This window comes from Plectropomus leopardus, chromosome 10 (assembly GCF_008729295.1).
Source record: "Plectropomus leopardus isolate mb chromosome 10, YSFRI_Pleo_2.0, whole genome shotgun sequence".
NCBI classification, from domain to species: domain Eukaryota; kingdom Metazoa; phylum Chordata; class Actinopteri; order Perciformes; family Serranidae; genus Plectropomus; species Plectropomus leopardus.
The window spans coordinates 11,645,797-11,715,039 of NC_056472.1; the positions used below are offsets into that span (position 1 = coordinate 11,645,797).

The following is a 69,243-nucleotide window of genomic DNA, read 5'->3' on the forward strand; positions in this document are numbered from 1 at the left end:
GTACAGTGTTTAAAAAATTAAACTATTTCAGAAAAAACAAACAAAAAACTTCAATGGGCTGAAGTTGCAAGCATTGTGTGACCTTCCTTTCGACTTAGCATGTCTTGAACTCTCTTGGGTTGAAAATATGAGACTTATAATAGTAATCCTCTGATATAACAGAATGTTATTTAAGGATAGTCTGCCCAAAAGGGGGTTCATGTAAAGGAAGGTAACACTATATATTGACTCGGCTCTGAAGCAGCTATTTAAAATATTGTTATCATTATTATATTAATAATAGTAATAATAAATGCATTGTACATATTCTCTGTAATATTTTGTTTGCATCTTAAAAATAGACTAATAAATAAATATATAAATACCCCCATAGCAACTGTGCTAAAAACAACAGATATATGGTAGCCTACCTTTGCACGGTACTGTACATTTCTGAACTTATCTTTTACTTAAATATTTTTTCAAGGACTTCATGTAGTCTACACATGCTGACAGTCAGAGTCCAGCACTGGAAACAGAGACAGAGTGAAAACTCTCGTTTCACTCTCGCCTCTCTGACACACCGCAGCAGCAACAGGTGTGGCACAGCCGTAGTGTTTGTCCCTGCCCGGCTGCCATCAGAGAGGTGGCTCCCAACAACACAGAAGTGTCACACACAACTTCTGCTTCCACTGCGCTGCACTGATTGAAATATTCAGAAATGTCATAGCTCAGTGTTTCTGCCGTGACAGCTTCATACAGTTATCCGGACTCATTCAAAGTTTCCTCCTCTCAAATCTCCGCGACGATCTCCCGGATTCCAACTGGCAGTTGTTGGTGAGTTTAGTTAGCTTCTTTAGCAGCTGTAGCATTAAGCTAACCAACTTTAGTTTATTAGCTCAACCACCACAAATTGATAATACACGACCTTCATGCCTCTTTTCAGAGGGGGCAAAATTCGCTATCGGTAAAAATGCTGACAAATGTTTTCCTGGCAAGGTAATTAACGCGAGTCTCTGTTTCCAGTCGGTGACAACATGCCCGCTGTCTGTTAACGTTAGCTAACTTAATCTCTGTGAACGCAACGTAAGTGGCTTTAACGCGTGTGTGATGATGAGCTCTGTGTTGATGTGATGTGTTTCAGCAGATTTAGTGACTGTAAAGCATATAAGCAGCGTGGAGCAGCAATGACACGAATCTCAAATAGTTTACTGGGTACTGAGTTGTTGTGACTTGTCAGCATGTCATCACAGACCAGAGGAATCCAGTAGCTGATGATCAGAGGAAACCACCCTTTCTCCCCGTGAAAACATTACAAATTAGCTAGCTCTGATTGACAGAAAATCACAAAAAAGTGAAAGTTCAGTCTTGAATTTGAACATATGACAAAACAATTTGGACTCAAGGTTTCTGAGCAAATTGATGAGGACTATAAAATGCAGCTGAAAGTCTCTGAAAAAGCTGATAAATGCACTACAAGTTAAGATAACTTTGATAAACAAGATGCTAAAATCATATTAACTGACATGTATGTCCATATACATGTATTGATATATTAATGATAAGGTGATTAAATATTCGTGTTGATGACTTACCAGTGTCAAGCAAGTTCAAGAGATCAGAGTTGGTTTTCTTTGCACACTCAAATTAAATGAAAGCTTTTCCTCTCTGGATGGTTGCAAATCAATGGCAAATCTTATTGTAAAGTATAAGAACAGTCACTGCTGTGTTGCTTGAAATTGCATTGACAATTGTGAATGTGATGAATATTTTTCTGATCCTGAGACCTGTCTATGTTGTACATGCCACACTTAAAAACTGTATTTTTGTTGTTGTTTTTTCCTTTTTTTTGACAAACAGGTGTTTTACAAAAAACAGTCACCTGAAGTCAGATGAACAAAAAAAGTGACAAAACAGGACAGAGGATTCTCTTTGTTCACGAAAAATGATTTACTGTTGGGAGTGAACAGAAGACGAGAAACATATTAATAAAGATGCCTTCCTGTGGAATGGAGAGTCTGAAGTGATGGAGAACAGAGAGGAGAGGTACACAAATGCACATGCATGCACACAGACACCGACACAAACACACACACACACACACACACACACACACACACACACACACATTGTTTGAGCTGTCCCTGTCCTGATTATATTTCTCCAGTTACCTTCACTGGAAACATGTGGAATACCAAAGCCAGATCACCACCCCTACCTTTAGATGTGATATGGACTTTATGTGAGATGAGACTGACCTCTCAATCTAACAGTCAGTTTAGATTTTTTAATTAGTGTATATATCATCTTTCGGACCATTACTTCAGTTCAAAGTGCTTAAATGTGAGAAACTAGTTAAATTAAGAAATAATTTGTGAAATGGCAACTAGATTTCCTACACTCTGCAGCCAAAACACCGATGGCAGGTGGGCAAAAAAAAGTTAGTTTCCAGCCCTGTTTATCAGTGAGGCTATCTGTCTTCACCTTGGAGTAAGCTGAGCTCCTCGACTGGCAGTTGCCAAGACCTGCAGCAATGAGACCTTCATCTAAAGAGTGTCTGGCCAGTGTTTGTGCCTCTGCATTGCAGTTCTGAAATATATTTTTGGCCAGATAAGTGTGAGTGAGATACTTACAGATGTTGTTTCTCCTCCCTCAAACATTTAAGGGCCTGAGGGTGCTGAACAAACAAGTAGTGGTGGACAAATCACCTTTCAGAGAACTTGCATCTGTGTCTTAACTACAATGAATTAAAGATTAGAAAGCGATTCAGGACCTGGCTTGTGCTCAGCTGGTTTGGATTTGAGATCAGGTTATATATATAAATTTAAGGCCCACACTCAGACTGATGTTGGTGATTCAGTTGCATGCTTTATTGCAGCCCTGCAGATGAGCAGGGCCCCACACCTCCAGAGCGAGGTCTGCTCCACTTCTGGCAGTCAAAGGGCCCCAGTGCACAGCTCTGTCCAGAGAGAGTGCTGCTGTCCAGGCCTGTTCTGCAGGCCGCTCTGGGTGAACACCATGGACTCCTGCTTACACAGGGTGAGTGTGTGTGTGTGGGGTGGGGGTGGGGGGTCGGGGTGGGGGATTAGGCCTGTGTTACCGTTCAGTGCTATAACACGCATAATGATATTGTGATTTAGAATTCTCATTCTCAGCATTGTGAAGATACTACACAGTTATAATGACTAGCATGACATTTTGTCCATATCTCCCAACCAGTATTTGAAAGGGAGATTTCTGTGTGTTCATTATCAATATTTCTACCCTAAGCTACAAATTCTAATAAAATTGAGACATCTTGTGGTCAAGGTTGCCCGCTTCCACTCCAGTTGTCGCTTTCTTTCAGGTGGACAGGTGTATTCCTTTGGAGAGTTATTGTGGAGGGATCTGAGCATCCCAGTGTCTGCTCCGGTACTGGAGGTCTCTCTGCTGGGGAGCAGGGTGATCCGAGTGGCTGCTGGTGGTTTCCACTGCGGAGCGTTGAGTGAGCAGGGCAGTGTCTACATGTGGGGGGAGAACACTGCAGGACAGTGTGGGCTGACTGAGAGGGGCACGGTCACAAACATCACAGGTTGGTCAACACCTCATCTCCTTCCTTCCTTTCTCCTTTTCAACCCACATTTTCCAGGTTGTTTGCCTGTCCTACACACTACTTAACCTCAGTCGGTGAATGTATTTATTTTTTCAGTGAATGCATATCGAAAAAAGATAAATTATGTAAAACATCCTGTGTCAGTTTCAGAGCCTTGCCTGGTCTCTGTGGTGGACAGTGAGGTCGTTCCTCCAGCAGTGGTTCGTATTGTGGATCTGGCTCTTGGCCGAGAGCACAGTTTGGCTCTGTCGGCCCAGAACGAGCTGTGGGCCTGGGGCAGCGGCTGCCAGCTTGGCCTGGTCACCAACACCTTCCCTGTGTGGAAACCACAGAAGGTAATTTGTGTAAAGCTCTTTCAGCATTCAAAATTCAGTCACATGAAGTCAAAATGAACATTTTTGACTCAAACCTTTTGTGGATATTGATTCTGTTGCTGAAAATTGAATCTTTTGTGGGTTTTTTTTGTGTAAGAGAAATAATAACATTAAATTGATGTTGTAACTGATGGTGAATCAATGGCATTTTGCATGTGTTCAAGCACTTGAAATGAGAGTATGTTTAATTTTAATAAACACATTTGTATTACTTCTGTCTTTGGTGCAGGTGGAGCACTTGGCAGGGAGACATGTTATTCAGGTAGTTTCTCTTCCTGATATCTTTAATGTCAGATTTACAGTAAATGACAAAAAATACTATGTGCTGTGCTCAGAAATACAATCTCTATTTATTTCCCACAGGTGGCTTGTGGTGCGTACCACAGCCTGGCCCTGGTTCGCAGTTTACCTCCACAAAATCGCCAGAATCCTTCTGAGATGCGGGAGCGCGGTCAGTCACCTCATTATTCAGTGACGGAAAGGGAGGAGCCATCTGCAGTTGATGGTGGTCACTACTGTCCGCTGGGAGTGGAGCTGACTGAAGTCATGACAGGAGAGGTAACTACTCTCCGTGGAGGAAAAAGTTAAGGAAAAAATATGCTTTTAGGCTGCTCTGCCATCTTTTTGTGACCAGAGCAGTGTAAAAGCTCAATATTTACAGGCTGTAAAAATGTTTTAGATTAATTCTCATTTAAGAGGTTAAGCTTTTTCAGCACTGGTTGAAGCTCCTCTTTGGTCTGCATTCCCAGCAGACCTCTCCCAGGAGAGGAGGCCCCAGACGAAGGATCCAACCCGGGGGAAGGCCAGCTGGCAGCAGCCCGGGCTCTGCAGCAGGCTCATATCCATTTTCTGAGGATGGCAAATCTAACACTAAACAGTACGGTATAACATAAGCAACGGGTTTCTCTTTTAGCCTGAAATTTTTGCATTGGAACGGCAGGTACATTTTTTTCTGACATTTTTATGCTATTCTGTAGTTTCCCAGTAGTGTTCCTCATATATTTAAATCCGAACATTCACATTTTGGTTGAAGAACATATGTTTAAGCATCGAATGTTCTCTTTCCAAGCCCTAATGTTTTTCCACGTAACCTGATGTAGGTTTTTGCGAAATGATGCCACATAAACACTCCTAGACCCCTGTAATGTGTCTCTTCATGACTGAGCGAAGCTTTCCTTTAGAATTGTGTGTTATCAATCTTAATGATCTATAATACTTCAACCCCCTCGCCAGCACGAAAGCTAAGCTATGTACTGCTGCTAAATTACTGTTTATGTCAGTGGAGCCTGGTGGCTTTGAAGAGAGCGATTTAAGGGCTTCAGTTAATCTTTGGAAAAGGCTGACAGGAAGATAATAGTAGACAAAATGATACACTGACTATGGATAAGTACATCATACAACCACACCTTAGAAAAATTCAAACTAACACTTTCATTTATTATTATTATTATTTTTAACACTTGACACTCTAACCTATGTCACTGCTTTGAAAAATCCATAAAAGAACGTAGATGTTCTTGCCTTTTAGTTTTTCTCTCTTTTACCTTTATTTCAAAATTTCAGGACAAGTCCTCAAGTTGGGCACACTCAACCTCTCACTAACACAGACGGCAGCCCAAATTCTCACCCACTGTCAGGCTGGAGAGCCAAAAAGAACTCTGCTTTCTCTGATGAAGTCGAGCTTCAAAACCTCCTCCAGAAACTCTCCAGTCAGTCAGTGGAGATGCAGCACACCACCGGGCCAGGAGATACCGACTCGCTGAGCAGTTACACTTCAGGTAGCAAAAACTGTTCTGTTCCATCTGCCTTTGTTTTGAAGTTTATTTGTTCTTTTGTGTGTTACTTCATTTATTTCCTTTTCTTTTTTTGTTCCTAAACATTGTTTTTTGTTCTTTTTCACAGGTTCTTTATTTCTTTATGGCTGTTTGCACTTAGTTTGTTGTCCATCGTGTGTTTGCCTTTCTGATTCTTCCTTCATTTCTTGCTTTGATTCTCCTCAGTGTTTGTTTCTTTGTTCTTTAGTATTTAATCTATTTTCCTTGTCCTTAAATGTTTTTATTCTTTCTTCCCTGCCATTGTTCTCTCAAGATGACAGTTGTGTTTCTTCAACTCCTTCCACGGATCTGTTGACTTCCAGTTACAAAGAAGACTCACCAATTAAGAGTCAAACTAACAAGTAAGACCAAGTTTACTGTAGTTGACAACAAAGCACTTTGTTTTGTCAAGAGTTTTGGGCAGCGCAATGGATCAGTGTTTCAGTATTGTCATGTTGAGAAGTAGTCTCCTTAACACTAGAAAGGACATTTTTATTGTTGTTTTTGTGGATCTTCATTTTCTTCAAATGATTTCTCTTCGCCTTTGTGTAATTATTGTGCAAATAATCAAAGTCAAGCTTAACTTTATTTTCATATATTTTTTTATTTTATCAGACTACAAAAGGGGGTGTATACAAATGCAGATACACATAGTAAGAACTGCACTAGGCTTTGGTATCCGCACACCAAGATGATTGTCATCTTCAGTGTATTTGCTGCCTAACCTTTGACCTTCCTTCCCACGGTAACAGTGGCGTGGCGGTGGCGTACTCTTCCTCCCCTGTGTGCTTGGAAGAAGTTCGGCTCTGTCTGGAGTCAGAGAAGCAGACGCTGCAAGGGCAGAAGAGCTCTAGTTTAACAAATATAAACCAGAAGGGGAAAGCAGCAGCAGCAGCAGCAAACAGGAGACGCTCCCTGCCCGGAACACCCACACGTGGTAGGAACAGCAGGGTGTGAACTTTACAACACGTTTGGGAAATATTTACTTTCTTGCCAAGAGTTAGATGAGAGGATTGATACTCCACCCTAAGTATGGAACCAAGTCACTATTAGCTTTGCTTAGCTTTGTTTAAAGACTGGAAGAAGCTGTTTAATGTTTAGCTATGAGCTTATTTCCCAGTTTCCCCCAGGGATCCATAAAGTATTTATTTTTCTGATTAATATGGTTTAGCTAGCTAGCTTTAGAGTTGCTGGTTGAAATATTTTTTAACATTGAACACAGTCAAGCTAACTGCTCCCCCTCTTTTTTTAGACTTGGTGATAAGCTAAGCATTTGCTGGCTCCAGCTTTTTATTAAGTGTACAGATATGAGATTGTTTTTTGTTTTTTCTTTTTCAAATGTGCCACAGTAGACTGCAAAAGCACTTCTCATAGATTACCTGATAACAGTTAGGTGTTCCTCTGTGAAGGTGCAGCCTGGCTAACAGGAAAGAATAGAAATGTTATCTCCAACAGAAAAACACAAAACCCTTGCCTGTGTTTGCTTTTCACTTTGACACACTGAACAAGAAAGAGTTCTCCTGGATCTGACGTTAAAAGCTCAGATCAACTGATAGAAGTCGAGATCACAGCATATACAAGATCACATGATAGACATATCGCTGTTCACTTGAGATAACATTATTTTCTTTCTTGATATAACATAATAATGAACTAGTTTTCAGGACAGAATGAAAATGACAACGCATTAGAAATAAGTCCCCTAGTCACAGTATAACTTGTATTGCCTCTGTGAAATGAGGTGAATATTGTATGGATGCTTTTCATATCTGAATTAAACATTTAAAATCTCTTTACATTTTATATATCTACAGGAGAGTATATGACGTGTATCAGTAGTTCCAGTAAAACACAGGCATGGTTGTACCTTTAGGGAAATGTTGATGAGCAGACGCTGCAGACTAACTTCTTGTTTTCTGGTTTGCCTAAAGTTTCAGAAGTGTCAGAGTGAAAGTCTGCACCGATCTTAAAACCATCCAGCACACAGATTTTTTTTTTTCACCGAAGTCTTTATGTATTTATTAGATAAAGGGCTCCCACAGTCATGGAAACCTAGAAGGGTAATGGAATTTCACAATCACATTTTCCAGGCATGGAAACATAATGGAGATAGTAACAATCATTGAAAGTTTTTGAAAAGTCATGTAATTTTGTAGTGTGTAATGAAATTGTGACAGTAATCTTCTGTGGATAACCTGCCAAGTAACGTAACATAATAGCAAATTTATTTGCTGTAGCTGTTGACATAATGTAGCTCTAACATGTATCAATGTGTGACGTTTTGACAGAGTATGGGTCTTAAAGATTTGATTTTGAGTTTGACAAGTTTAAAAAACACTCAGCAAGTTGGGGACACATAAAAGGCTTTTATGAGTCCTTGAAAAGTCATGGACAAATTTTGAAATTTTGTCCATGAGCGTGTCTGGGAACCCCATAGATAGTAAATAGCAGAAAATTTACAATTCATAACCTCTGTTCACCAGTGTGGCTTAGAGGCTTGACGCTCCGCCCAAACCCAATTGGGCCTGACCGACCTGCCAGATTTGAGCCTTAAGGGGCTGTAGTTTCCAGAATTCCCCCTGGCTTGAATCAGGTCAGGTTCATGACAATTTTCGAAGTCTGTGTAATGTCATGAATAATGTGTGGGCTTTGTTCCCATCAACACATCCAGACTCCATTTTTTCTCATTATATAGGAGAAGTGTCATATAATCTCTATTTAATATAGACCATTTCCCTGGGAATGCAGCAGCTTGGATCCATATTGACTTCTTGTACTGGTGTCATTCACCTACACAACACACTAAAACAAAGCATTCCAACAGGAAATACAAATGGATCCATTTTGAATGTCCTGATCCCGTTTTTTGCCCCTGATCTTGATCTGAGTCATTTGATATTGATCATCTGTCGTTATCGAGTCCCGATCCAATATGTATTTATCAAGAAAATACAGCCGCACAATGCTCACTTCAAGTACTTTAAAGTTATTAAAATCAGTCCAGTGTATATGCTTGACAGTTTATTAGTTCTGAAGTGATATACAGAAAAAAATGTCTGCATCAAAACAATATTATTTTTGATTTTATTTTTAAAAAAATTAAGTAAACAAAATATTTTTATATGGCTCTTTTATGCAACATTTGTTTTTTAAAGTAAACAAAAATGTGTCTTCAGAAATTGTTACACTTAGTTCAGCACTTTTTAAAATGAAATAACTGAGTAAACAAACTAAAATATATTTAGAAATTAGTCTTTTTTTTTTTTTTTTTTAATATTTTATTTAAATTTTTCATTTTTAAACAAACAAAACAAAACACAACAAAACAACAGGGCTCAGATGCATAAACTATCACCAGTCAGTTACAAACATATGCACAATACAGAGGAGAGGCACAAGACAAAGTTGTTGGGACAGGAGCACGGTTAGCCTATTTTGGCCTTTTCAAGGTGGGCAAGAAAAGGGTTCCACAAGCTGGTAAAAGTCTTCATTGAGCCAGTATGGAGTTTTTCCATTTGTATTAGCGATAACATGTCTATGACCCACAATTGGAAGGAAGGAGGATTGGGAGACTTCCACTCCTTCAATATTAGTCGCTTTGCAACGATCAGTCCCAGTTCCAGTGGTTGTCGCATCGCAGCAGGAACAATTCTCATTGCTTGTGTGCAGCCAAAGATGACAAGTCCAGGCTCGGGCCGGAGGGGGCTTTTATAAGCTTTGGAGTACCAGTCAAATATTTTTGACCAAAAGTTTGTCAGTGAAGAGCAGGACCAAAAAGCATGAGACAACGTACCTTCTGAAACATTACACCTGTCACACACTGGGGAGACCGAGGGGTAAATTCTGTGCAATCTGACTTTGGAATAATGCAGACGATGGACAATCTTAAATTGGATTAATTGGTGTCTGCTGTTTACAGAACAAGAGCGGATCCTAGAATTTAGAAATTAGTCTTAAATCCACTTCAACAGTGTAACATTTGTTTAAAAAAACCCAAAGCAAAAAAAAACTAAAATGTGTCTTCTGAAATACCTCTGGAAGCCACTTCAGTAGCATTGTGATAAAAGTATAGAACACTATAAATTCGAAATATAATCATATTTCCATTTCAGAACAGTGTTATAGTGCAACTTTAACATTCCAACTCTTAGCTGCCTGACTTTTTCGAGTGTAGCTCTAGTATGGCTTGCCCAAGTGTTTATAAAAACTCCAGGATCTTCCACACAACTCATCTCATGTTGCTTTTTTTTATCTTGACCTAAGCTTCAATGTTTTTCTTTTGGGTCTACCTGCTTTTCACAGTTGTTGCTGCTGTGATTTACTGCTCTGTGCCTGCTTACCTGACTTTGACAGATTTATGCAGCTCACTGCTGGCTATTTAGAGGATTCAAGGTTTTACAAGTTTGTTCCACAGGATCTCACTAAGACATTAGGGCGTGTTCATACCAAACCTGTTCAGTGTGGTTTATGCAGCATGTGTTCGCCCATGTAGTACAGTTTATTTAGGTTGGTGAGTAAATTGTGGAATGAACTGTGGGGCAGTTTGTTGGTGGAGAGAAGGCAACACAGACCAGCAACAGACGTATGTTTTGCTTTTCATATGAGACGCTTTGTGCATTGATTTTTTTCTCTGATTATATTTTTTTAATCATGTTGCAGTATCATGATCATTTACCTCCTTCTGTTTGTAGTGGCTGTTTTTATGTCTGACAGATGAAGTGCATTTGCAGTTTTGACAGATGCTTAAATGTAACTAGTAGGTGATGGTTCAGTTGGTTGAAACAACACCGTTACCAGGACTTGAACATTAGGTCATTTGTTTTTCTTTCAGGGTCTCCACGGCGACGGCGGCCTTGTGCCCACAGGCCATCCTCTGCTGGTCGGCCCCAGGTTGCAGCACCAGAGGAGGCTGGAGACGGGCTGCCGTCTCTGGAGACAGAGGTGTGGAGTTGGGGCCGCGGGTCTGAGGGGCAACTGGGACACGGAGATCAGCTGGCCAGGTGTGGACACACAAACACTTATAGTATGTCTACTCTTAAATATTTTTAGTTTAGTTTGTCCCACAACTAATTTGGAGGTTCAGTCTTTACTGGCTCCATGTGAAAACACCATGTCGGTATAGCTATTGTTAACACTTCAGCTAAATCACATAGTAAAAGACAATGAATAGATTTGAAATGTGAATAAAACAGTTTTCTAATGGCTAAACTGCCCTAATTTCAGCATTTTTTTTATTTTTGTCAAAATGAAATGAATGTGAGGAAATGGATTTTAACTTTCAGAGTCACAAAGGAATGAAATACTCAAGACTAGAGTTAATGTAACAGTCATTATAGTCAAGTATGTAACTTGTGCCTAGACTTGAAGCTTAAAAATACACCTTTGTCCATGTTTTTGTTTATGTAGTGTTGGTGAAACTCAAGCCATTATGCGTCCTTTGCAGACATCTGCGTAAAATGGATGTCTTAAAAACACGTCTGAAACGCTTTCAGTGTAGACATGGTGTTACAGTGTGGATGTCCTCCTCGCCTGTCAGAGACTTGATACACAGAGGCTGAAGTCTGGATAAAAACAAACACACACACACACACACACACACACACACACACACACACACACACAACCTTGTATTAGGAATCTCACTGATGTAACATGCTCCCAGTGCTTGACAGTATTCCTGAACCATCACAACTACATGTCTTACCCAAAGTCCAACCATGAGCTTTATCTCTTTCATACAAGACTTTAAAGAAGTGAAGGGAAAAAAATCTGATTGGTCCTCACAAACACAGAGTACAAGAGCACACACACTTTTATGTCAGCTGACTTATCTGGTGTTTTTCAGGTGTACTCATGGGGCAGCAACATGTGTGGACAGCTCGGTCACGTCAACAGTCCCGTTACTGTACCTCAACAGGCAAAGGTACAGCAACCTGTCTATCATGTTTAGTGATACATTTACATATTTCTTGACATGCTTCTTAATTCTTTTCTTATTCACTGACATAAAAATTCAGTTATTTACACAGTCAAATACTGAAGTCAATCAAACAGTTGAATTATACCATAATCTGACAGTATATAACACAGAAATGTATGATATAAAATTCTAAAGTAATATATCAGCATCATAATTACAGTGTTTCACCTAGAATTTATTTCAGGCCCGGTGGTACACACTGAAAAAAACCTTAACAGGATGGAAATGGACTACTACCTGTATATATGTGGAGTAGTTTATCTATCAAAATAGACTAATTCTGTACAATTGTAGTAAAATGTGGAGTAATTCTGTCAGGTACAAATATTTATCAAAATGAAGTAATACTTGTATGAATGTAGTTAAATGTAGAGTACGTTATTTTGTCAGGTATAAATATCAGTTCAATTCAAGGATGCTTTATTGGCATGACCATAGTGAAACAATATTGTCAAAGCACATTTTAACAGTTGTTTTTCACAGCGAACAATATAGAACAAGAACAACGTCATCGAAAGCAAGTTGAGCATACATATGTATGGACATCAACAGCAATAAAAAATCTAATTTAATAGCTCTATTATATCTTTTAGATGGACTACTTCCTCTATAATGTCTTGCTGTTGTTGATTAAGTAAAACAATCTGCATGGGATGTTTTACTTTGAAAATTGACAGGATTTGCTGCCGTTGTGTGTGTGGTGACTTCCAGAGTGACTCGCTTTGCAGGTCGAAGCAGCTAGCCTCTCCCTCGCTGCAGCTCCTGCCTGTCTTCAGTCAGGCACTGAGTACTAGCCAATAAGAAGCAGAGTAGGGCAGGTCAGGAATTCTAAGGTTTAAAAAATACAGTATACTTTGCCTTTTTATGCAAACCTCGCAAACATTTAGGCCTGGTGGGGGGGTCTCTTTGGCCAGGCGGTGCACCAGGCCTGTAACATCGTAGGAGAAACACGCATTAGGTGGGTGAATATCGCACTTTAAAACATACTCCAGGTCATATGAATATGAATGCAAACATGCTACAATCACAGAGAGACAGCAGCGAAAGAGTAACTCTACAATAAACTATGCCAGGTAACATGTAAAAATATACAGTAATCATGTTGCAGTCACACTAATAGATCTACCAAAATAACAGTAACATTCTGTGTTTTGTCCCTGGCTGGCCACTGTAGCTGTCTGATGGTCTCCGGGTTTGGGACGTGTCCGCCGGTCAGAGCCACTCCCTCCTCCTTGCTGATGGAGAATGCGTCCAGCCAGTCCTGTTGTACTGCGGCCAGCAGCAAGAACCAACGTCAGCGCAGACTGAGAGGTCACACCAGAGGTCACCAAGGAGAGCAGAGAGTTATACAGTCAGACCCACCCTGCTGCCCTTCTGCGTAGAGGTTTGTATGTCCAAAACACAAGTGTTAATTTTTGTGGCGGTGAGAATTTGTGACAGTTGCAACACTTGTTTAAGGTTCAGATAGATTCACTCTAAAGTGATTTTGAGTTCTATCTTGAAAACAGTTATGCATTGTGTATGTAAAGGTCTTTTATTGTGAAAGGTAAGAGTTGAAGGAATGGATCTAGCATGTGATTTTTTTCAAGGTCGAAAGGAGTTATAAATTCTGGCATCTTATTTTGGACCATAGAATTACAAATATGGCTGCTGCCATCTTGGACTGGTGACATAATTTGGAGCCAGAGTCTGCGCACCTGCGCAGTAGCGATCTCTGTGGTGTCGAGTTTCTGTCCTTACACCCATCAGACCAATCCTGAGCACAGTGTTGATCACGAGCACATCGATTTGCGCACAAACAGCTGTCAATCATGTCTTCAAACCGGCTTTTTATAGCATCAAAAACTAATTAAAACCAAACAAATCAGCAAAACGAACAGTTGAACAAACATCAGCATAATAAGAACTACCTTGAAAAAACATTAAAAATGTGTACTTCAGGCTTCTGTATTGGTCCATGTCCTATTTGCTTACATGGAGGGGGCGGGGTTTATGACCTATACTGCAGCCAACCATAAGGGGCAATTGAGATGTTCTAACTTCACTTTTGATTAGCTGTCATGTCATCCATCTTTATATACAATCTTTAGTTCGGTAAAGAGCCTCTGCGTTGTTCACACATGTTCCTTGAGTTTATTGTCTTTATAATGTTTGTGTCCTTAGTCATACAGTATAGTGTGATGAGAATCACAAACTCTCAAAGGAGCATTTTTTTAAGGTTGTGATGTTGTGACGTGATGCCTGTTCTGCACAAAGTGACTTGTTTATGCCTTTACTTCCAATGTGAAAGCTCATAAAAATCTGCAATATATCGAAAAAAACAGTTTGAAAAAATATATTGACTGACAAAAAAAAAAATGCTGGTGTGTTAAGATGTTACAGAAGATGATGGGTAGAGCACTTTTCCAACTGAAACATTGTAGTGTTTTTATTTCAAATTGTTAAAATACAAAAAGTAGGCCCATAAAGTTATTTATGTGGTGTTGGGAGGAATCTTTGATCAGATAATAGATAAGTACATCACACAGAAACAGTCGCTGCAGACAGTTGCCTTCCTGTAATCTGGTGGACGTACGTTGAGTGAAGGGAGAAAGTCAAGATAAAGAGAGACCTCAAAATACTGAAATAAAATGACATTATCATGCTTTTAATGTATATCTGATATTTCTTTTCTGTGTGTGTATGTGTGTGTAGATGGGTTACATCAGCAGAGTTTGCAGCGGCGGTCAGAGCTGTCTGGTGTTGGCAGACCAGAACGTGATGGGTTTTATCTCAGCGATTCATGAGCTGGCCTCCACAGAGAGACAGTTTTACTGCTGGTTGAACAGTGTCAGGAAGCTCCTTCTCACGCCGCTACGCAACAGAGGTGAGAGCATTTCTCAACTGGCTCCTTTTTTGATCGGCACCAGTTGTTTTTTGTGTATTTACTCCACATTTCCACCTCTGACCCTCGTAATGCCAATGGTTTTAAATAATTGAATGTTCCTCCTAAATACAAATTAAAATATATCAAATTGTGGCAAGTAGAAAGAATGGTGCGTAAAATATAATTATGATCTTTGAATTAATACATGAATGATTTGAACATCTTATATGTGCGCTTATAGTGAATGCATCAACTGAATCTATGTGCTCTCGTGTCACAGAGAGTGTGAGCCCGTCATTAGGTGAGCCTTGCACTCACCTCTTCTTCTCCCTCTGTGAGAGTTTTGGTCGCCTGAGCGTCCTGATTGGTCAACACTCTACGTCACTCAGCTACCTCCTGCACAATGTGCAGGCCTGTGATGTCACATCCCTTCCCCTGCTGACGCACACTGAGCACTTTCTGGCTATTTATAAAGAGTAAGGGTCAACTTTTTGTCCTATTTGTCAGTACAGACACCCTTGTGTTTTCTTTGTTGCAAATATACAGTTTTTGTGATTTTCAGTACTTTAAGTATGAGTTTTATTCCCACTGTTACTCTTTTTTTTTGTACTTTACTGTTAATCTCTTTTACCTTGTGTTTTACCCCACTTTATTTCGTATAGTGCCAGTTTTTTTTACAGAAACTGTATCGAACTCTAATATAACGCAAATTTTCTTTAAGGGCAATTACTGAGGCTCATATTATTTTACATACACTTTAACAGTCAGAAATGAATATGTCTGTACTGTAAATGACTTCATATATCTGAATACAAAGCTTTTTTTTTTAATTGTTCCTGTCAAGACTGTAACCAGACTCTTAACTATTTTTCTAAAGTTTCATTATCTTTCATTATCTCTATCTGGGTTTGTCAGAAAAAAAATGGAAAATCATGGATTTGATACACAAACCAGGAAGGTGGCTCTGTTTTTCCAGAGTAAATAAAATGAAAGCTCACAGAGTTTCTGTTGACAGAAGATAGTGCATGAAGTGAAGGGGCTGATGGCAAAATAGTAAGAATACTGCTAATATGATATAGAGCACAAGTTGTTTTCCCCAAGGACTTACGGGTTCTTTTGACGTTTTTTATATTGTATCTCGCATATGAATTACAATCACAACCCTAATTACCATCTCTCTCTCTCTCTGTCTGATTCTCTTTAGGTATTGTTTCTCGGTAGGTCACTTCCAGGTGATGGGTGGATTCCGATCACTCCATAAACTCTCACTGTAAGCTCCTTTATGTTTTCATTATGTTTTTCATTGAGGATAACTTTACACCTCACTTTGCCTTACCCCCCAAAAAGCACATTAACAAGATTCTCTGCAAAGGCCTCCAGCAACTGTGCATTTTTGGTCGAAACACTGTCTTAATGTTAGCACAGAAAACATTCACTATTCATGCTGATCATCATGCTCACACTAAATAATCAGTTCTTAAGTATTTTCTCCTGAAAAAAAATCATGAGTTTAAAATGCAGTAAGTGATCCTGCGCAACTGCAAAGAAAATTGATTATCTCCATCAACTGAAAACTGACACACATTTAGATGAAAATACCAAAGGTAACTGATTCCTTGGCTTTGCTCTCTCTGTCCAGTGAGTGTTTAGGCAACCAGCAGACCACGCTCGCTCAGCTGTGTGTGTCAGACCAGTCTGTTAGTGGTGATGTTGACCTGGTTTCCTTGTTATACCGGCCTCTGCAGCAGCTCCACCAGTATAGCCGAGTCCTGCTCAAACTGGCGTCCTGTTACGATGTGGTGAGGAGAGAAAGACTCTTTTGATCTGCCTTCTTTTCCCTCTCTCTTCCATGTCTTTTCATGTGTTTATTTCACATCGCTGAGTAAATTTCAATATAGTGTAACATATTGCTGCCATTGTATTGGCTCAGATGTAAGAAACTTCCCATTTTGCAACATCTGCTTGCAAGACTTGACAACGATATGTAGTAAGAATGATCGAACAAAACAAGCTTTAGATGTGTCGTCGCATTTAAACAAAGATACTGTAGCTTAAATAAAATAACAAAAATACTTAATCACTGTTTCCACATTTGGATTGAATAATTTAGCATTTCTTTTTTTAAATGACAAATTAAAGCTTAACATCTATTACCACTGAACTAAGCAGTTTGTTGATATCCATTTTCACTTAAGCACAGCATGTTTTGAAAATCTGGCAGAGATTTATGCTTTCTTGTATTATTAGCTGTTATTTTACAAAGTCAGTGCTTATCATATTTACCACAGTGAAACAGAAAATATTCCTTTTGTGTCTTCCTCTTTTTGTGGTCACAATTGAAAAGGCCAGATTTGCTCTATTGGTCAAGCAGAGCTGTGATCTGCTAATGGAGATATAATTTTGTAAGAGCTGGTCAAGTTGACTCTAATTTATGTTCTAAAATTAAAAAGAAAAAAAAACACAAACCAATTAAACCTCTCATTTTTTTCTTTTCTCCCCCAGTTAACTACAGAGTACCAGTCTCTCCATCAGGGCTGTGGTCAGTATGACTCCCTGTCTATGTCCCTGCTGAGGAGGAAGAAGGAAGCGGAAACCACCTTCCTCTTCTGGAAGACGCACTCTGGAAAAACCACTGTGAGCTCAACTCTGTATTAACTTATTTAAATGTGCTATCATGCTTCCCCAATACACTGGGTGAAAAAACATTTATAGTTTTTACATTGTCGAGAGAATTTCTTTCCCATGCTGTCCCTGTCTACTCTGTCGCAGAAAGTCTCAATAATAATAATAAAGTTTCAATAATAATAATAATAAAGGTTCTAATTCATAAATGCAATATGTCCTTCTCCTAAGTCTACTCTAAAGTGTGATGTAGGTTGTTATCATCAGTTAGTCAGATTTTAATCAGCAAATAATTCATTTGTGTTCATCAGGAGGTCCTGCGTCTCCCTCAGCGCCGGGTGGTGTGTGAAAGCAGCAACCGATCTCTGACCCTGCAGAACGCTGGACGTTTCTCCAACCACTGGTTCATACTGTTTAATGACACGCTGGTGCACACGCAGGTATACACACATGCAAACACAGAAAATTACAAAAAAATCTAATGGTCTGTGAAATCAAATCAACTTTGTCTTATGAACAACAGCGGCCACTGTTTCAACAGAAAAAGTTCACAGGATCTTTTTCTGAAGGTCAGAGAGTGGATCTGCCTTCCTGCTGTTTCCATGTTTTTCCAGATAAAGTTTATATTTCTATCTTTTATTCATTCAGGGTGCCATTCCCTCTCAGAACCTTGTAAGTATTAATGACACCAGTTTACCCACCAACCACCTGTAACCACCCTGAGCTTTGTGCTGCAGCAGCATGGGTTGGCTGGCCTCTGTTCAGTGCTTACACTCTGACAGGTTTACATGGGATTAGTATGCAAACAAATAAATGTTAACACAGAACTCTATGTAATCTTAAAGAGACTGCTCATACCAAATCTAATACATTTTTCAGTTGCCAATTTAGCAGACTCATCTAACTCAACTAAATCATACTTGCAAGAAATCATACTTTCCTGGAGTTATAATGTTGAATTATTTTGTTTTTTCATTTTCTTTAAAACTAAAATCTCTTTGTTGTGTTAGTCGTTTATATTTTGTCCACCCTAAGGGTAGACTAATAAGTATTGGCCTTTGTGATATTGCACACCTTAGCATTGCAGATGTTGTGTGTTAACATTTATTTTGTTCACATTTTCCTGATGGCTGAGCTTTAGCCACTACCAAATAGACGTGCGTGCGTGTGTGCGTGCGCGTGTGAAATAGTGGAGGTCATAGTTGCTCATGCTGGTGAAAGGCTGCACAACGCTGCTGCATCCTAGCTTCCAAAAACATCTGATCCATGAGACAACAGCAGCAACAAGAAAATGTGGTCGTCATGGATTAACTTGGAGGACAACATATTTACTGTTGACTTGTCCTGTGTGTATAAAACAATTTGCTACCGAACCTTGACTAATAGTTAGCTGTCCTGTCTGTTTGGTGTGGGCTGGTATGGTAATAGACAGCAGATGGTGGTGAAACCTGTCCTGTTTTTCTCTCTGTGGTTTTGGGTTCATGCCCTGTGTTGTGTGGTAGATCTGTGATGTCACGTTAATCTTGTATTGCACATATAGATGTATCTTGTCTCTTAAATTGAACAATTGAGCTAAGTTAAACTGGCAAAAATTGAGGTGAAATGATCAGAGGTTTTGCATGTTTTTTGTACATTATCATTAACTCGCATATAAGGGGCATTGCTGCTAATCATTATCTCAAGCAGTGGGTCCCAACCTTTTTCCTGACAGGACCCCTTTTCTGTCACCGAGTAAACTGGCAACCCCTGACTGACATAATATATGGATATTTCATATTATATTAATGCATAAATATAACAGTTAGAAACAAATGTTGAAATATACAGTTGACCCAAATAGTTCCAGTAGAATACAACAATAACAGGAAGTTTGTGTAAAGCAAGAGATTTGTATGAATTTAAAGCAGATTATTTCTTGTCTGAATATTGCATCAGCAAAAGAGCTTTCCTGCTATTTTAAGAAATGTTTTATTATGTAGGTTTTTTTAATCTGTAATAATTACTCCTACTAGGCTCTTTTTTTAATTTTTAATTTTTCAATTTTTTGATTTGTTTTACAGATTCTGGGTTTTCTTCTCCCAGGCACTGAGCCATTGTTCTATTAGCTCTTTTATGGTTCTATCCATGCATTTTTTTTTTAAATAAGGGAGGAAGCTGTTTAATAGAGAGCAAATGCTCTTTGATTATAACTGTTCTTCTGGTCTTCACTGTGAAGGTATCCTTTGAGATTTAAGTTTGTACCTACACTTTGAAATTAACAATTTCATTCAGTTTTCTTTGCAGAAATGAATAGATGAATGAATGAAATGTAGGATTTCTGTATATTTTTGGAGGAAACTATTGACAAGTAAGATTTTTGTAATAAAATCAGGAAGTGGTGATAAGGTGACATCTTGATCAACATTCCTCACATGCACATTGTAGTGAAACTGAAATTGCACTTGTAATGTTTTGTGTAACTTCCCTAATTTACCAGAATTTTTATAACTATAACTTTCTCTCTCTCGATCCCTCTCTCTCTTGATTTCTCTCTCTCTTTCTCCTTCTCTCTCTCTCTCTCTCACACACACACACACACACACACACAAGTCTAGATTTGGTCATCTCCTGAACATTGTTTTGGTAGTCTCAGATGATGTGAGGAGTATGGATGCCCCATGTCGATAGAAAGATGGTGATAAAATAGCTAAACGGCTGCTCTGTCTCCCTCTGCAGTTCTCCACACATCACATCTACCCTCTGAGCTGTCTGTGGGTGAAACCAGTCACTGACGACAGCAGTGGACTGTAAGTTACTTGTTGTAGTTTTGTTTTGTTTTTTTTAAATTAAATCGCCACTATAAATGCCAATACAATGTTAATGTTGATGAATTATGAAAATATGATATCTCAGTCACTCCACATGTACAGTAATATTATGCTGTAACCTCGGCCTGGTTTGCTGACACCACAAACTGGAAATGGTCACAGTGTGATATCACACAGGACTGAAGGGATGCCAGATTCTGAGACTTTGAGTTTTCAAAAAATCCAGATCAGGACACTGGTTGGAATGCAGCTATAGCTGGTCGAGCAAGAGGCAAACATTATGGCCGGCGTTTGAGATAAACATACAGCTCTGTCAACCACAATATTCCGTTTCCTGAGAGACACGTATTGGAGGAAGTGAAATAATTTCTCTTCACTGACTTTTTATTTTCTCCTCTTTTTGGGATCCAACCTCTAGTGGTTAATAGCTAAACTGCATTTGGAGGCACTTCAGTGCTGGTGACCATTTGGTGGTTGCTTACTTGTCTATCCCTGGAACTAAGAAATATATTATAAAGTGTTGAAGGAAGGAAGAATAGACAGATAATAGATGGAAACATGTCATGTTAAAGCCCAGTTTCTTGTTCAAGATTATCAAAACATCATCTGCCATTTATCTTTCTGCATTATCAACCCTGATTTATTAATTAATTCAGTTTGCATTTTGATTATATATTTTATATATATATATATATATATATATATATTTATTTTTTACATTTTGTCATTATTATTAAACTTGTGTTGTGTGTCCACAGATATGCCATCAAAATTACATGTCCGGAGGAGAGTTTCACCCTGGTGGCCTCGACTCCACAAGAAAAGGTACCTTATGATTTATGCACTTATTACCCACTTGTTGCAATTTGGATTCCATTCAAAAAGTTTTATGCAAATTTTCTTTTGCAAATGATTCTGCAAATTTAGAAAAAGAATCAGTGTTGTAGAAAAAAAAGAAGCTTTATGTACAGTGTTTGTTTTTTCAATATTATGAATTATGAAGACATTTTGTAATCAGTAGTAATGGGATTTGTGAATAAATAGTGACACAGTCATCATCAGTGGTTTGGCATTATTATTTAACAGCATAAGAGCAGCCCACTTCTATTTCTTGGACTACTAAGGGCTTATTTTTCTAATTGGCCATCAGCTGCCAGCACCAGCATTCCTGCTTATCAGGACTCATATATATGTATTCCCTTCAGTTGATTTGAAAAAAAAAAACATCCCTTACGATGACCTGTTTCACTGCTCAGTTCTTTAGTCCTTCCATTTTCCCTTTAGTATGGCTTTTGAGCAGCAGAGTCTCAGCAGATGGAGACACTAATTATCTAAGTCTGATTTGTGTTTGTTAAAAAGTTCCCCTGAACTTCTTTCTTTGAACCTGAAACTACTGCAGAGGCAAAATTTGTTATCAAGTCCACTTTCTTGAGTTTAGTCAGGTGGCAGCGAAATGTCTGTCGGTGCATGATTTTATGTGACTTAATGTTTAATTTAAAATTTTCTTGTAAAACCTTGTTTTTCTTTTCTCTCACTCCAGAACAAGTGGCTACGGTCTCTTAACCAGGCGGTAGATCAGGTGCTGGGTGGTGCAGGTCAGGGGTCATCACCAGGAGTGACAGCAATGTCTCGCACGGCTTCCTACACGTTCATTGGAGACGGCCGGTTTAAAGATGCCCAGTACACTGGTGGCTGGCTGGCAGGACGAGTTCATGGCAGGTTAGAAAGCATATATAGTACAACAATATTAGTTAAATCATGCAAAACCACTGATGGGAAACCAAAACGATGGTTTCACGATGACAACATTGACATTAGTTCAGCCTTCAAATATGATATCAGTAGAGACCTGTGGGGTGAAGAGGAACAGTGTGAAAGTAAATGACTGATCAAAGTATTTGCAGGACAAAAGTGAGGTCAATGTGGATTTGAATAGACAATTTCCAGCATTGTTGAACAGACTGTATCACCTTGACATTGCACTAACAACCACAATCACTTCTGGGTAGACAGTTGAATTAAACTGCCAGCGGTCTGATGGCGAGGTAAAGCTATGAAAATATTGTAAATATAGTGTTCATTTAAACTGATATTGATCATTTTAGGTGCTTCTTTTTCTAGGTGGCTTTAAACTAGCCAATTGCAGCAGCATCTGTACAGTGCCATTTCATTTTATGTTCATGACTAGGGTTGCAGCGATATTTCAAGGTATAACGTTTTATGAAAATTGACTGTTATCATACTGTATACGTTGGTTTATCTATGATATTGGAGAAAAAATGCAAGTGGACGGTGAATCTCACCTTCATTTTAGTTCATTTTTAAAAAGGGACTTTTTACATAATGGTCTCAAGTTTTCATTTATACTGTAGTACTTGAGTGTTTGTGGTGTTTGTCCCCCAAAAAATCCTTCTCTTTTCATCCCTATTAGGGTCATTGTAACTTATAATAACAAAAATGTTTTTTATAATAACAATTTTAGGTATACCATGATATCACAATATTTGCTGACATGGTTATTGTATCATAAAAATCTCATACCATTATAACCCAATACTTGACACGGAGGTTGGTGAAAGAAGTTATTGAAAAACACATTGTGATTTGGTCTACACAGACTTTGTTAGAGTCAACGATCCAGTTAATTTTGCCTGGTAGTAGCTAATTAAATTGCCACAGGGTGTAAACTGACTGTGTGTGTAGATAGTAAAATGTATTTGCCTTGACAGAGGCACCATGAAGTGGCCAGATGGACGGACCTACAGCGGGAGCTTTAAGAATGGACAGGAGGATGGGTAAGTCCTCATTGACGTAGTGTAATAATAACAAGCTGGAACTAGCGATGTTGCTTATTTCCAATATAACACATCTGTCTGCTTTAGAGAGATGTGTGACTAGAGATGAAATGTTTAAATACTTGCAGAAACAGAAAATAATGGGGGCAACTGGCTTTAATTTATATCTGTGTGAATTACTGTTGTCTCAGTATTTCTGTACATTTGTTATTTTTTTCTCTTTCCAGTTATGGAGAGTGTATAATACCTGACAAAGTGCTGAATAAGCCAGACATCTACCAAGGACACTGGAGAGATGGAAAGATCCATGGTTTTGGCAAGTACAAGTCAGTACTTGCCGATGTTTTTTTATTGACTTTGTAGTAAAATAGAGAGCAGCATAGGACAAATAACCTGTATATGAATATACAAAACTGAGACTCATCAGTCATGTCAAAGGCAACATTCAGTCTTTGGTCCGGTCTGTCAGCCTTAGCGCTTGCTCTGCACATGAGCATACAGAGGTTCCCTATCTGTGTGTGTAGTCATGTCTCTGTGGGTCCTGCCTAGGTATGCCAGTGGCGAGGTGTACGAGGGCTGTTTCTGTGATGGCCAGCGGCACGGTTACGGCATGCTGAGCTCTGGTAAGCTGACCAAGAAGTCCTCCAGTGTTTTCATTGGCCAGTGGGTCCATGGCAAGAAGACAGGATATGGAGTCTACGATGACATCACCAGGTCTGTTTAATGGTTTGACCCAAGCAAAAACATTAAGTGACATTTGGGAATGTTGCTCCATCTTGAGAATATCTGTGCTGGAAGAGAAAGAAATACTACAAAAATTTATGAGAACATACACAGTTTTTAATATGATTTAAAAAAAAAGTTTTTGTCGGCACAGTTTGCTTTTGTGATCATCTATAGTTTTAGTTGTCTGTCCGAAGTACTGTATTTCAGTTTGAATCTTGCGTAAAATGATTTCTGCAAATGGGCAGTTTCCTGACTTTACTGAATGTGAAGTGAGTGAATAACAGCAGCTTAATAACTGCCACTAGTCACGGCTCTCTTGTGCTCCTCCCAGAGGTGAGAAGTACATGGGACTGTGGTTGGACGAGCAGCGGCATGGCAACGCTGTGGTTGTCACTCAGTGCGGTGTGTACTATGAAGGGACCTTCAGAGACAACAAGATGTGTGTAAGTTCACGCTCAAGTAAGGACTTCATCTTTCTGGCATAGAAATGGCTGGATGTCAAGAGATTCAGCTGCTCAACTATTGAAATTCATTTTCTCGAGGAGCTTTAAACCTGGATCACCTGGAAGATTTAGTGGTAGATTTGTTTATGATGTAAGTTACTCAAATAAACCTCCTATCATTTTATATATCTCTTAAAATTGACTCTATTTTAAGCTACAAACCTATTAAATATATCGAGAGATGACAGTCAGTGGATAACAGCAACTTGTATGGAGATGCTCTGATTTGTAGTGTCACTTAATGACAGCAGGTGGCACCACTGAGTTTTGATTCTTTTTTTTTCCATGTCAGCTGCAAGTAATAGATGACTTATGGAAAAACTGCACGCAAGACAAGGCAAATGCAATAATTTCTGCATGTAATTGTCTGTTTATTTATTGTTTTTTTCAGGGTCCAGGTCTGTTGGTGTCAGATGATGACACAGCTTTTCATGGGGAGTTTTCTGATGACTGGACTATAAATGGGAAGGTAAAAAAAAAATCTTGTCTCCTGTTATCTGTGTGCTCTGGCACTATATTTGTCTATAAGGGGATTTTGTCCATGTCTGACTGTCTTTACAGTTTTTTAATGTAACAGGGTTTCCTTGTGAAGAAAACAATGAAATGTAGAAATTCAGTACTAAACAGTAAATGTCTTTGTGAGCAACCCATGAACTTGGTATTACACAATGATGAGCTGATTATGTAGGATGCTTTTGTCCCTTTGCTCCATTTTTCCATTTAATTTGTTCGTATTTTCTGAAAATATGTATGTTGGACTCTGATTCTGACTTATTTTGATTTTATGGTGTCTTGTAAGCCCATGTGGGCTGGGTACAGTATACCTGTTTGCATGACACAATAATAAAAAAAAAAACATTCATTGTAAAATGTCCTAGTCAGTCAAAAATGGGCTTCTACACTGTAAGACACAGAATATAATGTCATAGAAGTTGATTTCTTCCTCTCCTTCCTTCTTCAGGGAGTTTTGTCCCTGGCTAACGGTGACTGTCTGGAGGGGCTGTTCAGTGGAGAGTGGACCGCAGGGCTGAAGGTGGTGGGAACATACATCAAACCAGCTGCAGATGAACCAGTAAACAGAGAGAGAAACACCCTGCTGTGAGTATTCCTTTGCGTTGTTACTGCATCTAAACTGATTTTCTATATGAATGAAATGTGAAAGCACTTCTGTTGAACAGTTAGTCCCGACATCTGCAGGCTGTTAGTGTGAAGTCATGTTTGTGCCTTTTTATATTTTAATATATGAACACTCGTGTTTTTATCTGTTGTGACTGCTATTACAATGCTGGTGGGTGGTACCTGAAAAAAGGATATTCAAGTCTAAGTTTGTTTTGTTCCATCAAGTGCTCATGTTGTATCTGGTATGTTTTAAATGTACGTTTGTGCAGCAGGGTGGGTCAGTACGTGGTGCCCGCAGGTCAGAGGTGGCTCTGTGTGTTCGATGGATGTTGGAGTCGACTGGGCTGTGAAGCTGCTGGGAGAGGAGAGAGGGCCGCAGCCTGGGATAACATCGCTGTGACTATATCCGCTGCACGACGACACAGGTAGATATAGCACCACACACCGGAGCAAATGTATATGGTATCATACCTGTCTTAGCATGTCAAACATATGCATATTGCACATGCATATTGAAGTAAGAGAGTGTATGTTTGCATGTGTGGTTGTAGCCCAGATCTCAGCAAGTCTCAGAGCAAAGTGTTGGAGTGTTTGGAGTTTATTCCTCAGCATGGAGAACCAGTGACCACCGCAAACTACGACAACATACGCAGATACCTCAGCAAGGTACAAGTGGTTATATGTGTAAGACTGTCTGTCTTTCTCTGTCTTTATAATATACACAATGATTTGAAAGGTATGAAACATTATAAAGAGACTGATGCAACAGCCTGGCAGTAAATAAGTTATGAAAAGAGGTGCCTCTACTGTTTTGTCCACCCTTATTGTTATAGAAAATTACATATTAGAAATAGCTAGTATAGTGTAATACCACAATAAGTTACACTACTAATAAGCTCAGATTGTTATTTTAATTGTCTGACATCATTATGGAAGGATCTTACAAAGAAATAAAACATTTTTCTTCCTTTGATCCAGTCTGTTTGTTTTGTCTACCTGACTTGCAAGGCTTCAGAACTTTTTTGTTAAAAGTTCAAGTTCAAGGGACAAATTCTTGTGCAGCCAGCAGAAGTGCTTTAGTGCGTACAATGCATACAATATAAAAATACATTTAATGTCAGACCAGCTGCAGCACTCTCACTCAGCACTGGACCAATTTTTTTAAATTAAATAAATTGGACTCAATCACGTAAATCACCGTCTGTCCCCTTTATCTGAGGGTATTGTTAGTGTAATACTTATTAAGTGTGTATGTCTGTGTTTTTGTGTGTGACCTTGGTTCTATATCAGGCGTGTGAGACCCCTCACCACCCTCTGGGCTGGCTGGTTGAGACGTTAGTGACGGTCTACAGGATGACTTACGTTGGTGTGGGATCCAACCGCAGGCTGCTCAGACAGGCCGTGCAGGAGGTTCAAGCCTTCCTCACACACTTCTACAGCGTCGTCAGGTGAATTCAGGTTCCTTCCTTTAATGCATTACTGCTCAGTCAACAGCCTTCAGTAGACTTTAATCCAGTGTACTTTGAGTGATATATTTAAAAATGATTTAGTCACTTAAATAACCAACACAACTTGTCGCCTGCAGATTTCTGTTTCCAGGGTTACCAGATGATGGCGGCATCATCCCAGAACCCCCTTGCTCTCCATCTAGAACTCGACACAACTCTAACAAAGCAGACTATGGGTGATTGTCCAAACATACACACACACACACACACACACACACACACACACACACTGTTTAAAGTATGTCTTATCATACTATACTTACGTGTGTCCACCTTTCTGTCCCACTCCCCTTCCTCCTCCACCTTGTCCTCCAGTACTGTTGTGGTGGTGAGCTGCTCCTCTCTCCTCCTCCCTCAGCTGCTCCCTCGACTCTACCCTCCTCTCTTCATGCTGTACTGCCTTCAGGAGGAGCAGAAGGAGTCCCAGTACTGGGAGCGCATCCTTAGACTCAACAAACAGCCTGACAAATCACTGCTCAGCTTCCTGGGAGTGCAGGAGTGAGTGTGCACATTTAGCAAACACACACACACACACACACACACACACACACACACACACACAGACATTTGTGGTCTCTAAATGGCATTAGGATTAACAGTTTTGCTCTGGTTTGGTTAAAAAAATTCCACCACCTCTAAAGCTGAGATCAGTGTGCGTACTTGTTTCTCTTGTAGGAAGTTCTGGCCGGTGTGGACGTCAATTCTTGGTGAGAAAAAGCCGGTCAGTATTAAATGTACTATTTTCTCCTCATGTACCAGCAGCTTTCATTCTACCAATCCACCCATCCATCACCCACTCACACAATGGATAATCTGTGATTCCTACGTCTTTGTCTTGTCCTCTAAAACAGGTTTTCTTTACTTTTATCACAGATTGTGTCCAGCAGTAAAGAAGCCTGTTTTGTTTCTGCTGTAGAGACACTCCAACAAATCAGGTAGCTGCCATGTGACCTGACATAATTAGTGATGTCACTAAGTTTTCTGAAATGGTCAGACATGTTACAGTTTAGTTACAGTGTTTGAAATATTAGGCATTATTGGTGGATTTTGTGATACATGTTTTTTTTCTGCTGCAGAACTTCATTTGGTAATGGGCAGTAAAACTTGCAATCTTTGATAGTTGATAGTTGTGCAGGGATATTGTGATTGGATAAATTTTCAAATAATGCTTGGATTGGTTGAAGTCCCATTCTTTAAGTTGAACCACCAGTACTGAAAAGAAACAAGCATTACCTGTCCCCTCAGATGAAGGTGTGACAGAATAATTTAGCACAGATCTTCATTTGTATAGAAGTGCAACTCAAAACAGAACCAAAACATAAAGTGGAATATTACATGCGTTAATAAAAATATATTCTTCCCTACACATGCAGCACCACTTTCACTCCTTCAGACAAACTCCTCATCATCCAGAAAACATTTGAGGAATTGACCCAGGAGGTCAAACCTATGCTGGAGGGCAACTTCTTGTGGTGCATGGACGACCTGCTTCCTCTCTTTCTCTATGTGGTGCTCAGGGCAAGGTGTGTAATCAGTGTGGTCAGCACTTAAAGGCAGCCTTTGAATATGAGGTGTCAGTATTACGACAGTGTGTGGTCTATCAAACATGGAGTGATGAGCAGACGCTGCAGGCTTGTGACTGAACACATTGTGTTTCTGCTGCTCTACAGGATCAGGAATCTGGGAGCTGAGGTCAGTCTGATCGAGGATTTAATGGATCCCAACGTTCAGCACGGAGAGATGGGACTGATGTTCACCACACTGAAGGTGAAGACTCCAAATGCACACACAAACACACACATGCACAGATGATGCTTAGTGTCTATAAAGTATTTACTTCAAAGTACCAGATTTTTTTTTAATTGTTCCGAACAAGGAAATAGCGTGTGGGGCTGCCTAGAGGTAAGGCAGTGCATCTAGTTCTCTGACTCTTGTGCAGCCACTCTGAGCGCTCTGAGGTGAAACTCTCACAAACTTTTCAGAGAGTCCTTGGTGTCGTCACTGTTGCTACTTTAACGTCTGTCTATTCCAAGCTGTAAAATATAGTGTGAAATAATCTCTGCCCAGAAATGCTTTACATGCAACCAATAATGTCACACACATCTTTTGTAACAACAACAAAAAACATCACATTTGTGAAAAAAAAACTTAGCAGTGCCAGCATTCATCTCCCAAATGATAGCCTGCAGGAAAGTCCAATGATGCATAATAAGTAGCCATGTGCTTCTGTATTTTCTGAGAAATGGCCCTTCAGAGCAATGTACGCTTGTTTTGAACAAATGTACTTTTGGTCCACTAGCCCTATGAGCAGCTGTTGATGGTAGTTCTATAGAGAGAGAGGTGTGGAGGAGACCAGTCAGGAATGCTGGGATGTGGATGGTTTCACAGGGAAGCAGTTCCTTCATACCTTAGGATTTTCATTTGCTGCATTTTAATCTCTCTGTTGGCATGTGACTATAATGCTGTCACAACATGTAAGTGAGCATTCATGATGGTTTTGTATTGCCTTGCAAAGTTCTTATGGGACAAACTTTTGAAATCTTAATCTTAGTAAATAAAATGAATTTAGAGGAGTGTGCAGCTCTTTAGATCTTCGAAGTTTCCATATCATCTTCATCATCATCATCGGTCATTTGTCTTTTCATCACTTAATCATCAGTTAAATTACTCTCCTGCAGGCCTGCTACATCCAGATCCAGCAGGAGTCGACTATGTAGGAGCGGACAAGAAGATGTCACGCTGTCATCATCAGCAATAAAAGCACTGCCAGGAGAGACAAAGTGCTTCACACTGAAGAGCCAACAAAACAAAACCAGTAAAACTACCAGCCTTCTACTGATGGCCACTGGGAAACTGCACTGAGACTACAGTGCCAGCCTCACCTCCTGTCAAACAGGAAGACGATGTCTGACACTTAGTCTCACAGCACGCCAAAGTCCTTGCTTTTGTTGAAGGACAGTTTTCACAGGAAAACATCACAGCGTCATTGTCTGGAGATAATAGAAAACTGCATTGTCATCTTTCCAACAATATCGGGTAAGCTGTATATTTTCAGTTGTACTTTATCCAATACATCAAGTCAGTTTACATTTTTCAGTTCAGTTAAATGTATCAAAAGTATTTAATGAAAATCGGACATTTTTCCTGCAGAGGTGTAACAGCAGCGCAGTTTATTTACTTACTACAGTGTTTCCAAAAGGGGTTATTCATTAGAATATACATTAGTTTTGCTGTGAAGTGTTGCAGTGTTTATTACTCCAGACAAAGGGAACTGATCAAACTGATCAAATGCTACTGGTGTCGTCTGAAATATAATCAGATTTTAAATTGAACAATATTGTTTAATTTAACAGTAAATAAGAAATGCACTATGGAAAATAGCAAAATTGAATGAAGCTTGCAGTGCAGCTCCCGGCTGTTGGTTGGGTATTGGCCTTGTAATACAGAAAATGCATGCACCTTAGCGTGTTTCTGGCACTGGAATAATTGACAGAGTAATGTGATCACTGTATTTGCATTATATTTCACTACTGGTCCCAGAGCAAGACCAGCAGGAGGCACAGATGGAGTTAAAACAACAGGGTTTAACTGAGCCTCCTTTGGTTCATCAGTAAGCAGCTGTAGCAGCTGGGGAGCCGCCTGGATTAAGGTGTCTGCTCCTCTCACAAAATACCATTCAAATTTCACAAAGTTTTACTGTCTGTGTGAAAACAGAGCAAAGAGCCGAGGGCACGTAATGCCTTAGCCGTGGGTTAATATTTCCTCCTCAGAAGCCAAACCAAAATCACCAGGTCAAAAAGCTCAGTTTCTTACGGAACAGTGTGCTCCTGCAAACATGAATTAGATGCAAATTGCTTTACTTTGTTTGCATATAAATCAGAAATGCTTCATTTCACTGGCATCCCCTCTCACTCCCAAACTAACTTAGACCTTTTTTTCCATCTGTTGAATGCAGGGGTTAAAAACATCAGACGAAACAGACTGTTTAAGTTATTTTTATTTATTATTTTAACACATGTATACTCCTGTAGTACAAACCACACTTGTGCATGCACCTGCACATTGAAACAAACTATGTAGCAGTTTGTCTCAGGTCTGCTGATATTCATAGCTAGTAAACAGTAAGCTGAGCAGTAGGACAGTAAAATGTCACTACAGAGGAAAATGATTTTTTACTTAAGATAATTAATGATTCGATTGATTTCCTGTTAATTTTTCATTTAGACTGTTATTCTGTGGAGTGTGTGTGTTTGTGTGTGAATGATCATTTACGAACAAGTCTGACAAGGAATACTTTTAATTTTGCACTGACAGTTTTTTGATTTAGTTCAGCAACAGCCAGCAGAGTATCTGAGGACAGATTATAGGTCAAACATTTTAAACATTGTCACTATTTTCTTATGAACCACTGCACTTACTCAGAGACAGTTCACTCCAAAATCAAAAATATTTTTTTTCCTCTCACATGACAGACCTTGTGAGCAGCTTGATGTAGGAACTATTTTCTGTCTGCAAAACTACACCCGCCAACCAAATAACTGCAAAGAGGGAAGCGTGCATCTACTTATCGACGAGAGGCTCGTGTTAGTGACAGCCTGAGATGTAAGCATTGATGGTTTTCTCTTAGGCTAAACTTTAATGTTAGCTAGCTCAGTGGTGAAAAATGAGCTAGAGGTCGATGCATGCTTCTGTCTTTGCAGTAATATGATTGGTGGGTATATTTTAGTTAAAAGAAAAAAAAATCTTACTCAAACTACTCACAACAAGGTATGTAGATTATCTTAAGTAACCAGGCCATCATTTCGAGAAAGAGACATTGCTATCGAGTTTTTCCAAGTTTAGTTTTTTTTCGCTTTGAGCATCACAAGCTGAGTGCCATATAGTTTTATTATATTTGGGAGAAGGCAGATATCTCTACAGCTGATATCTCCAACACTTGGCAACTCCAAACAAAGCAATCTAGATATATAAAACGCATTACAAGGGAGAGGAAAAATATGTATTTTTGACAGTTGGATAAACTGTTCCTTTAAATGAAAAAAAAAGAAGGTGTGTTTAATGCTACAAAAACATCAACGTACTTAAACGTTTTTTGTTCCCTGTCAGTTTCTTTTAATCCTTTGAATCCAACTGTATGTTTTAAATGACTGTATTTTCAGATACAGATCTTTTGGGACATCAAAATATTCATTTTCAGAACTTGCATGCGATCACTGCACAGATTTTTTAAATTGTCCCAACTTCAACAGTTGTAATGTGTGCTTGAAGACAGGGAGGGAGCTTCAAATCACTTTTAAAGAAATATTACGTAATTTATTATTAAAAGCAATTTGAATTATTTATAAAAGATGCATTAAAAGTATAAATCCTATGTCAGAATTTCCCACAACCCCATTTGGATATTAAGCATCCCCAACTTTTAGATATTATCTCAAAGATGAAAAAATCACAAACACAATAAGATGTTTTCATGTTACTGCAGTCATGTTACTGATTACTGACCTACTGAGCTTATTCTTATGTTTTTTACGAATTAAAAAAAAAAAGCCAAAACTTTAGAAAAGCAGCTGTTGGATTCAAAATCAGATTATTTTCTCTCAATCACTGAAATGTGCTTTTACCGGATTTATTGTCACTCAAGTTTTTGCAAAATGTAGACATGTATGTGTTCAGACATTTTTCTTTCTTTCTGCTAATTAAACCACTGCAGTGTAGTGTGTAATACAGATGCAACAACAAGGGATGGATGATATAAAGCATTCAGCTGACCTGTCTGGCCTCAATTAATACCAGATGAAAGGACAGTACTGATATTTTGCATGTCTAAGCCCAATTGACAAAATCTGCAGTTTTTTACTTCTGCCAACCATTGTTCATTACATGCAGAAGTCCAGTAACATTTTTTTTTTATATTAAAATGGACTAAAACTTAAGACTCAGAAAACATGATTACTACTAAAACTTTCAAAGGTAATATAAAGCGCACACATTTTATTTTTCATGGGCTTAAACATGTAAAACATGTAATGGTTGTTTTGTTGGAGGCTTCACACTATGAGGCGATGACCTGACTGAATTTAAGATTTGAGCTTATTATTTTTCTAACTAAGTCTATATTTTTGTAACTTCGTACATTTATAGAAAGAGATAATATGAGGAAGTAGTTACAGAGTGTTTGATTAGTTTTGGTGGATAAATGCAGTGAAATGAAAAATGTGTTTACTCAGAAAAGGGCAATAAATATGGTTTAATTTTGGAAATGTCTCCTATTGAATATTATTTATTATATTTCTATTGTTTCTTAATTTGGCTGATATATGGATAGACCAATTTGTTGTATTTGCTGACTGAATCTGAATCTGCTGAGTGTCTCTGTACCGATAAAGAGTTGCTACTTTTTTGCTACTTTTTGCTATATTTTTCTATTTCTTCGGCACCATGGCCCCTTCTGCTACTACTTATCAACATCGGGAAAAGTTGTGTGGGTCTTGGACTGAATATAGCCATTGGTGAAGAGGATTTCCACCAATGGCATACACTGAGCTGCCAGTCAGACCAGAGGGGAGAAACGAAACCTAAAGCGCTAGACGAAGAGAAGGAGGAGAGCCAGCGTCAGGGCGAGGTTGACCCGCCTTGGACCAAGAGCTGTTTTTCTTTTTTCGACAGACACCTTTGCCAATACTGGTTTTACCTATTTCGGGACAACTTCACCCGATTTATTGACCAAAACGATAAATCACTCAACTTTATGTGCCTTAATTTGTTCTGCAACATCCCAATCAGTGTCTAAACTGTATTAATCTACAGCCAAATGATATTTTATGGCATAAATAGAGTAAAATATTGGCTGATATATCTGTCTGCTCTGCTGATATAAGGGCCATATAGTGTTGAAACAGGAAAATGCAGTATTGTCAGTGATGTCTGTTGAAAACTCGACTGAAATATGAATCAGGCCGATAATCAACTAAGTTTTTGGCAGGGAAAAGACAGTATTCAGTATATGGAAATTAAGGAGAAGAGGAGTAAATTTTGTGTTTTGTGTTTTAACTGTTTTAAGTGTTCATTGTAAGGTATGTTATTGATGACATACTGGACTTGCTTCGTTTTAGGATTGCTCCCTGTCTTTCAAGACCTAAGGGATGTATCATCCCCTTCTTTCATCATTCCAGACTCGCGCTAGGCTGTGTCGTGCTATGTTCCTGACTTTGCTACCTCACTACTCTGCCACTTTCCTATTCCAGTCCCTTACTTTCTACTTTCTGACCCTTCTACTTACCAAGTTCTTATTCCTATTTTCACCTGTTAGACTCTCATCCTCTACCTCTATCTTCTACCTTTACTCAACTTCCTGTCTCTCAACTCTACTTCCTATCTCTTGACTTAACCTGTTGTAACTTCACTAACCTTCCTATTTCTCACCTCAACGTCCTGTCTCTTGACTGTCCTTCCTGTCTCACAACCAAGCTGCCTGTAACTTGACTGACTTCCCTGTCTCTTAACCTAACTTTTTGTCTTTCCCCCAACTTCCTGTCTTCTTCCTTGTCTCTCAATTAAACGAAAATCAAAAGTCACCTATCCAAGAAAAGACATAGCAGCAGGCACACTAACCGCCTTATTTAACCACTGAGCCAAACCTCTTGACACTTCACCTGTGTTTTACCTTGAATATAGCCCATTGCTTTGGACAACTGATTTTAAAATTACTAAAAGGACTATGCTCAAAAATCATCTGAAAATGACATAGAATAGTAAGTCGAAAAATGTGACATGTCCATAAAACAGCCAAAAACAACTTAGTATTGAATATCAAGGCACTGAATAATACGGTGTGATAAAAAAAACTTCTTCAGACACGTTCTAATATGGCATGTTGAAAAATCAACCAAACACGACATGGTGTACTATTATACTAAATGTCAAAGTATGGCATTTCCCAAAAACAGCTGAAAACCGCATAAAGTAGCATAAAATGTTGCAAAAACAGCCAAAAAAACCTAATATGGAATGAAAAATATCTGAAAATGCATTACTACAGTATGGCAAAAATGTCAAAATATGACACATCCGAAAAAAGCTGAAAAGTGCATAAAATAATATGCCGTACCATGGTGTGCCAAAAATGTCAAGATATGACATGTCCCAAAAACAGCTGAAAACAGCATGAAATAGCATGATGAGAGACGCCATGGCATTAAACACATGCAAATATGGCCAAAAACACCATAATATAGCATGTCGAAAAAGTGACCAAAGAGGAAATTCTGTAATATGGCAAAAATGTCAAAATTTGATATATCCCAAAAACAGCTGAAAACACCTCAAAACAGCATACAATAACTTACTGAGGCACGCCATAGCATTTCAACATGCAAAAATGGCCAAAAACGCCATGATACAGCATGTTGAAAAAATGACTAAAGAAGCAAGGCTATAGTAAGGCGAAAATGTCAAAATTTAACATGTCCAAAAAAGCTCAGATCACCTCAGAACAGCATAAAATAGTGTGCTAAGACATGCCATAGCATTTAAACATGCAAAAATGGCAGAAAACACCATAATACAGCATTTTGAAAAAATGACCAAAAAGGCAAGGCTATAGTAAGGCAAAAATGTAAAAATTTGACATGTCCCAAAAACAGCTCATACCACGTGAAAACAACATAAAATAGCGTGCTGAGACACGCCATAGCATAAAAATGTGCAAATATGGCCAAAAACACCATAATATAGCATGTTGAAAAAATGACAGAAAAAGCAAGGCTATAGTAAGGCAAAAATGTCAAAATTTGACATGTCCCAAAAACAGGTCAAACCACCTCAAAACAGCATGAAATAGTGTGCTGAGACACGCCATAGCATAAGTACGTGCAAATATTGTCGAAAACACCATAATATAGCATGTCCAAAAAAGGCGAAAAAAGAAAGGCTATAGTAAGGCGAAAATGTGAAAATCTGACATGTCCCAAAAACAGCTCAAACAACCTCAAAACAGCATAAAATAGCGTGCTGAGACACGCCATAGCATTTCAACGTGCAAAAAAGCAAGGCTATAGTAAGGCAAAAATTGACATGTCCCAAAAACAGGTCAAACCACCGGAAAACAGCATAAAATAGCGTGCTGAGACACGCCATAGCATAAAAACGTATGAATATGTCCAAAAACACCATAATACAGCATGTCGAAAAAATGATGAAAAAAGCAAGGCTATAGTAAGGCAAAAATGTAAAAATTTGACATGTCCCAAAAACAGCTCAAACCACCTCAAAACAGAATAAAATAGCATGCTGAGACACGCCATAGCATTTAAACATGCAAAAATGGTACAAAAGAACATCATAATATAGCATGTCGAAAAAATGACGAAAAAAGCAAAAATGTCAGAATTTGACATGTCCCAAAAACAGGTCAAACCACCTCAAAACAGCATAAAATATCGTGCTGAGACACGCCATAGAATAAAAACGTACAAATATTGTCAAAAACACCATAATATAGCATGCCCAAAAGAAAAGGCGAAAAAAGAAAGGCTATAGTAAGGCGAAAATGTCAAAATTTGACATGTCCCAAAAACAGCTCAAACAACCTCAAAACAGAATAAAATAGCATGCTGAGACACGCCATAGCATTTCAACGTGTAAAAATGGTCAAAAACACCATAATATAGCATGTCGAAAAAATGGCAGAAAAGGCAAGGCTATAGTAAGGCAAAAATGTCAAAAATTGACATGTCCCAAAAACAGCTCAAACCACCTCAAAACAGCATGAAATAGTGTGCTGAGACACGCCATAGCATAAGTACGTGCAAATATTGTCAAAAACACCATAATATAGCATGTCCAAAAAAAGGCGAAAAAAGCAAGGCTATAGTAAGGCAAAAATGTCAGAATTTGACATATCCCAAAAATAGGTCAAACCACCTCAAAACAGCATAAAATATCATGCTGAGACACGCCATAGCATTTAAACATGCAAAAATGAACAAAAACACCATATTATAACATGTCGAAAAAATGACGAAAAAAGCAAGGCTATAGTAAGGAAAAAATGTCAAAATTTGACATGTCCCAAAAACAGCTCAAACCACCAGGGAAAACAGCATAAAATAGCGTGCTAAGACACGCCATAGCATAAAAATGTTATGAATATGTCCAAAAAAACCATAATACAGCATGTCGAAAAAATGACGAAAAAAGCAAGGCTATAGTAAGCAAAAAAATTGTCAAAATTTGTTGACATGTCCCCTAAAACAGCTCAAACACCTCAAAACAGCATAAAATAGTGTGCTGAGACACGCCATAGCATTTAACATGCAAAATGGTCAAAAACATCATAATATAGCATGTCGAAAAAATGACGAAAAAAGCAAGGCTATAGTTAAGGCAAAAATGTCAAAATTTGAACATGTCCTCAAAAACAGCTAAAACCACCTCAACAAACAGCATAAAATATCCGTGCTGAGACAGCCATAGCATAAAAAAGCATGAATACTGTCCAAAAACACCATAATACAGCATGTCTGAAAAAATGACGAAAAAAGCAAGGCTATAGTAAGGCAAAAATGTCAAATTTGACATGTCCCAAAAACAGCTCAAACCACCTCAAAACAGCATAAAATAGTGTGCTGAGACACGCCATAGCATAAAAACGTGCAAATATTGTCAAAAACACCATAATATAGCATGTCCAAAAAAAAGGCGAAAAAAGCAAGGCTATAGTAAGGCGAAAATGTCAAAATTTGACATGTCCAAAAACTCTTCAAAACCACCTCAAAACAGAATAAAATAGCTGCTGAGACACGCCATAGCATTTAAACGTGCAAAAATGGTCAAAAACACCATAATATAGCATGTCCAAAAAAGGCGAAAAAAGCAAGGCTATAGTAAGGCAAATGTCTGAATTTGACATGTCCCAAAAATAGGTCAAACCACCTCAAAACAGCATAAAATAGCATGCTGAAGACACGCCATAGCATTTAAACATGCAAAAATGAACAAAAACACCATATTATAACATGTCGAAAAAATGACGAAAAAAGCAAGGCTATAGTAAGGCAAAAATGTCAAAATTTGACATGTCCCAAAAACAGCTCAAACCACCTCAAAACAGCATAAATAGCGTGCTGAGACACACCATAGCATAAAAACGCAAATGAATATGTCCAAAAACACCATAATATAGCATGTCGAAAAAATGACGAAAAAAGCAAGGCTATAGTAAGGCAAAAATGTCTGAATTTGACATGTCCCAAAAACAACTCAAAACACCTCAAAACAGCATAAAATTAGCGTGCTGAGACACACCATAGCATTTAAACGTGCAAAAATGGTCAAAAACACCAGCTTATAAACATAACGAAAAAAATGACGAAAAAAAGCAAGGCTATAGTAAGGCAAAAATGTCAGAATCTGACATGTCCCAAAAACAGCTCAAACCACCTCAAAACAGCATAAAATAGCGTGCTGAGACACGCCATGGCATAAAAGCGTGCAAATATTGTCAACAACACCATATTATAACATGTCCAAAAAAAGGTGAAAAAAGCAAGGCCATATTAAGGCAAAAAAATGTCTGAATGTCTGAATTTGACATGTCCCAAAAACAACTCAAACCACCTCAAAACAGCATATAATAGCATGCACAAATACCCGCCATAGCATTTAAACATGCAAAATTGGTCAAAAAACACCACAATAATAGCATGTCGAAAAAAAGATGAGAAAAGCAAGGCTATAGTAAGGCAAAAAATGTCAAAATTTGACATGTCACAAAAACAGCTCAAACCACCTCAAAACAGCATAAAATAGTGTACCGAGAAACGCCATATCATAAAAGCCTGCAAATATGGCCAAAAATATAGCACGTCAAAAAAAATCACCAAAAAAGCAAGGCTATATGTATGGTAAAAATATCAAATTTGACATGTCCCAAAAACAGCTGAAAACACCTGAAAAGAGCATGCGAAATCACACCATAATAGCATTAATAAGTGCAAATATATAGCCAAAAACACTCATATAGCATGTTGAAAAAAATGACAAATAGAAAATCATAAGAGAAAACGAAAAGTCGAACAAATAAAATGCACCAAACACAGCCAAGACACGCCATAGCATAGAATGTTTCAAAAACTGCCAAAAACATTATAATATGGCATGTTAATTAAAAAAAAAAACCCAAAAAGCAAGGCTATGGTATGGCAAAAAATGTCAGAAAATAAAATGTCCCCGACACGCCATAACATAGAATGTTGCACCAACGGCCAAAAAAAGTAAAAATATGGCATGTCAAAAAAATGACCAAAAATGCTATACTACAGCATGGTGAAAAAAGGAAAAAAATGAACTGTCCCAAAAACACATAAAATAGTGTGCCAAGATATGTCATAAAACTTAATGTTGCAAAAACGGCCAAAAAAATAATATGGGGCATGTCAAAAAAAATGATCCAAAAAGCAAGGCTATGAAAACAGCTTAAAACTTCATAAAATAGGGTGCCAAGTCAAGCCATAGCATGGAATGTTGCAAAAACTGCCAAAAAACACCCTAATATGGCAAGTCGATAAAATGACCAAAATTGCCGAAAAAAAAAAAGTCTCAGAAACTGCTGAAAACCACGTAAAATAGTGTGCCAAAACACACTATAAGATAACATACTATATTATGAGGTATTGGTCCGATTTTGTACGTCATACAATACTATGAAGTTTTTTATCAGATTCTGGACGACATACAACACTATGAAGTTGTGGTTCAGATTCTGCCCGACAAACCATGCTATGTTGTTTTGGTCAGATTTTTGAAAGACATACTATACTGTCCTTAGAACCAGTCTGCGACTCTGAGGATTGGCACGCTCGTGGCCCTGCCCCCGCCTACCACCCAGCACACAAGGCACCCAACCACGATCTGTTTCCCTGACGGCTGTCGGTGACAGCTCCATGTGTTTTCTTGGGGCTGAGTCTGACCAGGCCCCATGGGCAAAGGCCCAGCCTCCAGACGCTCACCGGTGAGTTCCTTCCCCGGGTCTAGCTTCAGGTACCCACATCCTGAAAATGCCGTTTCATCATGGTCTTCTCTGAGGAGCAAAAACTCAGGTGTGAGAGGAGTTCAGGGAGGCCATGGAGGACAACCTTTGGTCGGCCCCAAAGATGTTCTGATACTATGAGACCTCTCTGTAAGGGGAAGCAGGGCTTGTCTCAGGCTGTCCTCAGCAGGAGAGGAGAATTGCTGATCCCAGAAAAATTATGACCCCCCCCCCCCCCCCCCCCCCCCCCCCCCCCCCCCCCCCCCCCCCCCCCCCCCAATATGGGGATATTGTTGAACCGTGGAAGGAACACTTTGATGAACTCCTGAACCCTGCCTTCACGTCCTCCATGGAGGAGGCAGAGTCTGAAGACTTGGGGGAACCTTTATCCATATCCCTGGCACAGGTCGCTGAGGTAGTCAAAAAGCTCCACGGTGGCAAGGCACCTGGTGTGGATGAGATTCGCGCGCTGAAATGCTTAAGGCTCTGGACACTGTATGGCTGTCTTGGCTAACACACCTGGGGGGTCCTGGGGGGGGAACTGCAGAATACGGGGTGCCGGGGTCACTTCTGCAAGCCATACAGTCCCTGTATAACCAAAGTGAGAGCTGTGTCCGCATACCCTTGTCTCTGATCCTGTTTGTGATTTTCATGGACAGGATCTCAAGGCGCAGCCAAGGGGAGACAGGGGTCCAGTTTGGGGATATCAGAATTGCGTCTCTGCTTTTTGCAGACAATGTGGTTCTGTTGGCTCCATCATGCTGTGACCTCCAGCATGCACTGGGGCAGTTTACAGCCAAGTGTGAAGCAGTCCGGATGAGAGTCAACACTCCAATTCTGAGGCAATGGTTCTCTACCGGAAAAAGGTGGACTGTTCCCTCGGGATGGGGAGTGAGCTGCTGCCCCAAGCGAAGAAATTCAAGTATCTCCAGGTCAAGTGAGGGTAGAGCTTGAGAGCGTGAGATGGACAGAAGGTTTGGTGCGGCATCCACAGTGATGCGGGAGTTGCATCGGACTGTCGCGGTAAAGAAGGAGCTGAGCCAGAAGGCGAAGCTCTAGATTTACCAGTCCATCTATGTTCCAATCCTCACCTATGGTCATGAGCCCTAGGTAGTGACCAAAAGAATGAGATCGCGGATACAAGTGGCGAGATGAGCTTCCTCCAGAGGGAAACTGAGCTTAGCCTTAGAGATAGGGTGAGGAGCTTGGACATCCGGGAGAACTTGGGAGTAGAGTCGCTGCGCCGAAAGGGGCCAGCTGAGGTGGTTCAGGCATCTGATCAGGATGCCTCTGAGTGACTCCCGCTGTAGGTGTTCCGGGCATGTCCTCCTGGTAGGAAACCCCGGGGCAGACCCAGAACACGCTCGAAGGATTACATATTTTGTCTGGCCTTGGAACGCCTTGGGGTCTCCCAAGAGGAACTAGAAAGCACTGCTTGGGAGACGAAAGTGGATGGATGGATGGATGGATGGATGGATGGATGGATATTATACTGTGACATTTTGATCAGATTTTGGATGACATACTGTTCTATGACAGTCAGATTTTTGACGACATACTTTAGTATGACATTTTGATCAGATTTTGGATGTCATAGCATAGTATAACGTTGTGGTCAGATTTTGGACCACATGCTATACTATTACATTTAGGTCAGATTTTGAAACGACATACTACACTACAATGTTTTAGTCAGATTTTTTGCCATACTATGGCATTTTGGTCAGATTTTGGACATCATACAATACTATGAAGTTTGTTCAAGTTTTAGACAACATACAAAATACTATGAAGTTTTGGTCAGATTTTGTACAACATACTATAGTATGATGTTTTTGGTCAGATTTTGGAAGTCATAGCATAGTATGACGTTTTGACCAGATTTTGGACCACATACTATAGCATGACATTTGTTTCAAATTTTGGACGACATATTTTACCACGTTTTGGTCAGATATTGGACGGCATGCAAAAGTGTGATATTTTGGTCAGATTATGGAGGACATACAATACTATGACATTATGGTCAGATTTTGGACGACATGTTTATAGTATGATGTTTTGGTCAGATTTTAGACAACATACTATAGTATGATGTTTGTGTCAGAGTTTGGACGACAAATTTACTATGACATTTTTGGTCAGATTTTGGACGACATACTATACAATGACGTTTTGGTCAGATTTTGGACGACATACTATACTATGACATTTTGGTCAGATTTTTGTCCGATTTTTGGTCATTTTTGATGACATACTATATTATGATGATTTTGAGTCGTTTTTGACGACATACTATACTACAACGTTTTTGTGCCATTTTAGTTCATTTTGGACTACATAGCATTCTATGTACTATAACATACTTGACTGACTTTGATGAAATTTTTTTTTAATTGTTCTTTCTTTACATACCATACTTTGACTTGTTCTGAACACTTTTTTCAACCTACAATAGAATGATTTTTTTCACAATATACTATACCACATTTTTTTTCACTGTTTTCACTATACAATACCTATGACCTTTTTTTGCATACTATACTATGACTTTTTTTAACATGGTATACAATTTCTTTTGTACATTTCAACATACTATACTCTGACTCATTTGCACTTTTGCTGACATACTGTGGTATGTCTGTTTTTCTTTTGCTTTTGCTTTTTCACATGCTATTGTGACTGTTTTTGAACTTTTTCGACATATTCTACTTCGACTTTTTTCGAGATACTATACTATGATTTTTTTTATATGATTTTTTTTTTTTTTACTTTTTTGTGTTATACTATACAATGCCTTCTTGCACTTGTTTCCCCACATAGTATACAATGACTTTTTTTTCAACATAATATTCTATTTCTGTGTGACCCAAAGTTTATTGAATTTCAAATTTTCAGCAACACAAAACCACATCACAGATAATACAGTCCCAAAAAACAAAGCAAAAAAAAATACACCAGACAGAAGAGAGAGAGAGAGAGAGAGAGAGAGAGAAGAGAGAGAGAGAGAGAGAGAGAGAGCGAGAGAGAGAGAGAGAGAAAGAGAGAGAGAGAGAGAGAGAGAGAGAGAAGATAAGATAAAACAAAAATAAATCAATAAGGACTGGGTGACATCAAAACAAAAACATAACAAAAAACAAATAAACAAGTGCACTAGTGGAGGATAAAACTATGATAAATCAGCATTGAGGTATTATGAAATGATCAGAATCCACCCCAAACCACTGCCAAGTGAGTCAAACATTTGTCATGTACTATTGTCCATATTCATATTTTTCTTCCTTTGTGCCATTTGCCACATTCACCCTCCTGTAGATATTGCAGACCTGTCAAAAGCTGTGCACCTTAAAAAACAAAATGCCGTGTATGTTTACAAATGCCTACAGAATTCTGTGATAAACATATAGGCACACTAGTGTATTTTTTGAGTCCAGCGCTTAACAAAACCATTCTCTCAGATGCCCTAAAAAAATATGTCCACTGGTTCTCCTGTAGTGAGTGGATCTGCAAAAACATTCCCCATTTATCATGGTAGTCTACCTCAAAATATATATATATATATGTGTGTGTGTGTGTGTGTGTGTGTGTGTGTGTATATGTATATATCGAATTATTAGACTATAGGGTATTTTCTCAAAAGCTGCCACCTTGCCCAGTTCTGAGATCTGTTTCCTGAAATGATGGGCCATTCTGTTGCTTTCCACTTTCACAATATCATCTGTTTACCAATCATAATGCTTGTCTGAATCCAGTTTGCTAAGGGTTTTACAATATGGCCAATGGGTTGGGGCTTTCCAAATATGTATACTCTGGGACAAAACTACTACCCCGATAATCCCCTAATATACTCATGGACTCTGGTCAAAAAGTCTGTACTTTCAAGCATAACCACAGTGCAAGGACTAAATCACCCTGACGTTTCTTTCAGACCGAGGCAGAATAACCTGTATGGATATCAGTAAAAATTGCTGAAAATTTTGAATTGTATTAACCTTATACCAAAATCTCTGGAAACCTGTTTGTGGTGTGCTATGGTGAACTTGTAACCAGATTTGTTTATAAGCATCGATTAATAATGGGATGCCCCGTGCCCTGTCTCTTCAATATGCAAAATTTGCTTGATATGGTCCAAGCCAAAGGAAGGAGTATATGTTGAGCCAAAAGTACTGACAAGGAGATGTCTTATGGGAGGTATCTCCCAAATTGTTTATTGGCTGACTTGAGCTGTTCAACAAGATTATCAAATGATTTGAGGACACCTTCTTCATAGAGGTCACCAAAGTATGGACACCATTATTCACCCACTCCCTCATATATAGCTGGGGATTCGCCGACAAAGAGTTTGGGGTTTTCCCATATACCAGAAGAGAGACTTAAGTAGGGGTCAATTTGGAATATGTGAGAAACTTTCCTCCAGATCCCCTGTAAGGGAGCGACTACGGGATGAGTTTGGGTACTTGGTAAGGAGGTGCACACTGACAGTTCTATTGTATACCATAGGGAGGCTCTTTCTGGAGAAAGTGCCCAGTGTAATAAGTGCCAGAGGTCAACGGCATTATAATTAAAAAGCAGGTTTGGGAGGCCCAGACCACCTTTTAACAACAGGTTTCGTAGTTTTCTTATTGGTATTCTTGGTCTTTTGCTTTTCCAGAAAAATATATTACATAGTAGGATTTAGGGTGTAAATCACTGCTTTCATCACAATATGAAATTATATCAATATTTCGGACAACGATTCGATATTTGCCAATATTACAAAAGTCTACCATGATACTATTTTGGTTCGATTCGATTTAGGGGGCCTGCAATCGATATCGCCGATATTATATGCTCATTTAACACAGTCGGTTACAGGAGAAGCTGCCACCCCTTTCTCTGCTTTTGGCCAGAAAAGATAAAAACAACACACATACATCATTGGAAATAGTTAAAAACTGGTTCATTCTGTTTGAAAGCAAAATGCTTTCTGGAAAAAAATGTTTTCATTTTAATTCAAACCATGATCTTTTCCCTAAAACTTCAGGGCTGTCTGACTTGAAGACAAACTTCTCCAAACATCCTCAAAACATGGATTAACAACGAGATCTTATCACTGACGTATACTACTCAATAATAACTGTCATGGATCTTAGACAAAACAACTGTCTTTTGTAGATCACATTTCCCCACAAATACAACATGCTAACGTTATTAGCATAAGCCTATGGCATTTTACATTGCAGAAATTAGCTTAGCGACTAGTGGACTTTACCTATACTCATAACTTAACCAATTTACTATTATTTACAGTCATGTGAAAAAATTAGGACACCCTATGAAAGAATGTGTTTTTTTTTAACAAACTTGGACATATGGATATTTAATATTGATTTTAACAATACTGAAAGAGTTAAGTAATATAACTAAACAATTGAAACTTAAGAAAAACTTTTTAAAACATTCTGTAAAATATATAATATAAAAATGCAATTTCTGGTGAGTAAATAAATTAGGACATCCCCACATTTATTCCCACTTCAAATGGCTAAAATCACACACAGGTGTGTCAGATCAGGTGCGCATGATTGGAAACATCGTTACTCAGCATTGTGAAGGAGGGCTTGCCCTATTTAAACCTCAGACATTTAGTTTGGTGTGCTCCTGACTGTTGAAGTGAGAGTGAACACCACGGTGAGATCGAAAGAGCTGTCTGAAGCCTTCAGAAAGAAGATTGTAGCAGCTTATGAGTCTGGTAAGGGATTTAAAAAGATCTCAAAAAGAATATGAAATCAGCCATTCCACTGTCCGGAAAATAGTCTACAAGTGGAGGACATTAAAACAACTGCCAACATGCCCAGGTCTGCCATCCAAGCAAGTTCACCCCGAGAAACAGACCGCAAAATGCTAAAGAAGTCTCCAAAAAACCCTAAAATGTCATCACAGGACTTACAACAGGCTCTTGCTACTGATAATGTGAAAGTGCATGTAAATCAGAAAGAGACTGCACAAGTTTAACATTCATGGGAGGCATGCAAGGAGGAAACCTTTACGCTCTAAGAAAAACACAAAGGCCAGACTGAAGTATGCCAGAGAGAACGTATACAAAGACCGGACTTCTGGAATAATGTTCTTTGGACAGATGAGTCTAAAATTGAATTATTTGGACATCAGAACAGAGGACATGTTTGGCATAAACCAAAATACAGCATCCCAGGAAAGGAACCTCATTCCAACTGTGAACTTGCTACTACTAGTACTAGCTATTAGGTGGTAGGGTGTCCTAACTTTTTCCTCAGTTAGAATACGCGTTTTTTTTGTCTTCTTCTCTTTTTTTAAATGAGTAAAACCAGGTTAATTTTTGTTGTTTACCTGCAATAAATCGCTTTCTTTTAAAGAGATAATCAAAAAAAAAATAGACATCAACATGTGAACATTTCTTAACAAAGAAACTGAATATTTAATGGGGTGTCCTAATTTTTTCACATGACTGTATGCTTTCTCTTACACACCGCTGGTTTTTAGTCCCTGAATCTCCCGACAGAACAGCACAGATGACTTTCAGTCTTCATGCACGTTTTTTTCAGTCAACATTGCTGAAATAGAGCAGCTTATGTAACGTTAGCAAGAAGTCAGCAAAATTGGTCTGGTAGGTATGTTACGTTTCCTCAGCCCTGCTTTTGTTTACGTATGACGTGCGCTATCTGTTCTCTCGCAGTTTCTCTGAAAACATTTCCACACTGATGATTTTTTCCCGAGTAAACGGTTATCCTCATCATCTTTCTCTCAGCTGATCCCCATTACCGTCCTGACGCTGTGTGACAGTGACACACACTTTCAAAACAAGGGCGCGTCTGACAGAGGATGATACGGATCGACGTTTACACTTTGCATGGATGTAACGTGATTGTTGCATCATTTAATCAATATATCGATGCAGATCGCTGGCTCCACCCCTATTTACAAAGTATGTCGAATTGTTTGAAATAATCAATAGAAATGGTCAGTGGACAAGACTGAAGGAGACAAGTCACTTTGGGCGCACAATTCATCTTTATATTATGAATATAATATGAATATAATATATTATATTATGAGATAGAGCGGAGACCACCTTTCATATCTGGGCAGATTTTTTTCTGGGAGTGGGCCAAAATTACACAAAATAACCCAGTTTGAAATAATGATTTAGGGCAATAGGAGGTCAGGGGGAGGGCCTTGGACTTTGTCCAATATACCCGATAGCCAGAGAAACTGGAGAAGGATTTTATAATTTTGAGAAAGGCTGGTATGGATTTGCTTCAAATGAGTATGTAAACAACATATGAAAAGTTCAAAACTGTTTTGTTTATCACCCAGCAGAACTTGCAGACTGAAATAAAAGTAATTTAACTTACCCCATGAATAGAAATTAACGGGTGTATCATTTTCCATCTCAGATAAATTTTACAGCATGTTTTCAGTAAGAATGACCCACAACAAAATGAGTCATGGGGGGGTAAATCACTCATCCCACACGACCAAGGAGGCTAATTGTTTTCGGATGAAGTCCACAGCTTTCCTCGGGCTGTCGAAGCCACTCTGAGCGGGGCTGGATCGCGGAGAGCAAACTTGACTCCACGCTGGTGCAGCAGCTTCTTGCATCCCCTAAAGGCATCTCATCTGGCTAAAGTCTCACTTTGCCATCCCACTGTATTTCTGCTTTCGCTGAGATGTACGGAGAGCACGATCCCTGTCCCCTGACCGCATGAATTTTGCATTGGCGTATGACCGATTCTATGCGCCCGTTCGATGAGCCATCCTCTCGATGGTGGTATTATATTCAGCATTTCAGGTCGCGCTTTTCCAGGAATGCGACCGGGTCCCCCGACTTACAGCCCCCAGGGATGCCGACAAAACACAGATTATTACGTCTGCTCCGGTCTTCCACATCATCCATCCGTCCACGAAGAGCCTCCAGTTCGGTTTTAGTGGATTTCCCTTATACTGGTTTTCAGCGTCTTCCAAAAAATCCAGCCTACCTTCCACCTCATAGATCCTCGTAACGAGTGTTTTAAATTTCTCCTCCTTGTACGATGTCGCTTTACAAATTTCCCCCAGGCTTTGTAGCTCACCAGGTATTTCTTTCAGGACTGTGAAGAGGATCGCAATGTCATCGGCAACATTTCCTCTGCAGTGTGGTGGCGAGCTAGCTCCTTTGCTGGTAGCAGGCTGGACTCTCGGCCGTGGCGTTTTTTAGGGTTTATCCGGCTTCCGCCTTTATGCCTGACAATTAATCATGGATGTATTATGGTAGATGCCGACTCTGAACGTGGCTGATGGATACAGTTGTAAGATGCCACGATGTGAGGCTCAGGTAGGCAGGCATTCGCTTTTCCGCGTCACGTGTCGACGCCATTATAATACGTCGGATCCCTGGTCACGTGACATCACTATTCTATTTTTTCAACTATTGCTACACATATTTTACAATGAGGGTTTTTTTTTCAACAGACTGTAGTATAATTTAGAATAATTTCTCCATATTATACTATCACTTATTTTGACATACAATACTTTGACTTTTTATCCACTTTTTTTAACCTTACTATACTATTATTTATTTATTTATTTAATTTTTTTTTTTTACACTTTTTCAACATTGGCATATAGACTATGACTTTTTTGGTTTAAACTCTACTGTGGCCTTTTCAACACAATTAACTATGACTTATTTTGCAAATTTTCAACATAGTTTTCTATGACTCATTGTAGATGTAGTATTACTAGTATTACTTCTTTTAGACATGCTTTACTAGTGACTCTTTTATCTTTCTTTAAATTTTAATCTCCAACACTTTTACTGTAAGTAAAAGTTTAAAAAAAAAGACCTCAGTTTTGCACATGTGACATCATTACCTTGTCAAAAGATGTTTTGGGATTCTGATGATGCAGTGAATAAGTCTTTTGCCCATGTTGCCAAGTAGGCTACTACACTTTCTGAACAATTTTCCCTAATGAATTACATTGTACACCAGAAACCAACAGGTAAATGCTGACAACATTTTAACTTTTTTGACCTTGTGCTTTCTCTGTCTTCTCCTTCTATTGCTGCTTCCTGTCCTTGGAACTGATGGGCAGGGTTAAATAGGCTACCTTCCCCTGAGTCGATCTCCTATTTCTAGCCATGTGTAGTGAACTCTTATGGTTTAAAATCTGACATGCCATATCCTGTGCTACTTTATTAATTTAAAAAGTAAAATTCCCAATCTCCTGTGACAACACTTTAATATCCAATATAACAATTTAACACGGGTTAAAAAAAGAACTTCAGTCAACTTGCAATTTATCCTTCAAAAACCTACTGTGACCAACTATCATTAGTTTATTTGTTCATTTGTTGAGTCACCAGAAGCATATCATGGTTATGAAAGTAGCATTATATATGTTAAAAAAGCATCAGCATATAGTGATGACCACCATGAATAACTTCAAAGAACATCAAGTGTTTTGCTTCTTGTCATTTAATGAAGTAACAAGCATTTAAATGCTTGCATTCTGCACGGACTCTGATAAATGCCATTTGCGGGATTCATTTATAGATGACACTGTACATATAAATAGGTTAACTAAGTGCTCTTTAGGTACAGTATAACATGTTAGAAGACATATCAGGGATTGAACCCAGGACCTTATACATACAAAGCAATCACTCTAACACTGAGCTACACTCCCTTTAAGCCACATTGTCTTTGTTGATCATATAAGGCAAGTTGGAGATAATCTTACAAACCAAGTCAGTCCTCAGAGCAGCTTCTCTCAAACCTCTCCTGGCAGATCAGTAGTCTTGCATGTTTTGAATGTCTCCCTGTTGCAACACAGCTGATTCTTATGATCATCTTGTTGTGAACTCCTGAAGCATCTTGATGGCAGGCTGATAGTTTGATCCAGCTGTGTTACAGCACGGAGTGAAAACATGCCGTGCTAGAGCTCCTTGAGGATTGGTTTGAAAAACACTGCGTCAGAGTATTTTGCCTCTAGGTTTGTCTTCAGTAAGCCATTAGTTGGACTGATGTTGGTTAGCCAGTCAATAATGTTTCACTGTTTGAAGCTAGTACTCTGCGGTTGTACCTCTAACTGGGCTGCTCAAATTATTTTTCTTTACTGTCCACCTTTTCTCTTTCTTGAGGATGTTTGAGTCTTTTCTGTACAGATGTGAACCTGCAACATGAGATAACACAGTAATGATTTTCTATTAAAGTGTGGGAAACACTGGAGATGCTGGGGATTGATCCCAGGACCTTGCACATGCGAAGCACACGCTCTACCACTGAGCTACATCCCCTATGCATACACTTGAAGAGAGACTTTATCGTGTCATATAACAAGAAGGTTATTTGGAAGAAATTTGGTGATGACAATCAAAACATTAGGGCACTTTATAGTTACATTATGCAAAAGAAAGTGAGCAGTAAATGCTGATTCTGAAATACTGAAACAGTAAGATCTGCACTGAGTGATATAACCACACAATTCTGCAAGCTGCTGCAGTTCAAGTGATAGCACACAATGGACACAAGAGGGAACCATTTGCTTCTATTGATGAGGGACACCGCTATGGCTGACTTTGGCTCAGAGAGATGATAGAACAGCATGAGAGTAGTGAGGCTATATAACGCACACATTTGGCAGTGACATCAAACAAAAAGCTACAAGAGACTTGGGTATTCTCCATAGTATCTATGAGCACTCCTTTTCATTTACACGTATTCATTTGATTTAAACTCAGTGTAAGAAATACTGCTAATGAAAGTTAAGTGATGGTCTTCAGCAAATATGTTTAGTTATCCTCCATCATGGAGCATGCTCCTGAAAGTATAACCATGGTATTATAAGTAGTGCAGATACAGACAGGTAAAATGGTGTCTTTATCGAGTATTGTGACGGTAGAGGTAGAGGTAATGATGAATTAAAACATGTGGACTCATTAACTTACTTGGGTCTGGTCTGAGAAAGAAGCTGTGGTTTTACTCTCGACCTACAGGATGAAGACCCAAAGGTTGCTAATTTTAAGTTACACACAGGTTTTTTGTATCCATCAAAGTCATGGACGATGTTCAGGACCATCTACAGTGTTCTTGTCGAAGATAACTATAGCCCTTCGTACCCAGAGATCACGCTATAGAGCCATTATGATGTCCCCTCTTTACACTGCCTTCGTATTTTTACATAGAGCCAAACAACGGTGGCATCGTGCCACTCCAGTTTGGGATTTTAGACAGCATATCGACACTACAGGAGCAAAAGGGACATGACAAGCCTAAAAGGCATGACGTGTAATACAACAGTGTCAGCCTCTAGTGTGACAAAAAAAACTACTTGTTGGCAGAGCTTTCAATGGACAATAACAAATGGACCTGTACTAGTATGGCTTTTTTCTAGTTGTTTGGTCACTCAAAGCTCTTTTTTACTACGAGTCACATTCACCCATTCACACACTGCTGGCTAAGGCTACCATACAAGGGGTTACCTGCAACTCAGTTTTTTGAAGCACTCACATACCGATAAAACAGCCATCAAAGCAAATTGGGATTTAGTGTCTTGCCCAACATATTGCTATATGTTGTCTGGAGTAGCAACAGATCAACTCACTGTTTTTCTGTTATGCCGACATTTTTGGCTGCTGTTCTTTTTTGAGTCAGCGGCTAACTGCTGCTAGCTGCTTTTTTTAAAATCTCTCACAGTGGTTCACACGCATAACTCATTGTCAAAACCTTACACCTCATGCCCACGGACCTGTCCTGCCGCTTGTTGCTTTTACATAAATGCAAATTTGAGGCTGTTACTACAGCCACTGCCGACTTAAAGGGGAGACCACTCTGTTACCCCATTCTCAGATTGTACCCTTTACACAGAAAAGCCAGGTAACAAAATATTCCCACAATATGTAACAGGCAGTGTAAAAGGGACTTGTGTTTGTCTGCAGGAGTAACCCGTGTAGATTCAGATCTGTTACACTTACAACAGATGTTCTCAGTGCCACAAAAACCTCCACTGTGTTACGTACCTGTGCGTCCGATCCTGGATCAGCACCTGTGCTGTAACAAGAGCTTTTTCATCATTAATTCATGCTGCAGTTACTGACTTAATGACATCACTTGCATTGGGAAGACATTGCGTGTGTGTGTGCACTATTTTTTTTAAAGCTTCTGGCTCTCTAGTTACACCCAGGACCTTTTATGTACATCAGCTGTCTGTCTGAGCAGCATATTAAGTGAATCTAATACTGAATATTTCAATTTTAGGTCAGGAGGTTTCTTTGCTGGTGGTTAGATTTGATTAAACCGACCAGTGAGGGAACATTAAGTAAGATGCTGACACTGTATTTTTTCTCCAAAATCTCAAGTCCCTGCTCTCTGCACAGAAAAAACTTCCAAGTATTGATTATACTAAGACTCGGATTTAATGTGGGTGAATCTGCTAAGTCTTAATCATGAGCAGAAGTCGTTCTCTTCTGTCGACAGCTTTTATCTGTGCTCCTGCAATCTTATATAAAATTTTTGTTGATTGCTTTATTTTACAGTGTTTACTGTCAAGTGAAACATGCTGGGAGTTTATTTCTCCAAAAACACGGTCTTATTAATTTGGCATATGAACAAAACAGCATAGGTACATAGTCATTTCAATGTCCTATTTCAGAGCATAATATGTGCATAATGATGCATAATTTGGGATTAATTTCAGACACTATGCAGTCAAAGTTTGTCTTGACACCCACAAAAAAGCAGTTTGTCTAGAAACTAAATAGTTTTATGTAGAATGCATTAATGACTTAGAAAATAATCCCATTTAATGCAGACTCCAGGGACTCAATTTTAAGTGCTGCTGCAGTTAAAAATGATTATTTCTATGACATTCAGAAAATAGACTTTGGCCGGAAGTTAATCTCTCCCCAGTGTCAGTGGCCTGCAGCTAGATGTCAAAGCTGGAGGTAATTCAGGGAAAGACAGGAACTGCAGGCTGTTTAAAAATATTAAACCTGCTGGTTTGTGTTTTGGAAAGACTGGCAAAAGAGACAGTGGAAGCTGTTTTTAGTAGATGTGGTCACAGTGTGACCTTTAGGAGTTCAGGGCTAAACCTGCAACAGAACAGGCACAGCTTCTGACTGATGCAGATTTAGACAAGTAGAAGGAAAAGATTTAGTATCCTATATATACACCTAGCCGTTATTTTTTTTTTAAAAATTTGCCAAACCAAAAAGCAATAGCTGGTCTTAAATTGTCTTGAGATAGCTGTGGATTTCACCCCCACCCCCACCCCCGGATTTCACCACAATAATGTGTGGATCGATTTGTTTGTTTAACTGAAAACGCTGGAAAGTTAAAGAACCGAACCAAACCAAAGTATATTTAGACCCATTAGTGATGTTAATTATTTGGACTTAACAGGCAGTGTTACCTTCAGTGAAAGGCTTAAATGTTTTCTGTGGCTCCAGATATTTTCATTTTTTTGTTGATAGTAAAGGTTGCAGACCCCTAGGCATGAGGAACACTCCCTCCAGTCAGTACATGTGGATGGTGTCAGGTTTAATCAATAAATTCAAACCTGCAGAGTTTCATCCACCACATCAAGTTTATGTAAAATTAAAAAAAGGTGTGCTAATATAACTAATGCATTTCTTGTGTTTCTGGCCATATCACACAGTGAGTGCTGACATCCAACTCATCTGCAGAGAGAGAACTGAGGGCCTGTCAGAGCTGCAGTTCAGCAGGTTCAGGTTGGCACAGTTTTTAACACACACACGTTTTGGTGGTTTGCCCGTTCCTCAGCTGTGTTTGTCTGCGGAGAGGATGAGAGAAAGTAAGGCGGAAGAGAGACAGACAGAGAGAGCACACCAGAGAATACAAAGCAGGTGGAGAGAGAAGAAAGAAAAAGATATCCAGTCTAATCACGTTAACCCTCGTACTTCTGCTGAAAATCTCCTTGCCAGCAGGGCCAGAATATATCTGCGAGTATGAGTTTTCATTAAATTAAAAGATTAGAAACCAGGTGTAACTAATCTTAAAACTTTGATAACCTTAACCACCTGTTCAAGAAGAAAAGGTGCAACATCTTTACACAGCAGCAGCTGCAAATGGCAAAAGTGCTTACTTAATGTGCTGGATTTTTAAATTTATTTTAGGGACAGAAGGTTTGACAGTGCAGGAGATGGAAAGCTGTTAGAAAGAAAGCAAACGAGAAATAAAGAGACCTTTGCAGCATGGAGCTGCTGAAGGTGCAGAGGAGTCACCTTATACACAACAAAAGCCTAATTTGTCCTCTCCCCTATCTCTGGCTCTGCGAGGTTGTTTTTTTTTCCATCCTTCCTAAAGGTCGAAGCAGGACACAGGGGGATTCTGGGCTACTGACCCACTTACCTGCTGTGACTAAATGCTGGCATGCTGGGTACACTGGCCCAGCCAAGCCATCCGGCCTGCAGTACATAACTCTGCCATCACCATTCATTCACCAGTAAACACTTTCCATCTTACTGAAATAAGCAGAAATTAATGACATGCCAGGAACATAAATTAAAAGGAACTCACTGAACTGAAATACAAGATGCACCTTCAGGTAAATCAGTGCGTATTTTTAAAGCCAGCGTATTTTATGCTGAAGCTGCTATTAAAGGCAGTTATGTTTCAATTTGTGCTTCTTTTAAAGGCTTAAAGTTTAGCCCAAAATCAAAATTACATATTTTTCCTCTTACCTGTAGTGCTGTTTATCAATCTAGATTGTTTTGGTGTGAGTTGCTGTCTGAGATATCGGCTGAGATGTCTGCCTTCTCTCCAGTATAATGGAAACAGATGACACTCAGCTTGTCAGCTTTTCTTTCCATCACACCCGTCGTTCATTGTGCAGAAGAAGTGTGAATCTACTGTTTGCTCACCTGGCACCACTGAGCTGACTAACATTCCCCAACTGGCATTGGATGCCAGTTTGATATCAGAAAGATGTTGGACTCTTATATTGGACGGATGTTAAATTTAGGTTTGAATGAAAATTGGGTTGATGACATTTTAAATGTCTAACAATTACATTTTCACGTTGTCTAGAGGTTAACATTAGGATGTTTTGCAAATGTTGGGTTTTGTTCTCCATACTTCACAAATTAATGGTGTTGTTCAACATCAAGAGGATGTTGGCATGAGACGCTGGATTCTGGTTACTTAACAACACTATTTAAAACCAAAGGGTAATTTGAAAGGCTGAAAAATGAAGCCAGTACAGAAATGCCAAAACCTGCAGTTCATTTAGCGCCCACTTGAGGCTGGCTTCAAAACAGTAAGTCCCCATAGAACCCTGTGTAAAAATACCCAATTTTATAGCATAAATAAACATGTTTACAGCCTGGTGAAAAAAAATAAAAATAACAATGTACATTTTATTAAAGATAACCATTTTGTCTAGATATGGTCACTTCTGGCTCCAAAAAAAAAGGTGGTGATGGCAGAAATCAGAACTCAAGGCTTAAAACTACCACAAACCAATGGATGACATCACAGTAGCTACGTCCATGATTTTTACAGTCTTTGCTTGAAACCAACAAAATAATAACGTTTTCTATCGTCAGAACTCTATATTAATTTGACATTGACAGTAGATGTTGTCCTGACATTTAATTTTGGTCCAAAGTGTCACAACCTAAATTCAACCAAAACTCAACATCTTCCGCCATTGGTGGTCAATTGGGTACAGTTAAGCTAAAGAGGACGCCATTAATGTTGACATCTTGCACAGTAACGACTGAGAGCCTCTCATCTAGGAGTAGATGCATGCTCCCTTCTGCCCTGAAATAGACAGAAAATTGTTCCTACATTAAACTGCTCACAATCAAGGTCTGTGGATTATCTTTGAGAACCACTTGTTGAGTGCCATCTGGTTTCAAAAATTTGAAAGAAAGCAGACACCTCTACAACCTATATCCCCAACACATCTCACACCAAAACAATCTACACTGATAAAAGGCACAACAGGTTTTCATTTTTCACACAACTACTATGTCACCTCGTGTGCTCTTACAACACCATGACGACCTTTGAAAAAAGACTGTTTGAAAGTATGCACCCTTATCACCATTTGTACGATTCGTTGTTTCTTTTGTGTGTCTTTGTAGTATTGACACAGAGTTCTTGGAGAGAGATCAGGGAGGCGGTGTACTGTATACAGTCACAAAGACGTTATGACAGCAGACTTTCTGCCCGAGGCCTGCCTGTGAGTGTTAAAGGATAGGTTCTTAAAATAATACCCATATGCCCATATGAAAATGTTATTGGTGGCTGTTCCTCTCGTCTGTACTGGCCCTGAAGAAACCTCCTCCACATGCAGTTGAGTTTCTGGAGTTGGAAAATCCGCGCTGATATATACACAAACACATTCAGTTTGTTTTAGTCACAAAGATTTCTACGCACACTTCTTGCAACACTTTCCATCAGGGTGGAAAAAGTCTTTGTTTGGTCCTCCAGGCAAAGTCTGAGCTACGACATTTTATCCTCTCATCCCTCACCAAGATTTTAAGTTTAAGTCAAACTTTACACCTGAATCCTGTTGGGAACGTATATTTTTTCCTCTTTCACCCCTAGCCTTGTGTAAACGTCACATTAATCTGCTCAGGCATCTTATATTTCCGTGCACACACATCCTGTATATCATATATGTGTTGGTCTATGAAAGTGGTCTGAAGGAATGTGGGATGTTGCTTGTGAAAGGTTAAGAGGAATGTTGCTGCACACAGACCCTAAACAGAGCATCTGTGTGTGTATGTGTGTGTGTGTGTGTGTGTGTGTGTGTGTGTGTCTTTGTTTGAACAGTTCAGTCCAGCTCTATACTGTTACTGTGTTGGATGTGATTCTGTGATGCACAGTTTAATTCAGTTTATTTCAGACTTTCAAAAAAATACAGTTTCAAACATTAAAACATGCGCATATCGCACACATTGCATCAAAACATGGTCAAAATTAGAAAAAAAAAAAATCTCTAGCATCACACCAGAATGGACACACATCTGCATCCATGTTATTGTTTTGTCTGTTGTCCACTTCAAGAAAGTTTTCAAACACCCAAAACATACCGATTCTGATTTTTCTTTTTTTTTTTTTGTTTTTTGTTTACTCTAGTACTTTTTATCTTAAATTTGTGTGAGTACTGTAGAGTACTACAGAGATTTTTTTTTTGTAGACTGACCCATAAGTTAGCTACATCCTGGTTCCCTCATCAAAAAAGCTATGGGATTTTAAAAATTGATTTTGGATTATTATAAAAAATAAGATCTGTGACAAACACATATGATACTTACAGGTTTTGTTTACCAAGATAATTATCACAAATGAACACCCCTTTAGGATAATTTATGCATAAATGCCATTGCCAGAAGTAAAAAGTTCATCTTCGGCTTCAAACAATCTACACCACAGTCACACAACTTAAAGGAGCTTTTGTAATATTCAGCCACCCAGTCCAACCCAACAAGCAGCAGTATTTTCACCCTTTAACTGTCGGTCTACTACTGTGTCCATAGAAAACCGCAATTTACAGTCATCAGTCATAAATAAACACTACTTATAACTGACAGCAGAGCAACAATACAGCTGGTCAAAACAGAGCTGCTTTCTTAGGATCTTAATGTGTGGTGTTTGTGTATACTTAACTTTAGAGCTTATTTAGCTCAGATTTTGCAACACCATAGCAACAAGAAAACAGTCACATCACACCATTTGAAAAGTTTATTGTGAAGTGTAAGCCTACAGTTTGTGCTGTCATTAGTTACACTAAAGATATGTTTCGGTAAACAGCCAACGTTTGACGTTACTCACCAGTCTATAAGAAACGTTGCAAATTCAGCATCAAACCACATCTTTTTACTCTCCAAGAGCTGTCTTCAGCATTGGAAAGCCACACCAATATTTACTCTAGTTTTGCTTCTTCTTACATCACTTCTTTTCTTTGCTGTAAAACATTGCTTCTTTCTTTTGCCATCTGTGTTTTTCTTACACACTAACTAAATCACTGTAACTTCTTCTCTCTTGCCATCGACTCTCTGCTCCTTCTTCATCCTCTCCTGCGACACACTAGAGGCTACAGTGACTCACTATCCCCTCGCAGGCCAGGATGTATTAATACAGATTATTGTTAATAAAACATTCAATGTAAATGCAATGCAATACAACCTTCGCTTCTGGCACCTGAAGCATTTAAAACATTTTTATTGGCATGTTTATGTAACTCAAACACCTGACTAATGTTAGGGCCGAGATCACGGTGTTGGGAACATATCAAAAAGGAAAAAAAGATACTGATGTGAAGCACGAGATGGGACTCAAATCCTGCACTTTCTACGTCATACTCTCCTCACTGTGACTTTCACTGCAGTACAAGTATATAGTGTTACTTCCTGCAAGAGAACAAAATGTTGCCAGTGAACACAATCAAATTTAGATTAAGGACAGCAATTTCATTTAACGTCATTGACTTTTAAATTGTATGACCTACACATTGTTGGTCTGAGGAAAATAGCAAGTGGAAGAGAAAGAGAGAAACAACTTTAAGGTCAAAAGTTTATTGAGCACAATATTTTTACATGTATGGTGTAGCACAACAATTTGATCATTGATTATATTCATGCAGGTATTTTTAACTATGTCATTGTCAGCTCCAGTTGAATTCTTTTCATTTGTCAGACTCGAGTAACTAAAAGAAAGGAATGAGAAACAAAGAAGGGCTTTTGTCAGCTGCTCGGTCTGCATTAATTAGCTGTTCCCACGCCATGTGCTCATTACCACTACTTTCAGTGATGACTGCGGGTGTCATGTATCACTCCCAAAGGACACACACACCACTGCCATATGAGCTATTGGATTAGAGAGCAGCAGCATCTACACGAAACACTAGAGTCACAATAGATCTTTGTCTGTCCAAGCTGAAACCAAAACACCTAAACATCACACGAAAGACTTCGCCTGAGATGGCCCACGCAGAGCTCTGTGTGTCTGTAGGTCGGTGAATGTGAGTGTAGTAGGAAGGATGTTTCTTTGTCACCTGAAGATGGTCATATAATTTTAGCCCCATAAGTGCTGAGCTTCTTCATTAAAATTGTTGAAATACCTTCTCACTCTCCTGATACTCCAAAATGGCTAACTGGGGCAGATTTGCTTTACAATTAAAAAAAAAATGTTTTAATCAAAGTATTTTTACAGGTAGCACATCATGAATAAACTTCATGAAAAAGAGGAAAGTTTTGTGGCAAAATTGTTCTATTAAAAATTTTAACATACAGCGACAGCAGCCTGCACCTGTGCTCCTTCATGTACCGCAAGCCTCTATTTATATGAGCTCTATCAAAGAGCGCCAGCTGCTGTGAGACTAAAACATTAAAGTTGACCGATTATGCTCATTTTCAGAGTATTGTGAGTTTCCACCAGAACATGTTTACTTGCTTTAATGTTAAAAAACACTTTAGTACCCTCACACCATCTGTGCTAGAACACCTGTATTCACTTTCTTTCTGAGATGCTTTGTCTAGCACCTGACTCTTTAAGTCCCCCTACCGATAAAACCCTGTCTGCTCTGAATGGTTTAGCGTTTCCAGGTCTTCCAAATGTTGGCATTTCTGCATGACGCTGTAGCCGAAGAATGGCTGTAATGGAGGAAAGTGGCTCTTTCTATAGTGAAAAAGCACCAATCAAAGCCTCTAATCACAACTGGACATGTTCAAGCAGGAATATGATCTGTAATTGGGGAAAAATTAACGTCAGCAACAAAGATTATATGTTTCTGTGATGTTAACGTTTAGCTTTATGTTGCTGTGTAGGCTACGTAACCTGCAATAGCATGGCTGGAGTGGATAACTATATTAAGAAATCCATCATGAACTGACATCATCAAAACCTGTTGGAAACAGTATTCAGATCAGTCTGAACCCTACAGGTTTTTGCTCACAGGGATTACTTTTACATACATTTACCTTATTGTTTGAAACGTGGGCATTTTTTAATGCGGACATCCAACATTGTATCATTATATGAATATAAACAAAGAATAGGTCCCTTTTAAAGGAACTGTGCGTTGGTATATATGACTGCTCTTATTGCAAATAGTTGAACTGATCTTATTGTTGGCAAAAACAGGAGAAAATCAATGTTGCATTTTAGCAGAGCAAAATATTTGCACAAATTGTATGAGCATTGCAAGTGTGATGGGGGTTTTATATTTTAAATGACATGCACATTATCAACCCTTAACAAATTATAGACACCAGTGAGCTGTCAGTTCATTTTCTGTTCCAGTTGACTTTATCACTGTGTGTTAATGTAAATGAAGCAGGAGATAATTCAGACTCTCCTTACTGTTCAACAGCCGATATTCAACATTTCCTGAACACAAATGAAGGAAGAGTTTCCAAAAGAGCCCCTGCTCACAGCTGCATTACCAAGAAGTGGTAATCAACAAAGCAAAACAAACAAACTTTCTACACTGTGATTACCCACTACACTACTGTACCAGTCTACTGTACAAGTTTCAAGTCTGTACAAGAACCAGTAGCTGGGATTCATTAAGGTACATCACAACAGGCCAAAACTGATGCTGCAGTTTACTGTGACAACACAATGTGATGACACAGTAAACTGTGAGTTTGTATGCATTTGTGCAACCTCTGACTTCCTCGTTCCGTTTGAACGCACCATTAGACATTTCATCACTACCTGCACATATTCAATCTGTTTCACCCCACATTTCTAGCACTACCCATGAGAGTGTTGTAAAGGAACAGTTCACCCTAAAATTGAAAAGACAATTTTTCCTGTTGCCTGTAGTGCTATTATGCAAAACCATAATACATTTGAAAAACTCAGTAGCAATGTTTTTGGAAATCAGGACCTGATTACTCAAGATAGAAGGAAGTGTGCATGGTTTTGGACAAAAGGCTTGTGTGCTAGATGTAAACAATAATGGTGTCCTCGGCTCAACTGATGTTAGATGTTAGATAGCTTGAGTGAGCTAGCTGTAGCCTCTCGTCCATGAGTAGCATGGATGTATAAGAGAACTGGACACAGCATTGGAAGCAGGCCCCCATTCATTTTTATAACAGCTGCTCATTGGCACATGAAGCAAAACAGCTAACTTTCCACAATATGAAATTTGCCAAACAGCTAACTTCTGATTTAGTCCAAAGTATTAGTATCATGTTTCTTTTCATGTCCATACAATGACTACAAGAATGTCAGGGCACTGTTTACACCGCAAGCTACCTGAAATTAAAAAGAATGTAAGTTGAATGCAGCGTTTTAGATACATTTCAGATGTGCATTCTGAACCCATTAGCTTGGAAAACCTGAAGAGAAGAACGGTCCAACGGCCGCAACGAGAACTGACTGTTGACAGCAAATGACAAGAATGTTTTAACTTAAGTTGTGTCTAGTAACACTGGTGCTCAAACACCTAGACATTATTATTTTGCTGCACATACAATTTACAGTACTCGAGATTCAAGTAATGCAGGTAAATTGTGTAATGCATGTATGAAAGAAAAGCCCTTTGCTCAACATTTTTCCTTCTCTCATCTGTTCGTGGGCACAATCCTGCAGCCAGCCACTGAATTTCTGCAGTGTGACTCCTTCCATTTCCTCAAAAAGTGTCAAACGAGCATTTTCCATGGAGGCGTATTGCATCAGGCCAGTGCTAATAATTTAATGAATCACAACTCCTTCTCTCATGTGAAGGCTCTACGAGGAGCTCTTTCTTAAAACATTGGCAGAATTATTAACGCATTAAGTGGAGTTCACATTCCCCCAACTAACACTATCCACCCACCTACCCACAAACACACACTTGCATCACTCACAGAGATTCTTTTTCACACCCAAATGAGGAATGTTTCATTGCCACCACACTCACACACACACACAAATGACCAGGCTAAATATTACCTCAGAGGTGCCACAGCTATCGATGTGCTGCTGAGTCATACAACTCAGATTTATGCTGAATTACTCAGGCTGTAATAATTTAATTTAGGCAGGAACATCACCAGAATTTGTGCCACTTTGTATGGATTCATGCCGATAGTAAATTATAATTTCTAACACATTTTTATGAAGGCAACACCTAAAACCATGCAAATCATATGAGGGGATACTTCCTATTTCTGTTTCAACCATTTGGAGTCCTGCTGACATGTTCGTCACATCAGGGCGAGAATAAATGGAAGTATGTTTAGACATCCTCATGCATCTCAATAGGAGGACAATGATGTCATCAGGACAAACACTGTCCACTGTGTTTCCACAGGGGTTTCTCACTGACTTGCAAAACACACGCACACACACATACAAACACTGAGATAACTACGTCATCATCTGGGAGAATAAAAGAAATCAAGTCACAACCTCCTACTCACTTTCTGCTGAATTTCCCTTGAAACTGGGCTTTGATCCTGTTCCCACAGAGTGTGTGTGTTGTTATGGCTGACTGTAAAAAGACCTTACTGAGTGATGGCACGATAATAATAAGTTACAGCACATAATTCACCTACTGTTGTATCTAGTGTTTCTGGGAAAAGACGCTTTTGTGATTCTTCTAACTCTTAAATAATGCTCAAAGGTGAACATTCATCAAGTCTAAAGGATTCCAAAAAGATGATTCCAGAGAAGACAAAAACTCAATTGCAATGTCTTTGGAAACCATGACCTGGTTACTCAAGAGTTTTGTCAAAGCTCTGAGGAGCACAGATTAATCTAACTATCATTGTACTGACAGAACAATTTATGTTTCAGACGTAGAGATCTTAAAACATCGGCACATAAAACCAAAACTCTTTGAAAAGCTATCAACAGAGGTAAGGGATAATATTCTTTTACAATGTTGGTGAACTGATCCGTAAATGACCCCTTAATGCTTGTTTTTCCCTCTCTTGCACCACCCAGAGCAAAGCACTATGTATGTTTTCCACTTCATCCATTGCTTTCAAGCTGTTGAGCTACAAGTGGGACTTTAAGTAATTTTTGTTTGTTTGTTTGTTTTTGGGTTTTTTTTAGTGATGTTATTTTTGTAGCTTAATTGTGCATCTGGTTCTGGCTCAACAACACCTGTGTCACACACATGAAATCACAGAATTTACAATGGAGGTCTCTGATCGCGTTCACAGCCTTTTAATGTTAGTAACTTATTTGGAAAGTGAGGATATTTTGGTTGGTCCTCACCTCTTTAAAGGGCTCTTTGAGGGTTAAGACTTGGTTTAAAAGTTAAATTTGGGGACTGGCTGAGGTTATCTTTTCAATGCCAGGATATAAGATATGGGAAGTGATATACACATCAAAAAGGCGAGGGAACAATATAAACTGTAAAAATGATAAACATAGCTAACGTGATGTCACCCATTGGTTTGTGGGCTCTAATTTTTAAGTCTCAAGGCTTCAGCATTTCGGCTATTGCCATCATTTTGTATTGTTTTGTTTTGTTTCATTTATTTATTTATTTTTGGGAACCATATTTGGATAAGAGGCTGAAGCTGTGGGGGAGTAAGGGGTGGATCTGACTGAGAAGCCAAGCCTTGAGAGACCCTGCCTTAAATTATGCATAACTTAATCTTAAATAAAATGTCAACAGGTAGAAGAAGAAGAAGAAGAAGAAGAAGAAGAAGAAGAAGAAGAAGAAGAAGAAGAAGGAGGAGGAGGAGAGAGGAGAAGAGAAGAAGAAGAAGAAGGAAGGAGGAGGAGGAGGAGGAGGAGAAGAAGATAAAGAAGAAGGTAGATTTTATTGGTCATTTTTTAAACCAAGTTTAAAAAGCAAAATTACTTCAGTCCTTGATCCTGCTACACCTTTGGACTTTATGGATGAGTTGATTAAAATCAGCAGCTACGATGAAAATTCCATCTAGTTCCTTGGGCATGTTGCTGCTGGTGGCATCATTCAATTCCTGCAGTGCATTTTTTTGTGCATGTGTCCAAATGGCTTCTACAAGGTCAGTCTATCAAGTGCAACAGCTTGACCGGGATGTTAGGGGTTTACCATGTCTCTGTGAAGATGTGCACAGAGCAGTCTCTGATCTCCCAGTACTGAGTTAGCCTTAATTGCATCTCATCTACTCCACTGTCCTGCGACCGGACATTAGCCAGAAGAAGGCTTAATAGAGGAGAAGCTCTCGGTCCTAGTTGGGTCAGCCGCACCCTGATGCCGGCTCTCCTCCCTCTCTTTGTCCGGCGCTTCCAGTTTTGTTTTTCCCTCTGGTCTGACTTGTTGCTCAGCACATGCCACCATTGGGACACTGGTATAGTTGTCATGAATGTTGAAATTACCTGAAAAGACCAAAACCGTTTTTTGTACTAGGCTGTAAACGTGTATTTCTGCTCTATATTTAGACATTTTAACATGGGAGTCAGTGGGGATTTACTTTGTTTTTAAACCAAACTCAAGTGGCCATTAGAAGAACTGCAGTTTCTTACACTTCAACAATGGCTTCATTTCTTAGTCTCAGATTTTGCTGCTTGGTACAAATCAAAAAGGTGGGAGACCAAGTACAGTGGAAAACTAGATCAGTCAAAACAATATAATGATAAATAGGGCAATTTGAGTAAAACAAGGAAGTTAGAATTACAGTATGTTTAGATTAAGGTCAAAGCGGAGGTTGAGGTGAGGACCAGTAACTGTTATGGTTAACGTTTTTTTTGGGGGGGGTTTTTTTTTTAGGTGGACTAGATTATGTCAGTGTTTAAATAAAGAAGCAATCCCATCTTTTTATGATTCACAACGTGGGCTCCAACACCAGCTGAAGGGAGGAAAAAACTCTGCAGGTCTGTGTCTTATGTGTGTCTGTTTGTGTCTTTGGCTTAACAAATGCTGACCCAGTTTCTCTGCTGTGGACTGGCATCACCTGCGAGCAGCACCTCGGGTGCACAGAGAGGCATTCACACAACTGCAAACACACACAAACCAGAGAGCAGCAGCGTGATTGTGTTTGGATCTGTACATCCACGAGAGCGAGGTGCCAGAGAAACCTGCTGAGAGCATTTTTCTGTTTGTGTGCAAGTGTGTGTGTGTGTGTGTGTGTGTGTGTGTGTGTGTGTGTGTGTGTGTGTGTGTGTGTGCATGTTGACCTTGGCAGTCTGAAAGAGAGACTCAGTGCTCTTTAAACAGTTTTGGACTATCCTGTGGCAGGCCTGGGTTGCCAAGAAGAAGCCATTTTCCAGTGTGTTTTTTCCACATGACACACACACTAAACTCCATTTCTCATGACAAAAATAAACATAAATTTGGTGCTCTTTGGTCCTCATTGGTAATTCAGTTTGACTCTTTTTAAGCACCCTACTCATATATGTTGTCTGACTCATTGTTTTATCAGTGTGTGTGTGTGTGTGTGTGTGTGTGTGTGTGTGTGCGCGCGCTTGCATTTACCAAACATTTACATATTCATGGTGGAAATCCCAGAGTATGAACATTTAAATGATGCAGGAAGATCAAGTAATAAAAGGGGTTTTTCTTTATTTATTCCACATTAAAATGCAAAATCAGACTTTCACTTTCCACAGGAGGTTCTCATCAGGGAGAACATTAACACGAAGGAGAAATCCGGTTGTGACGTTCATAACTCGAGTGAAATCTTATTAAAAAAATGTAGCTGCAGTAGAATCCATTCAGGCTGCAAGCCTCAAGTACACCTCATCACATCTAATAAACACGTATTTCACTCATCTTATTTTCAGGGTTATATGCAACAAATTTTGACAAAATCTTGAATTCCTTATATCACCTATCCCTTTACTAGCTTTAAAAATGCATTAAAGAAGATTTTTATATGAACATTTAATTAAATGACTACTAGTGACTGTATATGGATTGTTCTGACAATCCCACTGAGAGTCAACACCCCTGTTTGTAGCTCTACACAGTTTACAGTGGCCTTCAGCAGATTATTGTAGTCCACCAGCATCTCCAGACAAAAAAAAAAGTTGCATGTTTTACGTTTAAAAACACCTCTGGATCTGACTGTGACAGTCCTCGTTGGTTGCTATGTGTTCATGTTGTGTAAACATAACGATAACAGCATCCTGGAGCATGAACAGTAGACGCAAAATGATACCTAAAACGTCATCAGCAGACACGGAAGATCACTGGCAAAGCGGCAATGTGTGACGAGTTTAGATGAAACATGTTGCTCTGACCTACACGGTCGGGTGGGCTGCACCATTTGAGAGTGAGTGCGGAGGGTGACAAGTTTAAATGTGTTTTATTGAATTTTTTAATTGTTTTTTTAATCGTATATATATGATTAATTATATATTAATTAATCATATATATACAAATTATATTGTCAGTGATATAAGTCAGTAAATAAATTGCTGTACTTGGGCCAACTTCACCCCCCCCTCTTAGCCTTTCATGGGCCTTTCTTTCCCCTTTAACGTCCGCTAACGGGGAGCCTGTTCATCAGGGAAGGTTCAGAAATGTGCATGTGATGTATCTGAGTTGTTAAGGCAGCTAATAATTCCATATTCAATCAATGCTCAATCTTCAGTTACATGAAAACAAATATCCTGTTTTTATCCGCCTCACTTTCAAACTTTCAAAAAACTGCACAATACATAGTTTTACTTGCATCCTCAAAAATCACACAACTAAAGTCGTTTTTCAGTCGTTTTTTTTTTTCTTTTTTATCACTTATCACCGGACTTAATTTGCTATATTTACCAGCCCGACTGTATTTTTGAGCCCCAGTTTGTATGAAATAAGGCTGGGAATCATCAGAGGACCCACATTATGATAATATCACAGCATATTTGTCACTATACAATATAATTGCAATTTTAAATGTTTTGTGATATGCAGAAAACATGTTATCAGTCATTTTTATTGCTGCAAATATACAATGGATTGAAAAGTAATTGAGCTTAGTATTCTAGGAGACTACAAAAAGTTCAATATGTATTTTTCAATAATTTATATATTAAAAACATTTTTGGTGTATTTGTATAAATAAAACGTTATCCCCCTCACCCCTAGTATGCAGTTGAAGTGTACTCAATGTGATTTTGTTGTCATCTTAGTCAGCGCACCATTGAGAAAGAGATTTTGTCTCTGTTGGTTTTTATGTGATTAAGTAAAGGAGATTCGCAAATGCCTTTAATATTTTCACAAAAATCAAAATTGTTCTGCTTTGTTTTTGTCGCAAAATTTGAGAAACGTACGTAATGTCAGATCCAATGCAAACAAAGAGAGTTCAAATTATCTTTGACTGCATTAAGTGACTTTCTGTTGATCACGTCACTAAGACAGTCCATGCAGTTGTGCATGGTGGACTAGTTTTAACAATGGTTTGAACTCTTGCTGACCTGACAAATTTTAGCCAAATCTTTCCTCAGTATGTGATTAACAGCAAGTGACTCATATAAAAGGTACCTAAGAAAGTGACCTACTTCCGCACAGGTGTTCAACAGACCACACCCAAAGGATGCACACTCATAGACAGCTTCAAAGTCAAGTAAAGGGGCAGAGGGCAGAGACCGAGGCATTGTAACTCTAACAATGCATAACCCAGTAGAAAGCAAGGAATACAACAGTCATATTATTCATTTAAACTACATAAATCCTTAGAATGGTTAAATGTGTCAAGCCAAAACATCTCTCCCATCTGCTGCAGGGGCCAGGTGCTGGACTCGGGTTTGCAGTGATGGTGCGGTCGCTCATCCCTCTTTGTCCTGACGATTAGTACTCCTAACACTTCTTTGTTTGGGTCTTCTGGCAGTTATGTAACTCCAGCTCGCTTCATTTTGTGCTGCTGTGTTGAGACACAAAACCAGTGCGCTGGTTTAGCCGGTAACTGCTGCTGTTTTACTGACCAACCACTTGTTAAACAAAGCAGCCGCAGACAAAAGAAGCACAATGACGGTAAGCCTGAAAACCCGAGAGAACGCAAGAACGAGGGGCAAAGGGCACAGACAAACACACACACTTACAGTACGTTTGTACAGGCAAAGATGTACTCACACATTTCACACACACATGCACTCACACGTGGGGGGAAGCCCGACGTGCATATGCAGAAGCCAGCAAAAAATGCACAACAAAACAGGCCTGGTCAAGTCAATTCGTCAGATACTGATGTTTTGGTCAATGACCATCAGCATCAGATAAAGACGTACCGAGGCATTTTATGATGCTCAATCAACTGTCATCAACCAACGTCGTGCCCTGTATTGTTTAGTGAACAAATGTAATGAATGAAAAAACTGTTAGGATGGACAGATTAATGCATATGTGACAGACACTTTGCGCTTTTTTTCCACAACAACATTCCTCACCTCTTCTCTTCTCTCTCACTCTACTTTTCTGCCCAAGGCAAGCCCATATATCAGTCTTGTATTTCCATTTCTTATTTTTCCTGTTCTACCTGCATTTTACTGCCCAGCCACCAGTTTTCTCTCTCCATTCCTTTCATTCTTCTATCGCAGAGTCACATAATTCACTGAATTCAAAGAATGCAAAGTTACTGTCATTTTGTTTCAACAGTGTACAATTACTTTAACAAGCAAACCTGAGCGTCAGTTATATTTTGTCTGGGTGTTCATCCCCTACAGGCACACACAAATATCTGAAACACACGTGCAGGTCATTCACGTTTTCCCCCTCACACATGTGGACTGAGTGATGCACTTCATAATGCTGGAATACATATCGTTCATATATGTGAAGTGATGGGCTTCATCACTGCAAGACTTACTAATGGCTTCATTATTACAAATGCAGATGCTAAAAATTGACTTTATTCCAAATTCTAGAGTTCCAAAGTTTAAAACTAAAAGGATATTTAAGCTTTTGCACATATTTAGACATTTTTCAATAGATGATAAAATACTTTTAACATATTATTGGAGACTGTCTTATAAGTTTGCCGCTGTGGGGGCGTTTTCAGTGTCGCTGACATTTCAGAGAGAGCCACAGTCAATTTCTCCTTGCGATACATTGCATTCACATGAAACTCACAAGCTTGTGGTTATCACATGAGAAGTTGTGTTCATGATATACTTGGCGTTCATGTGGTTAAGTCATAAGAACAACCCTGCTAAGCAACAGTGACTTTCTGCGTCTAGAGGAAGCCCCCAAAATCAGCACTATGCTATGAAGCCAATTTTACATAGTGCTCAAACATGGAATTACAACGTCCAGGTCGGTCCATGACACAGTGGATGCATTTGACAAATTTGACAACAGGCTAACCATTTTTCAGTTATTTATTATCTGTGTACTGGGGTCCCTAAACAGTTTTGGAATTACAAAATTGGGTATTTCTTTATTTACCTTTTTTCTACTCATTCATTAGTGGAAATCCCCACCACCATCCCCATCCATGGGTGTGGATGAGGAGCCCACTTTGGAAAACTTTGTCCCCCTGTCCAAAATTCCTGATCACAGCTTCTGTCATTGGCTGGATTATGAGTGATGTCACAGTGAGAGCAGATTAACCAGCGATGTCAGATTGAAGTGTGTTTGAAATGCAGGGTTCAAAGCGGGGCCACCAAAGATACTGACTCAACACTCTGGCATGAGCT

General features: G+C 39.1%; 1 protein-coding gene and 1 non-coding gene across 2 annotated transcripts; one reads left to right on the forward strand and one right to left on the reverse strand.

The window, feature by feature from the left end:
* Window positions 1-635: 635 nt before the first annotated feature.
* On the forward strand, window positions 636-31,535 carry LOC121949122 (alsin-like). Its single transcript, XM_042494729.1, has 41 exons — window positions 636-816; window positions 1,840-2,025; window positions 2,858-3,018; window positions 3,326-3,550; window positions 3,716-3,906; window positions 4,175-4,207; window positions 4,309-4,503; window positions 4,698-4,822; window positions 5,509-5,723; window positions 6,034-6,121; window positions 6,512-6,696; window positions 10,591-10,759; window positions 11,203-11,290; window positions 11,605-11,682; window positions 12,914-13,123; window positions 14,434-14,605; window positions 14,886-15,081; window positions 15,810-15,875; window positions 16,245-16,404; window positions 17,108-17,239; window positions 17,539-17,667; window positions 17,876-17,899; window positions 19,943-20,013; window positions 20,793-20,859; window positions 21,575-21,753; window positions 22,764-22,829; window positions 23,057-23,155; window positions 23,379-23,543; window positions 23,887-23,998; window positions 24,450-24,527; window positions 25,020-25,156; window positions 25,447-25,602; window positions 25,729-25,843; window positions 26,468-26,625; window positions 26,763-26,861; window positions 27,001-27,183; window positions 27,361-27,406; window positions 27,559-27,620; window positions 28,059-28,208; window positions 28,356-28,452; window positions 29,364-31,535. The coding sequence occupies exons 2-41, from the start codon at window positions 2,006-2,008 to the stop codon at window positions 29,400-29,402; spliced, it is 4,941 nt and encodes a 1,646-aa protein (XP_042350663.1). The 5' UTR covers window positions 636-816; window positions 1,840-2,005; the 3' UTR covers window positions 29,403-31,535.
* Window positions 31,536-49,940: 18,405 nt separating this feature from the next.
* On the reverse strand, window positions 49,941-50,012 carry trnaa-cgc. The gene has a single exon. It is a non-coding gene; the product is annotated as a tRNA-Ala (tRNA).
* Between the last annotated feature and the right edge of the window lie 19,231 nt (window positions 50,013-69,243).

What these genes read in the sequence shown, in the direction of transcription:
- LOC121949122 (XM_042494729.1), top strand. Translation starts at nt 2,006, where the DNA reads ATGGAGAACAGAGAGGAGAG. An exon ending in GCCCGGAACACCCACACGTG is followed by an intron (nt 6,697 to 10,590) that starts GTAGGAACAGCA and finishes TTTTTCTTTCAG; the next exon opens with GGTCTCCACGGCGACGGCGG. An exon ending in GTCTACGATGACATCACCAG is followed by an intron (nt 23,544 to 23,886) that starts GTCTGTTTAATG and finishes TGCTCCTCCCAG; the next exon opens with AGGTGAGAAGTACATGGGAC.